General features: G+C 48.7%; 2 protein-coding genes across 2 annotated transcripts; one reads left to right on the top strand and one right to left on the bottom strand.

Moving 5' to 3' along the window:
• Positions 1-3,582: 3,582 nt before the first annotated feature.
• Positions 3,583-22,386, top strand: LOC311114025 (centromere protein Q-like; the record flags this gene model as incomplete). The annotated part of the gene is made up of 8 exons (XM_084189301.1): positions 3,583-3,617; positions 3,954-4,075; positions 4,181-4,347; positions 5,411-5,479; positions 10,594-10,723; positions 11,665-11,784; positions 19,955-20,026; positions 22,216-22,386. The coding sequence occupies exons 2-8, from the start codon at positions 3,962-3,964 to the stop codon at positions 22,384-22,386; spliced, it is 843 nt and encodes a 280-aa protein (XP_084045427.1). The 5' UTR covers positions 3,583-3,617; positions 3,954-3,961.
• LOC311114024 (prostaglandin D2 receptor 2-like) lies at positions 21,949-28,678 on the bottom strand. The gene is made up of 3 exons (XM_084189300.1): positions 28,519-28,678; positions 25,374-25,568; positions 21,949-25,183 (listed from the first exon to the last, which is right to left on the bottom strand). Exons 2-3 carry the CDS (start codon positions 25,518-25,520, stop codon positions 24,227-24,229), a joined length of 1,104 nt encoding a protein of 367 aa, XP_084045426.1. The 5' UTR covers positions 25,521-25,568; positions 28,519-28,678; the 3' UTR covers positions 21,949-24,226.
• Between the last annotated feature and the right edge of the window lie 26,322 nt (positions 28,679-55,000).

The following is a 55,000-nucleotide window of genomic DNA, read 5'->3' as shown; positions in this document are numbered from 1 at the left end:
CATACTGCACCTAGCCGGTGGATACATACTGCACCTAGCCGGTGGATGGGACAACATACTGCACCTAGCCGGTGGATGGGACAACATACTGCACCTAGCCGGTGGATACATACTGCACCTAGCCGGTGGATGGGACAACACACTGCACCTAGCCGGTGGATGGGACAACACACTGCACCTAGCCGGTGGATACATACTGCACCTAGCCGGTGGATACATACTGCACCTAGCCGGTGGATGGGACAACATACTGCACCTAGCCGGTGGATACATACTGCACCTAGCCGGTGGATACATACTGCACCTAGCCGGTGGATACATACTGCACCTAGCCGGTGGATGGGACAACATACTGCACCTAGCCGGTGGATACATACTGCACCTAGCCGGTGGATACATACTGCACCTAGCCGGTGGATGGGACAACATACTGCACCTAGCCGGTGGATGGGACAACACACTGCACCTAGCCGGTGGATACATACTGCACCTAGCCGGTGGATGGGACAACATACTGCACCTAGCCGGTGGATGGGACAACATACTGCACCTAGCCGGTGGATACATACTGCACCTAGCCGGTGGATACATACTGCACCTAGCCGGTGGATACATACTGCACCTAGCCGGTGGATACATACTGCACCTAGCCGGTGGATGGGACAACATACTGCACCTAGCCGGTGGATACATACTGCACCTAGCCGGTGGATACATACTGCACCTAGCCGGTGGATACATACTGCACCTAGCCGGTGGATACATACTGCACCTAGCCGGTGGATGGGACAACATACTGCACCTAGCCGGTGGATACATACTGCACCTAGCCGGTGGATACATACTGCACCTAGCCGGTGGATACATACTGCACCTAGCCGGTGGATACATACTGCACCTAGCCGGTGGATACATACTGCACCTAGCCGGTGGATACATACTGCACCTAGCCGGTGGATGTGACAATATAACATTTGTTTTTTTGGTGACAGCATGGGCAGCACCCTTGAGGCAATCTTCGTTTTGAAGTAGTCAAATTTCTTCTTCATGATTGTCTGACCCCTCCTGATGACCCAGTTGGACATGACTCCAACAGGGTCACCAGGAGGGATCAGCCAATGAAGTTGAAAGTCCCACCCAGTTGAATAAATTAAAAATGGTGAAAGCCTTCAATGGCACTGCCTTCTGAGGAGTGGAATGGAATGCAACCCGGAACTCACTTCCTCTTGAAGACGTGTATCGAATTAAGAAGATAGCCAGACTTGTAAATTGGGCTAAAGAACAGAAGTTGGGTTTTTGGAGAAAAGCCATCAGTGTGTGCTCTGCAAGCAGTACAGCGGAGGAAGGCCGGGCATGAGCCTGGTGAACGGGTAGAGATGGTTATGGACAGAGAGGAAGACAGAGAAGAGCCCAGTGCGGTGGGAAGATGTGTGTTGAGGAAGAATGCCGCCAAGTACAAACCATATTTTCTGGCTCTGATGGCTCCGAAATTGAACCGAGACCGACCCTCACCCCGATGGTCATGCAAAGGATGATTCTGACCCTGTGAGGGGGAAATTTTTTGGAGAAAGTGGATCCCTGCCTTTTGGTTGACCCATATGTAGTATCAGACTGGGGGAAAAATAAGTTTGGTACTGTTAAATCAGTGAAGGTAGCTGGAAGTGGACTCCTGATGATTTTCTGTTTTTCTTCTGTCCAGAGGGAGCAGGCGCTTCGCGTCAAGCGACTAGGGACAAGACCTGTGACTTGCTTTGCTCTGCGGAGCAGGGCGCATTCGAAAGGAATGATTACTGGGGGTGGCGTTAAGTGTTGAGGTGGATCAACTGAAATTGAAAATTATCTGTGTCTGTGATGCCCGCTGTTTGGTGCGACGCAGACCCGGTGGTGAGCGTTGTGAAACTGAGAAGACATTATCTGTCCTTTTTGAGTTTTGAAGCAGTCTTTACCTGATAAAGTCATGTTAGGATATGTCAGTTATCCAGTGAGAGCTTTTGTGCCGAACCCATTACATTGTTACAGGTGTCAAGCTTATGGGCATGTTGCAGCAGCGGGTAGGAGGGAGGGAGAAGACATTATCTGTCCTTTTAAAGTTTTGAAGCAGTCTTTACCTGATAAAGGACATGTCAGTTATCCAGTGAGAGCTTTTGTGCCGAACCCAATAAGGTGTTTCAGATGCCAAGCTCATGGCCATGTTGCAGCAGTGTTTAGGAGGGGAGATTCCGAGATGTGAGAAGTGTGCAGGACGGCATGGGACAAAGGAATGTGTAGGATTGGTGGGAAAAAATGTCAATTGTGGGGGGGGGGGGGGTGTCAAGTGTCCGGTGCGAGAGAGAAAGGTTGAGATTGCCAAGGTCAGAGTAGAACAGAAGGCGTCATGCTGAGGCAGTGAAGAGAGCAGAGGATGATGGGTCAAGGCTGAGTAATAGAACAGAAGGCGTCACGCTGAGAGCAGAGGATGATGGGACAAGGCTGAGTGGTAGAACAGAAGGTGTCATGCTGAGAGCAGTGAAGAGAGCAGAGGATGATGGGTCAAGGCTGAGTGGTAGAACAGAAGGCGTCATGCTGAGGCTGTGAAGAGAGCAGAGGATGATGGGACAAGGCTGAGTAGTAGAACAGAAGGCGTCATGCTGAGAGCAGAGGATGATGGGTCAAGGCTGAGTAGTAGAACAGAAGGCGTCATGCTGAGAGCAGAGGATGATGGGTCAAGGCTGAGTAGTAGAACAGAAGGCGTCATGCTGAGAGCAGAGGATGATGGGTCAAGGCTGAGTAGTAGGCCAAGGCCAGTGTGATATGAACGTGTTCTTCAGGAAGGTTGGCTTCTTAGCGTTCATTGCCATGGTTACCAACTGTACCGCAGAAATGGAACCTAAATCACAGAGAATAGATGTTGTGGTGGCAGCTGCAGAGAAGTACTTCGGTGTACGAGGTTTTACATTTAAATTTTAGTCATTTAGCAGACGCTCTTATCCAGAGCGACTTACAGTTAGTGAATGCATACTTGGGAAACAAACCTGCATCCCTGCCGGCCAAACCCTCCCCTACCTTGGACAACGCTGGACCAATTGTGCGCCGCCCATGGGTCTCCCGGTCACGGCCGGCTGCGACAGAGCCTGGACTCGAACCAGGATCTCTAGTGGCACAGCTAGCACTGCGATGCAGTGCCTTAGACCACTGCGCCAACAGTTACAAGGTGTGTTGAAGGAGAGAGTCCCGTCCTCCCAGGCTGTCGGCCTGGTGTAGGATCAGTTTGGGTCAAAGTAGTGGAATGGGGTGGGGGGGGGGGGGGTGTTTTTTTGTACGGAATAGTGGTATATAGGTGTAGGGTTAGTTGGTGGTGCAATTTTATTTATGTATCACAAAATGTAACGTGATTAAAACACACACTACCACACAGTAGGTGGCGGCATGCACAAACAAAATGTGCGAACGCCATGATACAGAAGAAGAACCAGAAGCAGGCTAATACGGCCTTTTGGCCACTAGAGGCCTCTATCATCCTCTATGAGGAGTGCGCACTGCCCTTCCCATCATGGCCGCCGGGAGTTGCCTGCTTGCCGCTCACAACGCATGCGCAATGAGTACAAACAAACGTTTGAAAGAAGTTTACCGCGAAACTGGTAAGTCAAGTTACAAACGTTTGTTTTAAGTGTTTTAGCAATTGTTATTCTCCGACGTTGGCCCTAACTGACACGAGAAATTGCACCTCTAAACTGTTCTACTAAAAATGATCGCCTTGTGAATGAAATGTAAAAAGTTCCTTAGCTAGCTAACGTTAGCTGCTGTTGTTGACAACAACAAAAAATACATCCGTGTTTCGTGAAGGCAATGCTCATGTTTGCTAGCTTTCAGATTGTATGTCATATTTTATCTATTTAGCTGCTATGTTTTTTTTCCCCCTTCACTTTTCCTGTGTATGCCTTGATTAGTTGTCTGACGCTGTCTCTTTTTCCTAGCTAAAACTATGAAGCCTGTCCGGGGATCTGAACGCGCCCCATCCAAGGCGCCTAAAGGCAAAAAGACAGGCGAGAAGCCAAAGAAGCCGGGTGAAAAGACACGTCAACGGAGAGTTTCTCGGGTGAGAAAGTTCTTCAGAATTAAACCTCTGAGAGGAAACGGTTCTCCTTTGCTTTCATCACTTCCTTCTCTCACACGTCCTGTCTGCATGTACTCTCCTCTTCAGGAGGAGCCCCAGCCAGGAACCAGCAGCCAGGTCCCTCAACCAAAACCACAGAAGAAGAAAGGTGCCGCAGTTGCAGGTCCCAGGAAGGTGAAAGGTCAGGAGAAGTGGAAACCGCTGACCAAGTCCTCCATTACGGCTCTAGACAACATACTGGGCCTGTCTATACTGTGAGTAACATCCTCCATTATGGTTCTGATTGGGCCTGTCTATACTGTGAGTAACATCCTCCATTATGGTTCTGACTGGGCCTGTCTATACTGTGAGTAACATCCTCCATTATGGTTCTGACTTGGCCTGTCTATACTGTGAGTAACAACCTCCATTATGGTTCTGACTGGGCCTGTCTATACTGTGAGTAACATCCTCCATTATGGTTCTGACTGGGCCTGTCTATACTGTGAGTAACATCCTCCATTATGGTTCTGACTGGGCCTGTCTATACTGTGAGTAACATCCTCCATTATGGTTCTGACTGGGCCTGTCTATACTGTGAGTAACATCCTCCATTATGGTTCTGACTTGGCCTGTCTATACTGTGAGTAACATCCTCCATTATGGTTCTGACTGGGCCTGTCTATACTGTGAGTAACATCCTCCATTATGGTTCTGACTGGGCCTGTCTATACTGTGAGTAACATCCTCCATTATGGTTCTGACTTGGCCTGTCTATACTGTGAGTAACATCCTCCATTATGGTTCTGACTGGGCCTGTCTATACTGTGAGTAACATCCTCCATTATGGTTCTGACTGGGCCTGTCTATACTGTAACATCCTCCATTATGGTTCTGACTGGGCCTGTCTATACGGTGAGTAACATCCTCCATTATGGTTCAGACTGGGCCTGTCTATACTGTGAGTAACATCCTCCATTATGGTTCTGACTGGGCCTGTTGATACTGTGAGTAACATCCTCCATTATGGTTCTGACTGGGCCTGTTGATACTGTGAGTAACATCCTCCATTATGGTTCTGACTGGGCCTGTCTATACTGTGAGTAACATCCTCCATTATGGTTCTGACTGGGCCTGTCGATACTGTGAGTAACATCCTCCATTATGGTTCTGACTGGGCCTGTCTATACTGTGAGTAACATCCTCCATTATGGTTCTGACTGGGCCTGTCGATACTGTGAGTAACATCCTCCATTATGGTTCTGACTGGGCCTCTCTCTCTCTCTCTCTCTCTCTCTCTCTCTCTCATTTTCTCCCTCTTTCTCTCCGCTCCCTCAGATCTGTTCTGGCCACGAGACGGACTGAGAAAGAGGAATCCCAGAAACATCTGAACATTCTGAAAAACAGGTGAGAGAATTTAACTAAGTGTAGGCCTGGGGACAGTGGACCCACTACGATCAGCATTGCCTCGCCCTGTACTAAGGGATAAGCCCATCCATAGATGACCTTATTCCACCCAAAATACTAGATTACTCATTGTTTTCAAATACGGTACCAGTCAAAAGTTTGGACACACCTACTCATTCCAGGGTTTTTCTTTATTTGTAATATTTTCTACATTGTAGAATAATAGTGTAGACATCAAAACTATGAAATAACACATATGGAATCATGTAGTAACCAAAAAAGTGTTAAACAAATCAAAATATATTTGAGATTCTTCAAATAGCCACCCTTTGCCTTGATGACAGCTTTGCACACTCTAGGCATTCTCTCAACCAGCTTCATGAGGTAGTCACCTGGAATCCATTTCAATTAACAGTTGTGCCTTCTTAAAAGTTAATTTGTGGAATTTCTTTCCTTAATGCGTTTGAGCCAATCAGTTGTGTTGTGACAAGGTAGGGGTGGTATACAGAAGATAGCCCTATTTGGTAAAAGACCAAGTCCAAATTATGGCAAGAACAGCTCAAATAAGCAAAGAGAAATAACAGTCCATCATTACTTTAAGACATGAAGGTCAGTCAATATGGAAAATGTCAAGAACTTTGAACGTTTCTTCAAGTGCAGTTGCACAAACCATCAAGTGCTATGATGAAACTGGCTCTCATGAGGACCGCCACAGGAATGGAAGACCCAGAGTTTCCTCTGCTGCAGAGGATAAGTTCATTCGAGTTACCAGCCTCAGAAATTGCAGCCCGAAAAAATGCTTCACAGAGTTCAAGTCACAGACACATCTCAACATCAACTGTTCAGAGGAGACTGTGTGAATCAGGCCTTCATGGTCGAATTGCTGCAAAGAAACCACTACTAAAGGACACCAATAAGAAGAGGAGACCTGCTTGGGCCAAGAAACACGAGCAATGGACATTAGACCGGTGGAAATCTGTCCTTTGGTCTGGAGTCCAAATGGGAGATTTTTGGTTTCAACCGCCGTGTCTTTGTGAGACGCAGTGTGGGTGAACGGATGATCTCCGCATGTGTATTTCCCACCGTAAAGCATGTAGGAGGAGGTGTGATGGTGTGGGGGTGCTTTGCTGGTGACACTGTCTGTGATTTATTTAGAATTCAAGGCACACTTAACCAGCATGGCTACCACAGCATTCTGCAGCGATATGCCATCCCTTCTGGTTTGGGCTTAGTGGGACTATCATTTGTTTTTCAACAGGACAATGACCCAACACACCTCCAGGCTGTGTAAGGGCTATTTTACCAAGAAGGAGAGTGATGGAGTGCTGCATCAGATGACCTGGCCTCCACAATCCCCCGACCTCAACCCAATTTAGATGGTTTGGGATGAGTTGGACCGCAGAGTGAAGGAAAAGCAGCCAAAAAGTTCTCAACATATGTGGGAACTCCTTCAAGACTGTTGGAAAAGCATTCCAGGTGAAGCTGGTTGAGAGAATGCCAAGAGTGTGCAAAGCTGTCATCAAGGCAAAGGGTGGCTACTTTGAAGAATCTCAAATATAAAATATATTTTGATTTGTTTATCACTTTTTTGGTTACTACATGATTCCATATGTGTTATTTCATAGTTTTGACGTCTTCACTATTATTCTACAATTTAGAAAATAGTAAAAATAAAGAAAAACCCTTGAATGAGTAGGTGTTACCAAACTTTTGACTGGTACTGTATATATTAGTACATTCAAAGTATTCAGACCCCTTGATTTTTTCCACATTTTCTTACATTACAGCCTTATTCCCCTCATCAATCTACACACACTACCCCATAATGACAAAGCAAAAACAGGTTAATTGTTTTTGCATTATTTTATTTTTTTAAACAAACAAATATCACATTTACATAAGTATTCAGACCCTTTCCTCAGTCCTTTTTGTTGAAGCACCTTTGGCAGCGATTACAGCCTCGAGTCTTCTTGTGTATGACGCTACAAGCTTGGCACACCTGTATTTGGGGAGTTTCTCCCGTTCTTCTCTGCAGATCCTCTCAAGCTCTGTCAGGTTGGATGGGGAGCAATGCTTCACAGCTATTTTCAGGTCTCTCCAGAGATGTTAGATTGGGTTCAAGTCCGGGCTCTGGCTGGGCCACTCAAGGACATTCAGAGACTTGTCCCGAAGCCACTCCTGCGTTGTCTTGGCTGTGTGCTTAGGGTCGTCCTGTTGGATGGTGAACCATCGCCCCAGTCTGAGGTCCTGAGCGCTCTGGAGCAGGTTTTCATCAAGGATCTCTCTGTACTTTGCTCAGTTCATCTTTCCCTCGATCCTGACTAGTCTCCCAGTCCCTGCCTGCTGAAAAACATCGCCACAGCATGATGCTGCCACCACCATGCTTCACCGTAGGGATGGTGCCAGGTTTCATCCAGACGTGACGCTTGGCATTCAGGCCAAAGAGTTCAATCTTGGTTTCATCAGACCAGAGAATCTTGTTTTTCATGGTCAGAGTCCTTTAGCTGCCTTTTGGCAAACTCCAAGCGGGCTGTCATATGCCATTTACTGAGGAGTGGCTTCCGTCTGGCCACTCTACCATAAAGGCCTGATTAGTGGAGTGCTGCAGAGATGGTTGTCCTTCTGGAAGGTTCTCCCATCTCCACAGAGGAACTCTGGAGCTCTGTCAGAGTGACCATCGGGTTCTTGGTCACCTCCCTGACCAAGGCCTTTCTCCCCGGATTGCTTAGTTTGGCCTGGCGGCCAGCTCTAGGAAGAGTCTTGGTTGTTCCAAACTTCTTCCATTTAAGAATGATGGAGGCCACTGTGTTCTTGGGGACCTTCAATGCTGCAGAATTATTTTGGTACCCTTCCCCAGATCTGTGCCTCAACACAATCCTGTCTCGGAGCTCTATGGAGAATTCCTTCGACATCATGGCTTGGTTTTTGCTCTGACATGCACTGTCAACTGTGGGATCTTATATAGACAGGTGTGTGCCTTTCCGATCATGTCCAATCAATTGAATTTACTTAGGGTTGACTCCAATCAAGTTGCAGAAACCTCTCAAGGATGATCAATGGAACATTTCGAGTCTCATAGCAAAGGGTCTGAATACTTATGTAAATAAGGTATTTCTGTTTTCTTTCTTCTAAAAACCTGTTTTCACTTTGTCATTATGGGGTATTGGGTCATTATGGGGTATTGGGTCATTATGGGGTATTGGGTCATTATGGGGTATTGGGTCATTATGGGGTATTGGGTCATTATGGGGTATTGGGTCATTATGGGGTATTGGGTCATTATGGGGTATTGGGTCATTATGGGGTATTGGGTCGTTATGGGGTGTTGGGGCGTTATGGGGTGTTGGGGCGTTAGGGGGTATTGGGGCATTATGGGGTATTGGGTCATTATGGGGTGTTGTGTGTAGATTGAGCGGAATTTTTTTATTTAATCCATTTTAGAATAAGGCTGTAACGTAACAAAATGTGGAAAAAGTCAAGGGGTCTGAATACTTTCCGAATGCACTGTATATTTAGTTATGTTAAGCGACTTGATCCTACTATAAGACGTCTTTCTTGGCTAACACACTTGATCCTACTATAAGAAGTCTTTCTTGGCTAACACACTTGATCCTACTATAAGAAGTCTTTCTTGGCTAACACACTTGATCCTACTATAAGAAGTCTTTCTTGGCTAACACACTTGATCCTACTATAAGAAGTCTTTCTTGGCTAACACACTTGATCCTACTATAAGAAGTCTTTCTTGGCTAACACACTTGATCCTACTATAAGAAGTCTTTCTTGGCTAACACACTTGATCCTACTATAAGACGTCTTTCTTGGCTAACACACTTGATCCTACTATAAGAAGTCTTTCTTGGCTAACACACTTGATCCTACTATAAGACGTCTTTCTTGGCTAACACACTTGATCCTACTATAAGACGTCTTTCTTGGCTAACACACTTGATCCTACTATAAGACGTCTTTCATGGCTAACACACTTGATCCTACTATAAGACGTCTTTCATGGCTAACACACTTGATCCTACTATAAGACGTCTTTCATGGCTAACACACTTGATCCTACTATAAGACGTCTTTCTTGGCTAACACACTTGATCCTACTATAAGACGTCTTTCTTGGCTAACACACTTGATCCTACTATAAGACGTCTTTCTTGGCTAACACACTTGATCCTACTATAAGACGTCTTTCTTGGCTAACACACTTGATCCTACTATAAGAAGTCTTTCTTGGCTAACACACTTGATCCTACTATAAGAAGTCTTTCTTGGCTAACACACTTGATCCTACTATAAGACGTCTTTCATTGCTAACACACTTGATCCTACTATAAGACGTCTTTCATGGCTAACACACTTGATCCTACTATAAGACGTCTTTCATGGCTAACACACTTGATCCTACTATAAGACGTCTTTCTTGGCTAACACAATTGATCCTACTATAAGACGTCTTTCATGGCTAACACACTTGATCCTACTATAAGATGTCTTTCTTGGCTAACACACTTGATCCTACTATAAGACGTCTTTCATGGCTAACACACTTGATCCTACTATAAGACGTCTTTCATGGCTAACACACTTGATCCTACTATAAGACGTCTTTCTTGGCTAACACACTTGATCCTACTATAAGACGTCTTTCTTGGCTAACACACTTGATCCTACTATAAGACGTCTTTCTTGGCTAACACACTTGATCCTACTATAAGACGTCTTTCTTGGCTAACACACTTGATCCTACTATAAGAAGTCTTTCTTGGCTAACACACTTGATCCTACTATAAGAAGTCTTTCTTGGCTAACACACTTGATCCTACTATAAGAAGTCTTTCATGGCTAACACACTTGATCCTACTATAAGACGTCTTTCATTGCTAACACACTTGATCCTACTATAAGACGTCTTTCATGGCTAACACACTTGATCCTACTATAAGACGTCTTTCATGGCTAACACACTTGATCCTACTATAAGACGTCTTTCATGGCTAACACACTTGATCCTACTATAAGAAGTTTTTCATGGCTAATACATTTGATCCTACTATAAGAAGTCTTTCTTGGCTAACACATTGACTGTATCGTGCCGATGGTTCCAGGTTCCTGTCTAAACTGGCTCAGCTGTCAGTCCCAATCCAGAACCAGGAAATGACGAGTCATGCTTCCCGTCAACACCAGGAAGAGACTAGAAAGTCAGCCGTGGGCAAGAAGAGCCTCAACAAGCTGGCGGTGCGACACTGGGAAGGGGGTGGGGGAACAAGCTGGCGGTGTGACACTGGGAAGGGGGTGGGGGAACAAGCTGGCGGTGCGACACTGGGAAGGGGGTGGGGGAACAAGCTGGCGGTGCGACACAGGGAAGGGGGTGGGGGGGAACAAGCTGGCGGTGCGACACTGGGAAGGGGGTGGGGGAACAAGCTGGCGGTGCGACACTGGGAAGGGGGTGGGGGAACAAGCTGGCGGTGCGACACTGGGAAGGGGGTGGGGGAACAAGCTGGCGGTGCGACACTGGGAAGGGGGTGGGGGAACAAGCTGGCGGTGCGACACTGGGAAGGGGGTGGGGGGGAACAAGCTGGCGGTGCGACACTGGGAAGGGGGTGGGGGAACAAGCTGGCGGTGCGACACTGGGAAGGGGGTGGGGGAACAAGCTGGCGGTGCGACACTGGGAAGGGGGTGGGGGGGAACAAGCTGGCGGTGCGACACTGGGAAGGGGGTGGGGGAACAAGCTGGCGGTGCGACACTGGGAAGGGGGTGGGGGGGAACAAGCTGGCGGTGCGACACTGGGAAGGGGGTGGGGGAACAAGCTGGCGGTGCGACACTGGGAAGGGGGTGGGGGAACAAGCTGGCGGTGGGACACTGGGAAGGGGGTGGGGGAACAAGCTGGCGGTGCGACACTGGGAAGGGGGTGGGGGGGAACAAGCTGGCGGTGCGACACTGGGAAGGGGGTGGGGTGGAACAAGCTGGCGGTGCGACACTGGGAAGGGGGTGGGGGGGAACAAGCTGGCGGTGCGACACTGGGAAGGGGGTGGGGGGGAACAAGCTGGCGGTGCGACACTGGGAAGGGGGTGGGGGAACAAGCTGGCGGTGCGACACTGGGAAGGGGGTGGGGGTGTGAATATTTGCATGGTATGTGTGTGGTTATCTAGTCTTGATTCTGCTACTGTGGGTCCCAGGCGGAGCTGAGGTCTGTGGTGGCCTCTCTAGAACAGATGGAGGAGGACAGAGACTCTCTGGAGCGCCAGTGTTTTAACCTCAGACAACTACTGGACCAGGAGGAGGAGAGGAACCAGCAGGTGAGACAGACCAGACCTGGGTTCAGATATCTCTAATACTTCCGGTAAGACAGACCAGACCTGGGTTCAGATATCTCTAAAACTTTCGGTAAGACAGACCAGACCTGGGTTCAGATATCTCTAAAACTTTCGGTAAGACAGACCAGACCTGGGTTCAGATATCTCTAATACTTTCGGTAAGACAGACCAGACCTGGGTTCAGATATCTCTAAAACTTTCGGTAAGACAGACCAGACCTGGGTTCAGATATCTCTAAAACTTTCGGTAAGACAGACCAGACCTGGGTTCAGATATCTCTATAACTTTCACATAGCTGGGTGATTTTCCATATCGCCATCAATGTTTGTACAATGCTTGTAACGCCAGGGTAGTGGGTTCGATCCCCGGGACCACCCATGCGTAAAAATGTATGTGCACATGACTGTAAGTCGCTTTGGATAAAAGCGTCTGCTAAATGGCTTATTATTTATTATTATTATTATTATTAATGTAAAAATAAATGAATAATAGCGATAATTACAGCGATTACGTTACAATAAATACTTTTTTTGGGGGGGAGGTGGTAGAGCTGGGTGATAAATGTAGCTATTTTGCTCGATGATAAATGCTGAAATGAAAAGCGTTTTTAATGGACCGGTACTTTACATTAGCAGCAGAGCTCTGGACTGTTGTTTCCAGTACCAAGTAAGACAACTACGATTCAAAAAGGAAGCTATTTCATCTAACATATCCAGGAAACACATTATTGATATTTTTATGTGCAACCTGTCAAAATATGATCCAGAATGATCAGATAATTTTTTTTTAGGCTCTTCAGAGAATTTGCTGCCGTCTTTGGCCTATAGACTAAACGATTCACAGCCTGAGGAAGTGGGAACTTAAAAACACCCTGTTGCTAACTCTAAACATGATATCATTGCTAGATGGGTGAATCAGTTAGCCTACGTGTCTAATGGTCTACCAGGAAATGTAGGCTAATGTCCTACAGGAAGGCTCCAGAGCTAGACGTATTCACTGCGACTGGAGCGCTCGGTTCGGCTCCGCGGGGCGCGTCAAAACCAGACTAACTACAGCCTTCTCCGGTTGTAAAGTGGCGCCATGAACTCAATGTTAACAGGTGAGAAATACATGATATACTCACAGAAAGCTGACTGTCCTCTCTGTAACTAGAACAACAGTAGTAGTTTTGAAAACTATTTTTCCAACAATGGCATTTTGAGCAAAGGTCATGTGCTTGTGCTTCTCAGAATGTATCTCTCCCTCCTCCATGTCACAGTGGGGAGAGGGAGGGATTCAGCAGCCTTTAGCCTTCTCCACAGTGGGGAGAGGGAGGGAGTCAGCAGCCTTCTCCACAGTGGGGAGAGGGAGGGAGTCAGCAGCCTTTAGCCTTCTCCACAGTGGGGAGAGGGAGGGATTCAGCAGCCTTCTCCACAGTGGGGAGAGGGAGGGAGTCAGCAGCCGTTAGCCTTCTCCACAGTGGGGAGAGGGAGGGAGTCAGCAGCCGTTAGCCTTCTCCACAGTGGGGAGAGGGAGGGAGTCAGCAGCCTTCTCCACAGTGGGGAGAGGGAGGGAGTCAGCAGCCGTTAGCCTTCTCCACAGTGGGGAGAGGGAGGGAGTCAGCAGCCTTTAGCCTTCTCCACAGTGGGGAGAGGGAGGGAGTCAGCAGCCTTTAGCCTTCTCCACAGTGGGGAGAGGGAGGGAGTCAGCAGCCTTTAGCCTTCTCCACAGTGGGGAGAGGGAGGGAGTCAGCAGCCTTTAGCCTTCTCCACAGTGGGGAGAGGGAGGGAGTCAGCAGCCGTTAGCCTTCTCCACAGTGGGGAGAGGGAGGGAGTCAGCAGCCTTTAGCCTTCTACACAGTGGGGAGAGGGAGGGAGTCAGCAGCCTTCTCCACAGTGGGGAGAGGGAGGGAGTCAGCAGCCTTTAGCCTTCTCCACAGTGGGGAGAGGGAGGGAGTCAGCAGCCTTTAGCCTTCTCCACAGTGGGGAGAGGGAGGGAGTCAGCAGCCTTTAGCCTTCTCCACAGTGGGGAGAGGGAGGGAGTCAGCAGCCGTTAGCCTTCTCCACAGTGGGGAGAGGGAGGGAGTCAGCAGCCGTTAGCCTTCTCCACAGTGGGGAGAGGGAGGGAGTCAGCAGCCTTTAGCCTTCTCCACAGTGGGGAGAGGGAGGGAGTCAGCAGCCTTTAGCCTTCTCCACAGTGGGGAGAGGGAGGGAGTCAGCAGCCTTCTCCACAGTGGGGAGAGGGAGGGAGTCAGCACCCTTTAGCCTTCTCCACAGTGGGGAGAGGGAGGGATTCAGCAGCCTTCTCCACAGTGGGGAGAGGGAGGGAGTCAGCAGCCTTTAGCCTTCTCCACAGTGGGGAGAGGGAGGGAGTCAGCAGCCTTCTCCACAGTGGGGAGAGGAAGGGAGTCAGCAGCCGTTAGCCTTCTCCACAGTGGGGAGAGGGAGGGAGTCAGCAGCCTTTAGCCTTCTCCACAGTGGGGAGAGGGAGGGAGTCAGCAGCCTTTTAGCCTTCTCCACAGTGGGGAGAGGGAGGGAGTCAGCAGCCTTTAGCCTTCTCCACAGTGGGGAGAGGGAGGGATTCAACAGCCTTTAGCCTTCTCCACAGTGGGGAGAGGGAGGGAGTCAGCAGCCTTCTCCACAGTGGGGAGAGGGAGGGAGTCAGCAGCCTTCTCCACAGTGGGGAGAGGGAGGGAGTCAGCAGCCTTCTCCACAGTGGGGAGAGGGAGGGAGTCAGCAGCCTTTAGCCTTCTCCACAGTGGGGAGAGGGAGGGAGTCAGCAGCCTTTAGCCTTCTCCACAGTGGGGAGAGGGAGGGATTCAGCAGCCTTTAGCCTTCTCCACAGTGGGGAGAGGGAGGGAGTCAGCAGCCTTCTCCACAGTGGGGAGAGGGAGGGAGTCAGTAGCCTTTAGCCTTCTCCACAGTGGGGAGAGGGAGGGAGTCAGCAGCCTTCTCCACAGTGGGGAGAGGGAGGGAGTCAGCAGCCTTTAGCCTTCTCCACAGTGGGGAGAGGGAGGGAGTCAGCAGCCTTTAGCCTTCTCCATAGTGGGGAGAGGGAGGGAGTCAGCAGCCTTCTCCACAGTGGGGAGAGGGAGGGAGTCAGCAGCCTTTAGCCTTCTCCACAGTGGGGAGAGGGAGGGATTCAGCAGCCTTTAGCCTTCTCCACAGTGGGGAGAGGGAGGGAGTCAGCAGCCTTTAGCCTTCTCCACAGTGGGGAGAGGGAGGGATTCAGCAGCCTTTAGCCTTCTCCACAGTGGGGAGAGGGAGGGAGTCAGCAGCCTTTAGCCTTCTCCACAGTGGGGAGAGGGAGGGAGTCAGCAGCCTTTAGCCTTCTCCACAGTGGGGAGAGGGAGGGAGTCAGCAGCCTTTAGCCTTCTCCACAGTGGGGAGAGGGAGGGATTCAGCAGCCGTTAGCCTTCTCCACAGTGGGGAGAGGGAGGGAGTCAGCAGCCTTCTCCACAGTGGGGAGAGGGAGGGAGTCAGCAGCCTTTAGCCTTCTCCACAGTGGGGAGAGGGAGGGATTCAGCAGCCTTTAGCCTTCTCCACAGTGGGGAGAGGGAGGGAGTCAGCAGCATTTAGCCTTCTCCACAGTGGGGAGAGGGAGGGATTCAGCAGCCTTTAGCCTTCTCCACAGTGGGGAGAGGGAGGGATTCAGCAGCCGTTAGCCTTCTCCACAGTGGGGAGAGGGAGGGAGTCAGCAGCCTTTAGCCTTCTCCACAGTGGGGAGAGGGAGGGAGTCAGCAGCCTTCTCCACAGTGGGGAGAGGGAGGGAGTCAGCAGCCTTCTCCACAGTGGGGAGAGGGAGGGAGTCAGCAGCCTTCTCCACAGTGGGGAGAGGGAGGGAGTCAGCAGCCTTCTCCACAGTGGGGAGAGGGAGGGAGTCAGCAGCCTTTAGCCTTCTCCACAGTGGGGAGAGGGAGGGATTCAGCAGCCTTTAGCCTTCTCCACAGTGGGGAGAGGGAGGGAGTCAGCAGCCTTTAGCCTTCTCCACAGTGGGGAGAGGGAGGGATTCAGCAGCCTTTAGCCTTCTCCACAGTGGGGAGAGGGAGGGAGTCAGCAGCCTTTAGCCTTCTCCACAGTGGGGAGAGGGAGGGAGTCAGCAGCCTTTAGCCTTCTCCACAGTGGGGAGAGGGAGGGAGTCAGCAGCCTTTAGCCTTCTCCACAGTGGGGAGAGGGAGGGATTCAGCAGCCGTTAGCCTTCTCCACAGTGGGGAGAGGGAGGGAGTCAGCAGCCTTCTCCACAGTGGGGAGAGGGAGGGAGTCAGCAGCCTTTAGCCTTCTCCACAGTGGGGAGAGGGAGGGATTCAGCAGCCTTTAGCCTTCTCCACAGTGGGGAGAGGGAGGGAGTCAGCAGCATTTAGCCTTCTCCACAGTGGGGAGAGGGAGGGATTCAGCAGCCTTTAGCCTTCTCCACAGTGGGGAGAGGGAGGGATTCAGCAGCCGTTAGCCTTCTCCACAGTGGGGAGAGGGAGGGAGTCAGCAGCCTTTAGCCTTCTCCACAGTGGGGAGAGGGAGGGAGTCAGCAGCCTTCTCCACAGTGGGGAGAGGGAGGGAGTCAGCAGCCTTCTCCACAGTGGGGAGAGGGAGGGAGTCAGCAGCCTTCTCCACAGTGGGGAGAGGGAGGGAGTCAGCAGCCTTCTCCACAGTGGGGAGAGGGAGGGAGTCAGCAGCCTTCTCCACAGTGGGGAGAGGGAGGGAGTCAGCAGCCTTTAGCCTTCTCCACAGTGGGGAGAGGGAGGGATTCAGCAGCCTTTAGCCTTCTCCACAGTGGGGAGAGGGAGGGATTCAGCAGCCTTTAGCCTTCTCCACAGTGGGGAGAGGGAGGGAGTCAGCAGCCTTTAGCCTTCTCCACAGTGGGGAGAGGGAGGGAGTCAGCAGCCTTCTCCACAGTGGGGAGAGGGAGGGAGTCAGCAGCCTTTAGCCTTCTCCACAGTGGGGAGAGGGAGGGAGTCAGCAGCCTTTAGCCTTCTCCACAGTGGGGAGAGGGAGGGAGTCAGCAGCCTTCTCCACAGTGGGGAGAGGGAGGGAGTCAGCAGCCTTCTCCACAGTGGGGAGAGGGAGGGAGTCAGCAGCCTTCTCCACAGTGGGGAGAGGGAGGGAGTCAGCAGCCTTCTCCACAGTGGGGAGAGGGAGGGAGTCAGCAGCCTTCTCCACAGTGGGGAGAGGGAGGGAGTCAGCAGCCTTTAGCCTTCTCCACAGTGGGGAGAGGGAGGGATTCAGCAGCCTTTAGCCTTCTCCACAGTGGGGAGAGGGAGGGATTCAGCAGCCTTTAGCCTTCTCCACAGTGGGGAGAGGGAGGGAGTCAGCAGCCTTTAGCCTTCTCCACAGTGGGGAGAGGGAGGGAGTCAGCAGCCTTCTCCACAGTGGGGAGAGGGAGGGAGTCAGCAGCCTTTAGCCTTCTCCACAGTGGGGAGAGGGAGGGAGTCAGCAGCCTTTAGCCTTCTCCACAGTGGGGAGAGGGAGGGAGTCAGCAGCCTTTAGCCTTCTCCACAGTGGGGAGAGGGAGGGAGTCAGCAGGGCCTGGCAGATACTTTCATAGTAGGAATCAACATAATGTATAGTCTATTACTGAGTTAATAATGTCTTTAGAACAATCTACATTTTTACATTTTTTAAAATTTTAGTCATTTAGCAGACGCTCTTATCCAGAGCGACTTACAGTTAGTGAGTGCATACATATTAATTTTTGTTCATACTGGCCCCCCGTGGGAAACCGAGTGGCGCAGCGGTCTAAGGCACTGCATCTCAGTGCTTGAGGCGTCACTACAGACCCCCTGGTTCGATTCCAGGCTGTATCACAACCGGCCCGTGATTGGGAGTCCCATAGGGCGGCGCACAATTGGCCCAGCGTCGTCCGGGTTTGGCCGGTGTAGGCCGTCATTGTAAATAAGAATTAGTTCTTAACTGACTTGCCTAGTTAAATAAAATAAACCCTGCCGTTGCAAACGCCATGCTCTACCAACTGAGCTACACGGGAATCTACAGGAACTCTGTGTAGCAACATAACTGAACATTACAGATGGAAGCAAAATACTTCGGTAAGAAGAAGACGTTGTCTGGAATTGGTTTTGTAATAGAATGATGACAAAATAGGAACTAAGCCCATATTTGGGTATCTGGTTCTTTCATTGACAGGAAGCTTCCTCCTTGATGGGGATCAAGTCCTCAGTGGCATTCTAAATAGGACCCTATTAACTAAATAGTGTAATATTGTGACCGGGAGCTAAAGGTAATGCACTATATAGGGAAAAGTCTAGGGAGCTAAAGGTAATGCACTATATAGGGAATAGGGAGCTAAAGGTAATGCACTATATAGGGAATAGTCTAGGGAGCTAAAGGTAATGCACTATATAGGGAATAGGGAGCTAAAGGTAATGCACTATATAGGGAATAGTCTAGGGAGCTAAAGGTAATGCACTATATAGGGAATAGGGAGCTAAAGGTAATGCACTATATAGGGAATAGGGAGCTAAAGGTAATGCACTATATAGGGAATAGTCTAGGGAGCTAAAGGTAATGCACTAAATAGGGAATAGGGAGCTAAAGGTAATGCACTATATAGGGAATAGGGAGCTAAAGGTAATGCACTATATAGGGAATATGGAGCTAAAGGTAATGCACTATATAGGGAATAGGGAGCTAAAGGTAATGCACTATATAGGGAATAGGGAGCTAAAGGTAATGCACTATATAGGGAATAGTCTAGGGAGCTAAAGGTAATGCACTATATAGGGAATAGTCTAGGGAGCTAAAGGTAATGCACTATATAGGGAATAGTCTAGGGAGCTAAAGGTAATGCACTATATAGGGAATAGTCTAGGGAGCTAAAGGTAATGCACTATATAGGGAATAGTCTAGGGAGCTAAAGGTAATGCACTAAATAGGGAATAGTCTAGGGAGCTAAAGGTAATGCACTAAATAGGGAATAGGGAGCAAAAGGTAATGCACTATATAGGGAATAGTCTAGGGAGCTAAAGGTAATGCACTATATAGGGAATAGGGAGCTAAAGGTAATGCACTATATAGGGTATAGTCTAGGGAGCTAAAGGTAATGCACTATATAGGGAATAGTCTAGGGAGCTAAAGGTAATGCACTATATAGGGAATAGGGAGCTAAAGGTAATGCACTATATAGGGAATAGGGAGCTAAAGGTAATGCACTATATAGGGAATAGTCTAGGGAGCTAAAGGTAATGCACTATTTAGGGAATAGGGAGCTAAAGGTAATGCACTATATAGGGAATAGGGAGCTAAAGGTAATGCACTATATAGGGAATAGGGAGCTAAAGGTAATGCACTATATAGGGAATAGTCTAGGGAGCTAAAGGTAATGCACTATATAGGGAATAGGGAGCTAAAGGTAATGCACTATATAGGGAATAGTCTAGGGAGCTAAAGGTAATGCACTATATAGGGAATAGGGAGCTAAAGGTAATGCACTATATAGGGAATAGTCTAGGGAGCTAAAGGTAATGCACTATATAGGGAATAGTCTAGGGAGCTAAAGGTAATGCACTATATAGGGAATAGGGAGCTAAAGGTAATGCACTATATAGGGAATAGGGAGCTAAAGGTAATGCACTATATAGGGAATAGTCTAGGGAGCTAAAGGTAATGCACTATATAGGGAGCTAAAGGTAATGCACTATATAGGGAGCTAAAGGTAATGCACTATATAGGGAGCTAAAGGTAATGCACCATATAGGGAATAGGGAGCTAAAGGTAATGCACTATATAGGGAATAGTCTAGGGAGCTAAAGGTAATGCACTATATAGGGAATAGGGAGCTAAAGGTAATGCACTATATAGGGAATAGTCTAGGGAGCTAAAGGTAATGCACTATATAGGGAATAGGGAGCTAAAGGTAATGCACTATATAGGGAATATGGAGCTAAAGGTAATGCACTATATAGGGAATAGTCTAGGGAGCTAAAGGTAATGCACTATATAGGGAATAGTCTAGGGAGCTAAAGGTAATGCACTATATAGGGAATAGTGAGCTAAAGGTAATGCACTATATAGGGAATAGTCTAGTCAAAGGTCATTTGAGATGCAGCCTGTGTGTTCTTCTGTTTATGGCTCCTCCTCTCTCCTCCTCCTCTCCTCCTCCCCTCCTCTCCTCCTCTGTCCTCCTCCTCTCCTCCTCCCCTCCTCTCCTCTCTATGTTGTCTTAGATCCTCCAGTTGTCAGAACAAGGAGTCCTTCGTCTCCCCACTGTGCCTCAGCGTAAAGACAGACCCTTACAGGTTAACTCTCCTCCTCTCCTCTCCTCTCCTCTCCTCTCCTCAGCGTAAAGACAGACCCTTACAGGTTAACAAGCTGTAACACACACACAGGTTCCCAATGCATTCTGGGAACCATAAACAATAGTCTCTTCAGTCACAGACACAGGTTTTCATAGCAGTGGTTTATTCTGGAAGTGGTTGTGATCTCAGTTTTCTGTAGAAGAGGATGTGGTCAGACACATTTTATATTTAGTTCTTAAGATCTAATCCATTCTATACTAGGAGACCAGGAAGGTCACAGCATAGCTAATCCATTCTATACTAGGAGACCAGGAAGGTCACAGCAGAGTTAATACATTCTATACTAGGAGACCAGGAAGGTCACAGCAGAGCTAATACATTCTATACTAGGAGACCAGGAAGGTCACAGCAGAGCTAATCCATTCTATACTAGGAGACCAGGAAGGTCACAGCAGAGTTAATACATTCTATACTAGGAGACCAGGAAGGTCACAGCATAGTTAATACATTCTATACTAGGAGACCAGGAAGGTCACAGCAGAGTTAATACATTCTATACTAGGAGACCAGGAAGGTCACAGCAGAGTTAATACATTCTATACTAGGAGACCAGGAAGGTCACAGCAGAGTTAATACATTCTATACTAGGAGACCAGGAAGGTCACAGCAGAGTTAATACATTCTATACTAGGAGACCAGGAAGGTCACAGCAGAGCTAATCCATTCTATACTAGGAGACCAGGAAGGTCACAGCAGAGTTAATACATTCTATACTAGGAGACCAGGAAGGTCACAGCATAGTTAATACATTCTATACTAGGAGACCAGGAAGGTCACAGCAGAGTTAATACATTCTATACTAGGAGACCAGGAAGGTCACAGCATAGTTAATACATTCTATACTAGGAGACCAGGAAGGTCACAGCAGAGTTAATACATTCTATACTAGGAGACCAGGAAGGTCACAGCAGAGCTAATCCATTCTATACTAGGAGACCAGGAAGGTCACAGCAGAGCTAATACATTCTATACTAGGAGACCAGGAAGGTCACAGCAGAGTTAATACATTCTATACTAGGAGACCAGGAAGGTCACAGCATAGTTAATACATTCTATACTAGGAGACCAGGAAGGTCACAGCAGAGTTAATACATTCTATACTAGGAGACCAGGAAGGTCACAGCAGAGCTAATCCATTCTATACTAGGAGACCAGGAAGGTCACAGCAGAGCTAATACATTCTATACTAGGAGACCAGGAAGGTCACAGCAGAGCTAATACATTCTATACTAGGAGACCAGGAAGGTCACAGCAGAGCTAATACATTCTATACTAGGAGACCAGGAAGGTCACAGCAGAGTTAATACATTCTATACTAGGAGACCAGGAAGGTCACAGCATAGTTAATACATTCTATACTAGGAGACCAGGAAGGTCACAGCAGAGCTAATACATTCTATACTAGGAGACCAGGAAGGTCACAGCAGAGTTAATACATTCTATACTAGGAGACCAGGAAGGTCACAGCAGAGCTAATACATTCTATACTAGGAGACCAGGAAGGTCACAGCAGAGTTAATACATTCTATACTAGGAGACCAGGAAGGTCACAGCAGAGCTAATCCATTCTATACTAGGAGACCAGGAAGTTCACAGCAGAGTTAATCCATTCTATACTAGGAGACCAGGAAGGTCACAGCAGAGCTAATACATTCTATACTAGGAGACCAGGAAGGTCACAGCAGAGTTAATACATTCTATACTAGGAGACCAGGAAGGTCACAGCATAGTTAATACATTCTATACTAGGAGACCAGGAAGGTCACAGCAGAGTTCATCCATTCTATACATTCCATTTCTGTCTGATCTGTAATACATTCAATATTTTACATTTTATATAAATCTGCAACACACTTTACAATACATTTACAATACATTTATTTTTGGTAATAGGAGATTCTATACAGTGTAGTTCTGTCTGGTCTCCTCCACCCTGTTAACCAAGCTCTTTCAGGGAAGGTAGTTTTTATAGTCAAGAGGTCTCAGAATAACCTGGAGTTCTATGACATGTACATGTCATTTAAAAAAAGGGAAATCTTGAAGGAGAAACAGTTTGGCCACTACTGAACAAATTCATCTTAAACATTTTTAATTAGTGGTTTTTTTCCGACCGTCCTCTCCCCCTTTAGGAGCAGATGCTGCGTCTGGTTCCTAGCGGAGACTCCATCACCACGAGACTCCATCACCTAGCCAAGACCCTCCAGACATCCGGGCCGGTCCAGGAGGCCAAGAATCTACTGGAACTTGCCTACAGACACGCTGACCGCCTGATCACTCCGCCTACAGCTGTCAGCCAATAGCAAGGCTCCATCCACCCTGGTTCACCAATAGCAGGACTCCATTAGCCATATATTTAAATGACCATATATTAGGCATTTTTTTTATATGGCTCTGCATGGACCACCTGACTTTAATAGCGACATAGTTAACATTGTATACTGCTTTGGGAGTTGCCCTATTTGTACATATGTAAGTGTTGTCCATGGTTTCCTCTTTTAGCAGTAGATGATAATGTTTTGCGGATTAAAAACCTGAAGAAGTATTTTTTGTGTTGGAATGTTTTTGATCAGTTCCTAAGATAATGCCAATAGTTCTAATAATGCATGAAGTCCAAAGTAAGCCTGTCACCCAGCTGAAGATAATGCCTATAGTTCTAATAATGCATGAAGTCCAAAGTAAGCCCGTCACCCAGCTGAAGATAATGCCTATAGTTCTAATAATGCATGAAGTCCAAACAGGGCTGAAGTAAGCCCGTCACCCAGCAGAAGATAATGCCTATAGTTCTAATAATGCATGAAGTCCAAAGTAAGCCCGTCACCCAGCTGAAGATAATGCCTATAGTTCTAATAATGCATGAAGTCCAAACAGGGCTGAAGTAAACCCGTCACCCAGCTGAAGATAATGCCTATAGTTCTAATAATGCATGAAGTCCAAACAGGGCTGAAGTAAACCCGTCACCCAGCTGAAGATAATGCCTATAGTTCTAATAATGCATGAAGTCCAAACAGGGCTGAAGTAAGCCCGTCACCCAGCAGAAGATAATGCCTATAGTTCTAATAATGCATGAAGTCCAAACAGGGCTGAAGTAAACCCGTCACCCAGCTGAAGATAATGCCTATAGTAAGCCTGTACGTGTCATCCAGAATGGGTCTGTAACGTCTGAACGCATGTAGGCCAGCCAATCACAGTCAGCTAGTAGCGCTTCAGTAATCCCCAGTGGAGCTATACAGTCAGCGGTAATCCCCAGTGGAGCTATACAGTCAGCAGTAATCCCCAGTGGAGCTATACAGTCAGCAGTAACCCCCAGTGGAGCTATACAGTCAGCAGTAATCCACAGTGGAGCTATACAGTCAGCTAGTAATCCACAGTGGAGCTATACAGTCAGCAGTAATCCCCAGTGGAGCTATACAGTCAGCAGTAATCCCCAGTGGAGCTATACAGTCAGCAGTAATCCACAGTGGAGCTAAACAGTCAGCAGTAATCCCCAGTGGAGCTATACATTCAGCAGTAATCCACAGTGGAGCTATACAGTCAGCAGTAATCCACAGTGGAGCTATACAGTCAGCAGTAATCCACAGTGGAGCTATACAGTCAGCAGTAATCCCCAGTGGAGCTATACAGTCAGTAGTAATCCACAGTGGATCTATACAGTCAGCTAGTAATCCCCAGTGGAGCTATACAGTCAGCAGTAATCCACAGTGGAGCTATACAGTCAGCAGTAATCCACAGTGGAGCTATACAGTCAGCAGTAATCCACAGTGGATCTATACAGTCAGCTAGTAATCCACAGTGGAGCTATACAGTCAGCAGTAATCCCCAGTGGAGCTATACAGTCAGCAGTAATCCCCAGTGGAGCTATACAGTCAGCAGTAATCCCCAGTGGAGCTATACAGTCAGCAGTAATCCACAGTGGAGCTATACAGTCAGCAGTAATCCACAGTGGAGCTATACAGTCAGCTAGTAATCCACAGTGGAGCTATACAGTCAGCAGTAATCCACAGTGGAGCTATACAGTCAGCAGTAATCCACAGTGGAGCTATACAGTCAGCTAGTAACGCTGCAGGGTCCCTAACAGGACTGTGGAGCACTAGTTCTGGTAGTCTCCCCTATGTAGGGTCCCTAACAGGGCTTTTTAGGGAACTAGATCTGCGAATCCCCCCTCCGTAGGGTCCGTCTACTCCTGGAGTCAGACAAGTCGTCGTTGAAGACTCTCTCGATGATGGAGGGCAGCGAGGCGCGGACGGTGCGCACCAGGCCTCGGGCGGCGAACACGTAGAGGACAGGGTTCAGGGAGCTCTTCAGATACACCAGGAACAGAGAGACGTACGCCCCCGTGAACGACGCCCGGTACAGCCCCGCCCGGTCACGCCGCCCTGCCGCCAGCGCCCGCAGGAAGCGGCAGGTGAAGTAGGGCACCCAGCAGGAGAGGAAGAGGAGCATGGTGAGGAAGAGGAGCCGGTACAGCCTGGCCATCTGTCTCGCAGTCGCTGAGGATGAAGAGGTTGGTCTGGCGTCCCCTGCCTGCCTGGCGGTCCACAGCACGGCTATGTTACTCACCAGGAACACCGTTAAAGGCAGGAGGAACCCAGCGACCGTCTCCGTCAGAAACAGCCCAGCGCTGTACCCAATGCTCTCCAGACACTGGGTGGTACCGTTGAGCTCCAGCAGGGCTGCGCTGTGGAGGTAGGGGGCGGCGAGGGCAGCAGCCAGCCCCCAGAGGACACCACACACCAGGGGAACAGCCCAGCGAGGACGCTTCAGACTGGACCAGACTGGCCTGAGGAGACACAGACATCTCTCCACAGCCACGGCACACAGTAGGAAGGCTGCAGCGTACAGCCCCAGGCCCCTCAGGAATATCACCAGGCGGCAGGCCAGTTCCCCCAGGGGCCAGCTACAGCCGTGGGCCAGGTACGCCAGCATCAGAGGGGTACGGAGGAGGAGAACCAGGTCAGCCAACGCCAGGTTAACCACGTAGACGCGGAAGCTGCTGGCGCCGCGCGTCTCTCCCTCGCCCACGCTGCCACGCCTCATCAGGCGGCCACGCCCACGCCAGGCCAACGCCCACACCACTAGGCCGTTCAAGGTCACGCCCACCTGGGGACAGACAAGAAGAGGAAGTGATGTCATAAACCAGCAGACACTACAGGAACCTCGAGGACTGAAGCTATGCCAGGTGTGAATGGTATAACTCACCTGATTCAACATGGCATGGTCTTGTTCCAGCCCAGCACTAACTGGACTGAAGTAGACTGAACTAGAATTAGTCTCTAGACTAGAGACTCACCAGGAAGATGACTATGGTGAGCAGCATCTGAGCGATGCGGCCCGTCTCTGCCTGCCAGGTGCCGGTGCAGCCCAGTCCTTCACCGGGTCCTGCTGGGCTGGGAGAGGGCCGGGTCAGGAACCACTGGCTGGTGTTCACAAGGTTCATATTGGCTCAGATAGGAAGATATAGACCTGGAGGCTGCTGTGACGAGACCTATGGAGACAGACAGTGTGGAGATATATGTTAACTAGACCACAGTGAGGAGACCTATGGAGACATGTGTGGAGATATACACTGCTCAAAAAAATAAAGGGAACACTTAAACGACACAATGTAACTCCAAGTCAATCACACTTCTGTGAAATCAAACTGTCCACTTAGGAAGCAACACTGATTGACAATAAATTTCACATGCTGTTATGCAAATGGTATAGACAACAGTTGGAAATTATAGGCAATTAGCAAGACACCCCCCAATAAAGAAGTGGTTCGGCAGGTGGTGACCACAGACCACTTCTCAGTTCCTATGCTTCCTGGCTGATGTTTTGGTCACTTTTGAATGCTGGCGGTGCTTTCACTCTAGTGGTAGCATGAGACGGAGTCTACAACCCACACAAGTGGCTCAGGTAGTGCAGCTCATCCAGGATGGCACATCAATGCGAGCTGTGGCAAGAAGGTTTGCTGTGTCTGTCAGCGTAGTGTCCAGAGCATGGAGGCGCTACCAGGAGACATGCCAGTACATCAGGAGACGTGGAGGAGGCCATAGGAGGGCAACAACCCAGCAGCAGGACCGCTACCTCCGCCTTTGTGCAAGGAGGAGCAGGAGGAGCACTGCCAGAGCCCTGCAAAATGACCTCCAGCAGGCCACAAATGTGCATGTGTCTGCTCAAACGGTCAGAAACAGACTCCATGAGGGTGGTATGAGGGCCTGACGTCCACAGGTGGGGGTTGTGCTTACAGCCCAACACCGTGCAGGACGTTTGGCATTTGCCAGAGAACACCAAGATTGGCAAATTCGCCACTGGCGCCCTGTGCTCTTCACAGATGAAAGCAGGTTCACACTGAGCACGTGACAGACGTGACAGAGTCTGGAGACGCCATGGAGAACGTTCTGCTGCCTGCAACATCCTCCAGCATGACCGGTTTGGCGGTGGGTCAGTCATGGTGTGGGGTGGCATTTCTTTGGGGGGCCGCACAGCCCTCCATGTCCTCGCCAGAGGTACTGCCATTAGGTACCGAGATGAGATCCTCAGACCCCTTGTGAGACCATATGCTGGTGCGGTTGGCCCTGGGTTCCTCCTAATGCAAGACAATGCTAGACCTCATGTGGCTGGAGTGTGTCAGCAGTTCCTGCAAGAGGAAGGCATTGATGCTATGGACTGGCCCGCCCGTTCCCCAGACCTGAATCCAATTGAGCACATCTGGGACATCATGTCTCGCTCCATCCACCAACGCCACGTTGCACCACAGACTGTCCAGGAGTTGGCGGATGCTTTAGTCCAAGTCTGGGAGGAGATCCCTCAGGAGACCATCCGCCACCTCATCAGGAGCATGCCCAGGCATTGAGCCTCATTTTGACTTGTTTTAAGGACATTACATCAAAGTTGGATCAGCCTGTAGTGTGGTTTTCCACTTTAATTTTGAGTGGTGACTCCAAATCCAGACCTCCATGGGTTGATACATTTGATTTCCATTGATCATTTTTGTGTGATGTTGTTGTCAGCACATTCAACTATGTAAAGAAAAAAGTATTTAATAAGATTATTTTATTCATTCAGATCTAGGATGTGTTGTTTAAGTGTTCCCTTTATTTTTTTGAGCAGTGGATATCTCCATACTGTGAGGAGACCTATGGAGACAGACAGTATTGAGATACATGTTAACCACAGGAAGGAGACCCACAGGGTGGAGCTACATGTTAGCTAGACCACACTATGGTGTAACATTGTATACATTTTACATTTTAGTCATTTTAGCAGACGCTCTTATCCAGAGCGACTTACAGGAGCAATTAGGGTTAAGTGCCTTGCTCGAGGGCACATCAACAGATTTTTGACCTAGTCGGCTCGGGGGATTAGAACCAGCGACCTTTCGGTTACTGGCACAACGCTCTTACCCACTAAAGCTACCTGCCTCCCCTATACGTGTCACCCTGTCACTGTTGTGTGACTGACAGCCTGTGGGACTGGTTTTACCGTCTAATCCAACTTGTCCAGAGTCTGGCTAACACATCTTTCTGTTAGTGCGGTGAAACGGACGGGCGCTGACGCATTTTATATACGTTTCATAAATATTACTCAGCGGGACGGTTTCCCCAAACACAGGTTAAGCCTCTTCATGGACAAACAATTATTCTAAATGGAGAATTGCCATTGAAAAGGGGGGTTTCGTTCAGGAATAGGCTTTAATCTGGGTCTGAGAAACCTGTGTTGTATCAGTAAAAATCACAAGCTTTCTGCTACATTTATGCTCTGGCTAGAGTATTGTGGAGGAGTGAGTGAGTCAGGGATGTGTTGGGTGAAAGGAATGAGGACCATCCCACCCTGAAGCCATCACCAAAAAGTGCAACCTCACCAAAACCTGAGTTCAATACTGTTCTCCATCACACCTAGTTTCACCCCTACACTCTCTCTCTCTGGACATGGCCACACACATCAGACAATATTGTCCTACACACACACACAAGGTGACATTTGTTGTTGAATTCACAGTTAGTTGACAACTCAACCAAATGTAAATCATAACTAGACGTTGAACTTGATCTCTCTCTCTCTCTCTCTCTCTCTCTCTCTCTCTCTCTCTCTCTGGGCCTGTCCATGCTTATCTGACGTGCCTCGCTGCCTTCCTAAGGAATGACTCAATTACAACACACCCTGAACCCCCCTCCAACACACCCTCACCCCCCCCCCCCCCCCCCCTTGACTTGCAACACACCTTCACTTGCATGCCTCCGGGTCTACCTCCAGCGCAACGGGAACAATGACTTCTGCCAACTTACTGTGACTGTGTGTCCTGATAACTTATCAGTTTGACTGACCGCCGCCGAGAGCCATGGCCTTTTACAAAGACTATATAGAAAGATTTCCATTTCAGAAATAGATGTGCTATTTACATTTTTGTGATAACATGAAAGTTTATGAAAGTTAGTGAAGGTTTGACTCACCTGCCTCTGCATCTGTCGGTCGCCCTGTGCTTCTGAGATCCGGAGAGAGTGAGATCGGAGAGAGGAAGGCGTGGCTAGCCTTTATTGATGCAATCTCTTGAGAAGGTTAGCTAGAGGCTGTGGTGTGTGGTTCCTCTTTACTCTCTGAACGCAACACTATGTGGAGGATCATTACACAGCCCTGCTGATGCTATCCTTTCTGACGTCTACCAACAGGAAGGATCAGGGTGGAGGATTTACCACCTGATGTGCAAGTTGACGTTTATTGGGATGAATCTTGTCCTGGAGGCGGAGCTGAGCGATTTCCACTAGATGGGCCAGCTGCAAAGTCAAAATTGGCTATATGCACTGAGTGTACAAAACATTAAGAACACCTTCCTAATATTGAGTTGCACCCCCTTTTGCCCTCAGAAAAGCTTAAATTCATCGGGGCACGGACTCTACATTGTGTTAAGCGTTCCACAGGGATGCTGGCCCATTTTGACTCCAATGCTTCCCACAGTTGTGTCAAGTTCGCTGGAATGAGACATTAAATGATACACACGGGAAACTGTTGAGCATACCCCGTTCAAAGGCCCGTTCAAAGTACCCCCCTGTATATATAGCCTCCCTACTGTTATTTTATTTTACTTCTGCTCTTTTTTTTCTCAACACTTTTTTTTGTTGTTGTTTTATTTTTACTTTTTTACTGTAAGTAAGCGTTTCACTGTAATGTCTGCACCTGTTGTATTCGGCGCATGTGGCAAATAACATTTGATTTGATTTGATTTGAAATATTTTGTCTTGCCCATTCACCCTCTGAATGACACACATACACAATCCATGTCTCAATTGTCTCAAGGCTTAAAATTCCTTCTTTAACCTGTCTCCTCCGCTTCATATACACTGATTGAAGTGGATTTAACAAGTGACATCAATAAGGGATCATAGCTCTCACCTGGATTCACCTGGTCAGTCTATGTCATGGAAAGAGCAGGTGTTCCTAATGTTTTGTGTACTCAGTGTAAATAAAAAATGCATGACAAAAAAAAGATCTTAATTGAGGTTAGGGTTAGGTATACGGTTAGCAGTGTGGTTAAGGTTAGGGTTAAGGTTAGGGTTAGGGTTAGGTATAAGGTTAGCAGTGTGGTTAAGGTTAGGGTTAAGGTTAGGGTTAGGTATACGGTTAGCAGTGTGGTTAAGGTTAGGGTTAAGGTTAGGTATACGGTTAGCAGTGTGGTTAAGGTTAGGGTTAGGGTTAGGGTTAGGGTTAGGTATACGGTTAGCAGTGTGGTTAAGGTTAGGGTTAAGGTTAGCAGTGTGGTTAAGGTTAGGGTTAAGGTTAGGAGTAGGTTTAAAACCTGATTTCCTGACTTTGTGGATGTGCCAGCTAGTGAAGACCCTGCAGAGCTGAGCTGCCTCCAGTCCATGCATGAGTCATCCCAAAAAAACGCCAACCTGCACCAGATATGTCAGTGATATGTGGTTAGACATGATTTACGAGACTTTACCATCTTTTTAGATAACTTTAAGTACAGGAAGCAGCCTGTACTAACCTCTTCACATTGGTGCGGTGTTATAGTGATATCAGGATTGATCCGTATATATGTTTCCATTTATGAATGTGTCTGTGTGTGTGTGTGTGCATAAAGGGTGTTTTGTTTTACTGTGGTTTGAGTTGACCATGGAAGGTACCCAAGCCTGGAACCTGCCTCTTCTCCATAATACAGCCAAGCCATCTACTGATATTAGAACTGCTGGGAATAAGTGTGTGTGTGTGTGTGTGTGTGTGTGTGTGTGTGTGTGTCTTTAGGTCCCCAGTGACTAAAGCGGTTCCTTCCTCCTCAGTTCTGAATGTTGAAATCGTCTTTTAAAACATTGTGAAACAAAACATAACGACTGTCTTGTTCTGTTGCAGTGTTCAGAACATTCAACGCTCTAGGAAACACTCTAAATCTATTGACGCTCTCCTTTTCTTTACAATCAAATGAACCTATTTATTTATACTGAACTAAGATAGAAACGCAACATGTTAATGTGTTGGTCCCATGTTTCATCAGCTGAAATAAACCATCCCAGAAATGTTCCATACTCACACATGTCTTTCCTTTGCCAAGATAATCCATCCACCTGACAGGTGTGGCATATCAAGAAGCTGATTAAACAGCATGATCATTACACAGGTGCACCTTGTGCTGGGGACAATAAAAGGCCACTCTAGGTCCTCTGTAGCTCAGCTGGTTGAGCACGGCGCTTGTGACGCCAAGGTAGTGGGTTCGATCCCCGGGACCACCCATACACCAAAAAAAAAAAACGTATGCACGCATGACTGTAAGTCGCTTTGGATAAAAGCATCTGCTAAATGGCATATTATTATTATTATACAATGTTTCGTTTTGTCACACAACACAATGCCACAGATGTCTCAAGTTTTAAGGGAGCGTGCAATTGGCATGCTGACTGCAGGAATGTCCACCAGAGCTGTTGCCAGATAATTGAACGTTCATTTCTCTACCATAAGCCGCCTCCAACGTCATTTTAGAGAATTTGGCAACCGGCCTAACAACCGATCTGGGGCTCCACGCAAGATCTCACCCCGTGGGGTCAAAATGATCACAAGAACGGTGAGCAAAAATCCCAGAACCACACGGGGGGACCTAGTGAATGACCTGCAGAGAGCTGGGACCAAAGTAACAAAGCCTACCATCAGTAAAACACTACCCCGCCAGGGACTCAAATCCTGCAGTGCCAGACGTGTCCCCCTGCTTAAGCCAGTACATGTCCAGGCCCGTCTGAAGTTTGCTAGAGTGCATTTTGATGATCCAGAAGAGAATTGGGAGAATGTCATATGGTCAGATGAAACCAAAATAGAACTTTTTGGTAAAAACTAAACTCGTCGTGTTTGGAGGACAAAGAATGCTGAGTTGCATCCAAAGAACACCATACCTACTGTGAAGCATGGGGGTGGAAACATCATGCTTTGGGGCTGTTTTTCTGCAAAGGGACCAGGACGACTGATCCGTGTAAAGGAAAGAATGAATGGGGCCATGTATCATGAGATTTTGAGTGAAAACCTCCTTCCATCAGCAAGGGCATTGAAGATGAAACGTGGCTGGGTCTTTCAGCATGACAATGATCCCAAAGACACCGCCCGGGCAACGAAGGAGTGGCTTCGTAAGAAGCATTTCAAGGTCCTGGAGTGGCCTAGCCAGTCTCCAGATCTCAACCCCATAGAAAATCTTTGGAGGGAGTTGAAAGTCTTTGTTGCCCAGTGACAGCCCCAAAACATCACTGCTCTAGAGGAGATCTGCATGGAGGAATGGGCCAAAATACCAGCAACAGTGTGTGAAAACCTTGTAAAAACTTACAGAAAACGATTGACCTGTGTCATTGCCAACAAAGGGTATATAACAAAGTATTGAGAAACTTTTGTTATTGACCAAATACTTATTTTCCACCATAATTTGCAAATAAATTCATTACAAATCCTACATTGTGATTTTCTGAAGAAAAAAAATCTAATTTTGTCTGTCATAGTTGACTTGTACCTATGATGAAAATTACAGGCCTCTCTCATCTTTTTAAGTGGGAGAACTTGCACAATTGGTGGCTGACTAAATACTTTTTTCCCCCACTGTAAGTGTCTCCAGCTTCAGAGATTTTTGCAGTTCGTTCCAGTCATTTGCAGCAGAGAACTGGAAGGAATGGCGGCCAAAGGAGTCGTTGGCTTTGGGGATGACCAGTGAGATCTACCTGCTGGAACGCATACTACGGGTGGGTGTTGCTATGGTGACCAATGAGCTAAGATAAGGCGGGGATTTGCCTAGCAGTGATTTATAGATGGCCTGGAGCCAGTGGGTTTGGCGACGAATATGTAGTGAGGGCCAGCCAACGAGAGCGTACAGGTCACAATGGTGGGTAGTATATGGGGCTTTGGAGACAAAACGGATGGCACTGTGATAGACTACATCCAATTTGCTGAGTAGAGTGTTGGAGACTATTTTGTAAATGACATCGCCGAAGTCAAGGATCGGTAGGATAGTCAGTTTTACGAGGGCATGTTTAGCAGCATGAGTGAAGGAGGCTTTGTTGCGAAATAGGAAGCCGATTCTAGATTTAACTTTGGATTGGAGATGCTTAATGTGAGTCTGGAAGGAGAGTTTACGGTCTAACCAGACACCTAGGTATTTGTAGTTGTCCACATATTCTAAGTCAGACCCGCCGAGAGTAGTGATTCTAGGCGGGTGCAAGCAGCGTTCGATTGAAGAGCATGCATTTAGTTTTACTAGCGTTTAAGAGCAGTTGGAGGCCACGGAAGGAGTGTTGCATGGCATTGAAGCTCGTTTGGAGGTTTGTTAACACAGTGTCCAATGAAGGGCCAGATGTATACAAAATGGTGTCATCTGCGTAGAGGTGGATCTGAGAGTCACCAGCAGCAAGAGCGACATCATTGATATACACAGAGAATAGAGTCGGCCCGAGAATTGAACCCTGTGGCACCCCCATAGAGACTGCCATAGGTCCAGACAACAGGCCCTCCGATTTGACACACTGAACTCTATCTGAGAAGTAGTTGGTGAACCAGGCGAGGTAGTCATTTGAGAAACCAAGGCTATTTAGTCTGCCAATAAGAATGCGGTGATTGACAAAGTCAAAAGCCTTGGCCAGGTCGATGAAGACGGCTGCACAGTACTGTCTTTTATCGATCGCGGTTATTATATCGTTTAGGACCTTGAGCGTGGCTGAGGTGCACCCATGACCAGCTCGGAAACCAGATTGCATAGCGGAGAAGGTACGGTGGGATTCGAAATGGTCGGTTATCTGTTTGCTAACTTGGCTTTCAAATACTTTCGAAAGGCAGGGCAGGATGGATATAGGTCTGTAACAGTTTGGATCTAGAGTGTCACCCCCTTTGAAGAGGGGGATGACCGCGGCAGCTTTCCAATCTCTTGGGATCTCAGACGATACGAAAGAGAGGTTGAACAGGCTAGTAATAGGGGTTGCGACAATTTCGGTGGCTAAGCTCAGCTGATTTGTAGGGGTCCAGATTTTGCAGCTCTTTCAGGACATCAGCTATCTGAATTTGGGTGAAGGAGAAGCGGGGGGGGGGGGGGGGGGGGGACATGGGCAAGTTGCAGCGGAGGGTGCAGAGCTGGTGGCCGGGGTAGTGGTAGCCAGGGTGAAAGCATGGCCAGCCGTAGCAAAATGCTTGTTGAAATTCTCGATCATCGTAGATTTATCGGTGGTGATAGTGTTTCCTAGCCTCAGTGCAGTGGGTAGCTGGGAGGAGGTGCTCTTATTCTCCATGGACTTTACAGTGTCCCAAAACTTTTTGGAGTTAGTGCTACAGGATGCAAATTTCTGTTTCAAAAAGCTAGCCTTTGCTTTCCTAACTGATTGTGTATATTGGTTCCTGACTTCCCTGAAAAGTTGCATATCGCGGGGGCTGTTCGATGCTGATGCAGTACGCCACAGGATGTTTTGTGCTGGTCAAGGGCAGTCAAGTCTGGGGTGAACCAGGGGCTATATCTGTTCTTAGTTCTGAATTTTTTCAATGGGGCATGCTTATTTAAGATGTAGAGGAAAGCACTTTTGAAGAACATCCAGGCATCCTCTACTGATGGAATGAGGTCAATATCCATCCAGGATACCCGGGCCAGGTCAATTAGAAAGGCCTGCTCGCTGAAGTGTTTTAAGGAGCGTTTGACAGTGATGAGGGGTGGTCGTTTGACCGCGGACCCATTACGGACGCAGGCAATAAGGCAGTGATCGCTGAGATCCTGGTTGAAGACAGCGGAGGTGTATTTAGAGGGTAAGTTAGTCAGGATAATATCTATAAGGGTGCCCATGTTTACGGATTTAGGGTTGTACCTGGTAGGTTCCTTGATAATTTGTGTGAGATTGAGGGCATCTAGTTTGGATTGTAGGACGGCCGGGGTGTTAAGCATATCCCAGTTTAGGTCACCAAGCAGTACGAACTCTGAGGATAGATGGGTGGCAAGCAATTCACATATGGTGTCCAGGGCACAGCTGGGGTCTGAGGGGGGTCTGTAGCAAGCGGCAACAGTGAGAGACTTATTTCTGGAAAGGTGGATTGTTAGAAGTAGAAGCTCAAACTGTTTGGGCACAGACCTGGATAGTATGATAGAGCTCTGCAGGCTCTCTCTACAGTAGATTGCAACTCCGCCCCCTTTGGCAGTTCTATCTAGACGGAAAATGTTGTAATTCGGGATGGAAATGTCTGAATTGTTGGTGGCCTTCCTAAGCCAGGATTCAGACACTGCTAGAACATCAGGGTTGAGGAGGAGGCTTCTGATGTTGACATGTAAGAAACCAAGGCTTTTACGGTTACAGAAGTCAACAAATGATAGCGCCTGGGGAGTAGGAGTGATACTGGGGGCTACAGGGCCTGGGTTAACCTCTACATCACCAGAGGAACAGAGGAGGAGTAGAATAAGGATACGGCTAAAGGCTTTAAGAACTGGTCTTCTAGTGCGTTGGGTAAAGAGAATAAAGGGGGCAGGTTTCCGGGCGTTGTAGAATAGATTCAGGGCATTATGTACAGACAAGGATATGGAAGGATATGAGTACAGTTGAGGTAAACCTAAGCGTTGGGTAACGATGAAAGAGATAGCGTCACTGGAGGCACCGATTGAGCCGGTCTCCGCATGTATGGGTGGTGAGACAAAGGAGCTATCTGAGGCTGGTTGAGCGGGACTGGAGGTTCTACAGTGAAATAGTACAATAAGAACTAACCCAAACAGCAATAGGCTAGGCATATTGACATGGGAGAGAGGCATAACGCTATCACTGGTGTTATTCGAGAGGGCTAAGACAACAACTGTATGAGGTCTTCACTACTTCACTGTATGAGGTCACCACTACTACACTGTATGAGGTCATCACTACTACACTGTATGAGGTCACCACTACTACACTGTATGAGGTCACCACTACTACACTGTATGAGGTCATCACTACTACACTGTATGAGGTCACCATTACTACACTGTATGAGGTCACCACTACCACACTGTGTGAGGTCATCACTACCACACTACTTGAGGTCACCACTACTACACTGTATGAGGTCATCACTACAACACTGTATGAGGTCACCACTACTACACTGTATGAGGTCATCACTACTACACTGTATGAAGTCATCACTACTACACTGTGTGAGGTCACCACTACCACACTGTATGAGGTCACCACTACTACACTGTATGAGGTCATCACTACCACACTGTATGAGGTCACCACTACTACACTGTATGAGGTCACCACTACTACACAGTATGAGGTCACCACTACTACACAGTATGAGGTCATCACTACCACACTGTATGAGGTCATCACTACCACACTGTATGAGGTCATCACTACTACACTGTGTGAGGTCACCACTACTACACTGTATGAGGTCATCACTACAACACTGTATGAGGTCACCACTACTACACTGTATGAGGTCATCACTACTACACTGTATGAAGTCATCACTACTACACTGTGTGAGGTCACCACTACCACACTGTATGAGGTCACCACTACTACACTGTATGAGGTCATCACTACTACACTGTATGAAGTCATCACTACTACACTGTGTGAGGTCACCACTACCACACTGTGTGAGGTCACCACTACTACACTGTATGAGGTCATCACTACAACACTGTATGAGGTCACCACTACTACACTGTATGAGGTCATCACTACTACACTGTATGAAGTCATCACTACTACACTGTGTGAGGTCACCACTACCACACTGTATGAGGTCACCACTACTACACTGTATGAGGTCATCACTACTACACTGTGTGAGGTCACCACTACCACACTGTATGAGGTCACCACTACTACACTGTATGAGGTCACCACTACCACACTGTATGAGGTCACCACTACTACACTGTGTGAGGTCACCACTACTACACTGTGTGAGGTCACCACTACCACACTGTATGAGGTCACCACTACCACACTGTATGAGGTCACCACTACTACACTGTATGAGGTCACCACTACTACACTGTATGAGGTCACCACTACTACACAGTATGAGGTCACCACTACTACACAGTATGAGGTCATCACTACCACACTGTATGAGGTCACCACTACTACACTGTGTGAGGTCACCACTACTACACTGTATGAGGTCACCACTACTACACTGTATGAGGTCACCACTACTACACTGTATGAGGTCACCACTACCACACTGTATGAGGTCATCACTACTACACTGTATGAGGTCACCACTACCACACTGTATTAGGTCACAACTACTACACTGTATGAGGTCACCACTACTACACTGTATGAGGTCACCACTACTACACTGTATGAGGTCATCACTACTACACTGTGTGAGGTCACCACTACTACACTGTATGAGGTCACCACTACCACACTGTATGAGGTCACCACTACTACACTGTGTGAGGTCACCACTACTACACTGTATGAGGTCACCACTACCACACTGTATGAGGTCACCACTACTACACTGTGTGAGGTCACCACTACTACACTGTGTGAGGTCACCACTACCACACTGTATGAGGTCACCACTACCACACTGTATGAGGTCACCACTACTCCACTGTATGAGGTCACCACTACTACACTGTATGAGGTCACCACTACTACACTGTATGTGGTCATCACTACCACACTGTATGAGGTCACCACTACTACACTGTATGAGGTCACCACTACTACACTGTGTGAGGTCACCACTACTACACTGTATGAGGTCACCACTACCACACTGTATGAGGTCACCACTAGTACACTGTATGAGGTCACCACTACTACACTGTGTGAGGTCACCACTACTACACTGTATGAGGTCACCACTACCACACTGTATGAGGTCATCACTACCACACTGTATGAGGTCATCACTACCACACTGTATGAGGTCACCACTACTACACTGTATGAGGTCACCACTACCACACTGTGTGAGGTCATCACTACTACACTGTATGAGGTCACCACTACTACACTGTATGAGGTCACCACTACTACACTGTATGAGGTCATCACTACTACACTGTATGAGGTCATCACTACCACACTGTATGAGGTCACCACTACTACACTGTATGAGGTCATCACTACCACACTGTATGAGGTCACCACTACTACACTGTATGAGGTCATCACTACCACACTGTATGAGGTCATCACTACCACACTGTATGAGGTCACCACTACTACACTGTGTGAGGTCACCACTACTACACTGTATGAGGTCATCACTACCACACTGTATGAGGTCACCACTACTACACTGTATGAGGTCATCACTACCACACTGTATGAGGTCACCACTACTACACTGTATGAGGTCACCACTACTACACTGTATGAGGTCACCACTACTAAACTGTATGAGGTCACCACTACTACACTGTGTGAGGTCACCACTACTACACTGTATGAGGTCACCACTACTACACTGTATGAGGTCACCACTACTACACTGTATGAGGTCATCACTACCACACTGTGTGAGGTCATCACTACTACACTGTATGAGGTCACCACTACTACACTGTATGAGGTCACCACTACTACACTGTATGAGGTCACCACTACCACACTGTGTGAGGTCATATATACAGAGTGTGGTCACTAAGTGACACTGTTTCCTCACATATGGAGTCACCTCATATCAGCCCCCTCTCCAACGCTGAGGCAGGTTAACTCCTCATATCAGCCCCCTCTCCAATGCTGAGGCAGGTTACAGGTTAACTCCTCATATCAGCCCCCTCTCCAATGCTGAGGCAGGTTACAGGTTAACTCCTCATATCAGCCCCCTCTCCAATGCTGAGGCAGGTTAACTCCTCATATCAGCCCCCTCTCCAACGCTGAGGCAGGTTAACTCCTCATATCAGCCCCCTCTCCAATGCTGAGGCAGGTTACAGGTTAACTCCTCATATCAGCCCCCTCTCCAACGCTGAGGCAGGTTACAGGCTAACTCCTCATATCAGCCCCCTCTCCAATGCTGAGGCAGGTTACAGGTTAACTCCTCATATCAGCCCCCTCTCCAACGCTGAGGCAGGTTACAGTTTAACTCCTCATATCAGCCCCCTCTCCAATGCTGAGGCAGGTTACAGGTTAACTCCTCATATCAGCCCCCTCTCCAACGCTGAGGCAGGTTACAGGTTAACTCCTCATATCAGCCCCCTCTCCAATGCTGAGGCAGGTTAACTCCTCATATCAGCCCCCTCTCCAATGCTGAGGCAGGTTACAGGTTAACTCCTCATATCAGCCCCCTCTCCAATGCTGAGGCAGGTTAACTCCTCATATCAGCCCCCTCTCCAATGCTGAGGCAGGTTACAGGTTAACTCCTCATATCAGCCCCCTCTCCAATGCTGAGGCAGGTTACAGGTTAACTCCTCATATCAGCCCCCTCTCCAATGCTGAGGCAGGTTACAGGTTAACTCCTCATATCAGCCCCCTCTCCAATGCTGAGGCAGGTTAACTCCTCATATCAGCCCCCTCTCCAATGCTGAGGCAGGTTACAGGTTAACTCCTCATATCAGCCCCCTCTCCAATGCTGAGGCAGGTTAACTCCTCATATCAACCCCCTCTCCAATGCTGAGGCAGGTTACAGGTTAACTCCTCATATCAGCCCCCTCTCCAACGCTGAGGCAGGTTACAGGTTAACTCCTCATATCAGCCCCCTCTCCAATGCTGAGGCAGGTTAACTCCTCATATCAGCCCCCTCTCCAACGCTGAGGCAGGTTACAGGTTAACTCCTCATATCAGCCCCCTCTCCAATGCTGAGGCAGGTTAACTCCTCATATCAGCCCCCTCTCCAATGCTGAGGCAGGTTACAGGTTAACTCCTCATATCAGCCCCCTCTCCAATGCTGAGGCAGGTTACAGGTTAACTCCTCATATCAGCCCCCTCTCCAATGCTGAGGCAGGTTACAGGTTAACTCCTCATATCAGCCCCCTCTCCAATGCTGAGGCAGGTTACAGGTTAACTCCTCATATCAGCCCCCTCTCCAACGCTGAGGCAGGTTACAGGTTAACTCCTCATATCAGCCCCCTCTCCAATGCTGAGGCAGGTTACAGGTTAACTCCTCATATCAGCCCCCTATCCAATGCTGAGGCAGGTTAACTCCTCATATCAGCCCCCTCTCCAACGCTGAGGCAGGTTACAGGTTAACTCCTCATATCAGCCCCTCTCCAATGCTGAGGCAGGTTACAGGCTAACTCCTCATATCAGCCCCCTCTCCAATGCTGAGGCAGGTTAACTCCTCATATCAGCCCCCTCTCCAACGCTGAGGCAGGTTACAGGTTAACAACTCATATCAGCCCCCTCTCCAATGCTGAGGCAGGTTAACTCCTCATATCAGCCCCCTCTCCAATGCTGAGGCAGGTTACAGGTTAACTCCTCATATCAGCCCCCTCTCCAATGCTGAGGCAGGTTACAGGTTAACTCCTCATATCAGCCCCCTCTCCAATGCTGAGGCAGGTTACAGGTTAACTCCTCATATCAGCCCCTCTCCAATGCTGAGGCAGGTTACAGGCTAACTCCTCATATCAGCCCCCTCTCCAATGCTGAGGCAGGTTAACTCCTCATATCAGCCCCCTCTCCAATGCTGAGGCAGGTTAACTCCTCATATCAGCCCCCTCTCCAACGCTGAGGCAGGTTACAGGTTAACTCCTCATATCAGCCCCCTCTCCAATGCTGAGGCAGGTTAACTCCTCATATCAGCCCCCTCTCCAATGCTGAGGCAGGTTAACTCCTCATATCAGCCCCCTCTCCAACGCTGAGGCAGGTTACAGGTTAACTCCTCATATCAGCCCCCTCTCCAATGCTGAGGCAGGTTACAGGTTAACTCCTCATATCAGCCCCGTCTCCAATGCTGAGGCAGGTTAACTCCTCATATCAGCCCCCTCTCCAATGCTGAGGCAGGTTAACTCCTCATATCAGCCCCCTCTCCAACGCTGAGGCAGGTTACAGGTTAACTCCTCATATCAGCCCCCTCTCCAATGCTGAGGCAGGTTACAGGTTAACTCCTCATATCAGCCCCCTCTCCAATGCTGAGGCAGGTTACAGGTTAACTCCTCATATCAGCCCCCTCTCCAATGCTGAGGCAGGTTACAGGTTAACTCCTCATATCAGCCCCCTCTCCAATGCTGAGGCAGGTTACAGGTTAACTCCTCATATCAGCCCCCTCTCCAATGCTGAGGCAGGTTAACTCCTCATATCAGCCCCCTCTCCAACGCTGAGGCAGGTTACAGGTTAACTCCTCATATCAGCCCCCTCTCCAATGCTGAGGCAGGTTAACTCCTCATATCAGCCCCCTCTCCAATGCTGAGGCAGGTTACAGGTTAACTCCTCATATCAGCCCCCTCTCCAATGCTGAGGCAGGTTACAGGTTAACTCCTCATATCAGCCCCCTCTCCAATGCTGAGGCAGGTTACAGGTTAACTCCTCATATCAGCCCCCTCTCCAATGCTGAGGCAGGTTACAGGTTAACTCCTCATATCAGCCCCCTCTCCAATGCTGAGGCAGGTTAACTCCTCATATCAGCCCCCTCTCCAATGCTGAGGCAGGTTAACTCCTCATATCAGCCCCCTCTCCAATGCTGAGGCAGGTTACAGGTTAACTCCTCATATCAGCCCCCTCTCCAATGCTGAGGCAGGCTAACTCCTCATATCAGCCCCCTCTCCAATGCTGAGGCAGGTTACAGGTTAACTCCTCATATCAGCCCCCTCTCCAATGCTGAGGCAGGTTACAGGTTAACTCCTCATATCAGCCCCCTCTCCAATGCTGAGGCAGGTTAACTCCTCATATCAGCCCCCTCTCCAACGCTGAGGCAGGTTACAGGTTAACTCCTCATATCAGCCCCCTCTCCAATGCTGAGGCAGGTTACAGGTTAACTCCTCATATCAGCCCCCTCTCCAATGCTGAGGCAGGTTACAGGCTAACTCCTCATATCAGCCCCCTCTCCAACGCTGAGGCAGGTTAACTCCTCATATCAGCCCCCTCTCCAATGCTGAGGCAGGTTACAGGTTAACTCCTCATATCAGCCCCCTCTCCAATGCTGAGGCAGGTTACAGGTTAACTCCTCATATCAGCCCCCTCTCCAATGCTGAGGCAGGTTACAGGTTAACTCCTCATATCAGCCCCCTCTCCAACGCTGAGGCAGGTTAACTCCTCATATCAGCCCCCTCTCCAACGCTGAGTCAGGTTACAGGTTAACTCCTCATATCAGCCCCCTCTCCAATGCTGAGGCAGGTTACAGGTTAACTCCTCATATCAGCCCCCTCTCCAACGCTGAGGCAGGTTACAGGCTAACTCCTCATATCAGCCCCCTCTCCAACACTGAGGCAGGCTACAGGTTAACTCCTCATATCAGCCCCCTCTCCAACGCTGAGGCAGGATATAGTTTAACTCCTCATATCAGCCCCCTCTCCAATGCTGAGGAAGGTTGACTCCTCATATCAGCCCCCTCTCCAATGCTGATGCAGGTTACAGGTTAACTCCTCATATCAGCCCCCTCTCCAACGCTGAGGCAGGATACAGGTTAACTCCTCATATCAGCCCCCTCTCCAATGCTGAGGAAGGTTGACTCCTCATATCAGCCCCCTCTCCAATGCTGAGGCAGGTTACAGGTTAACTCCTCATATCAGCCCCCTCTCCAATGCTGAGGCAGGTTAACTCCTCATATCAGCCCCCTCTCCAACGCTGAGGCAGGTTACAGGTTAACTCCTCATATCAGCCCCCTCTCCAATGCTGAGGCAGGTTACAGGTTAACTCCTCATATCAGCCTCCTCTCCAATGCTGAGGCAGGTTACAGGTTAACTCCTCATATCAGCCCCCTCTCCAATGCTGAGGCAGGTTAACTCCTCATATCAGCCCCCTCTCCAATGCTGAGGCAGGTTACAGGTTAACTCCTCATATCAGCCCCCTCTCCAATGCTGAGGCAGGTTACAGGTTAACTCCTCATATCAGCCCCCTCTCCAATGCTGAGGCAGGTTACAGGTTAACTCCTCATATCAGCCCCTCTCCAATGCTGAGGCAGGTTACAGGTTAACTCCTCATATCAGCCCCCTCTCCAATGCTGAGGCAAGTTACAGGTTAACTCCTCATATCAGCCCCCTCTCCAATGCTGAGGCAGGTTAACTCCTCATATCAGCCCCCTCTCCAATGCTGAGGCAGGTTACAGGTTAACTCCTCATATCAGCCCCCTCTCCAATGCTGAGGCAGGTTACAGGTTAACTCCTCATATCAGCCCCCTCTCCAATGCTGAGGCAGGTTACAGGTTAACTCCTCATATCAGCCCCCTCTCCAATGCTGAGTTAGGTTACAGATTAACTCCTCATATCAGCCCCCTCTCCAATGCTGAGGCAGGTTAACTCCTCATATCAGCCCCCTCTCCAACACTGAGGCAGGTTACAGGTTAACTCCTCATATCAGCCCCCTCTCCAATGCTGAGGCAGGTTAACTCCTCATATCAGCCCCCTCTCCAACGCTGAGGCAGGTTAACTCCTCATATCAGCCCCCTCTCCAATGCTGAGGCAGGTTAACTCCTCATATCAGCCCCCTCTCCAATGCTGAGGCAGGTTACAGGCTAACTCCTCATATCAGCCCCCTCTCCAACACTGAGGCAGGTTACAGGTTAACTCCTCATATCAGCCCCCTCTCCAACGCTGAGGCAGGATACAGGTTAACTCCTCATATCAGCCCCCTCTCCAACGCTGAGGCAGGTTAACTCCTCATATCAGCCCCCTCTCCAACGCTGAGGCAGGTTACAGGTTAACTCCTCATATCAGCCCCCTCTCCAATGCTGAGGCAGGTTAACTCCTCATATCAGCCCCCTCTCCAACACTGAGGCAGGTTACAGGTTAACTCCTCATATCAGCCCCCTCTCCAATGCTGAGGCAGGTTAACTCCTCATATCAGCCCCCTCTCCAACACTGAGGCAGGTTACAGGTTAACTCCTCATATCAGCCCCCTCTCCAATGCTGAGGCAGGTTAACTCCTCATATCAGCCCCCTCTCCAATGCTGAGGCAGGTTAACTCCTCATATCAGCCCCCTCTCCAACGCTGAGGCAGGTTACAGGTTAACTCCTCATATCAGCCCCCTCTCCAATGCTGAGGCAGGTTACAGGTTAACTCCTCATATCAGCCCCCTCTCCAATGCTGAGGCAGGTTAACTCCTCATATCAGCCCCCTCTCCAATGCTGAGGCAGGTTAACTCCTCATATCATCCCCCTCTCCAATGCTGAGGCAGGTTACAGGTTAACTCCTCATATCAGCCCCCTCTCCAATGCTGAGGCAGGTTACAGGTTAACTCCTCATATCAGCCCCCTCTCCAATGCTGAGGCAGGTTACAGGTTAACTCCTCATATCAGCCCCCTCTCCAATGCTGAGGCAGGTTACAGGTTAACTCCTCATATCAGCCCCCTCTCCAACGCTGAGGCAGGTTACAGTTTAACTCCTCATATCAGCCCCCTCTCCAATGCTGAGGCAGGTTACAGGTTAACTCCTCATATCAGCCCCCTCTCCAACGCTGAGGCAGGTTACAGGTTAACTCCTCATATCAGCCCCCTCTCCAATGCTGAGGCAGGTTAACTCCTCATATCAGCCCCCTCTCCAATGCTGAGGCAGGTTACAGGTTAACTCCTCATATCAGCCCCCTCTCCAATGCTGAGGCAGGTTAACTCCTCATATCAGCCCCCTCTCCAATGCTGAGGCAGGTTACAGGTTAACTCCTCATATCAGCCCCCTCTCCAATGCTGAGGCAGGTTACAGGTTAACTCCTCATATCAGCCCCCTCTCCAATGCTGAGGCAGGTTACAGGTTAACTCCTCATATCAGCCCCCTCTCCAATGCTGAGGCAGGTTAACTCCTCATATCAGCCCCCTCTCCAATGCTGAGGCAGGTTACAGGTTAACTCCTCATATCAGCCCCCTCTCCAATGCTGAGGCAGGTTAACTCCTCATATCAACCCCCTCTCCAATGCTGAGGCAGGTTACAGGTTAACTCCTCATATCAGCCCCCTCTCCAACGCTGAGGCAGGTTACAGGTTAACTCCTCATATCAGCCCCCTCTCCAATGCTGAGGCAGGTTAACTCCTCATATCAGCCCCCTCTCCAACGCTGAGGCAGGTTACAGGTTAACTCCTCATATCAGCCCCCTCTCCAATGCTGAGGCAGGTTAACTCCTCATATCAGCCCCCTCTCCAATGCTGAGGCAGGTTACAGGTTAACTCCTCATATCAGCCCCCTCTCCAATGCTGAGGCAGGTTACAGGTTAACTCCTCATATCAGCCCCCTCTCCAATGCTGAGGCAGGTTACAGGTTAACTCCTCATATCAGCCCCCTCTCCAATGCTGAGGCAGGTTACAGGTTAACTCCTCATATCAGCCCCCTCTCCAACGCTGAGGCAGGTTACAGGTTAACTCCTCATATCAGCCCCCTCTCCAATGCTGAGGCAGGTTACAGGTTAACTCCTCATATCAGCCCCCTATCCAATGCTGAGGCAGGTTAACTCCTCATATCAGCCCCCTCTCCAACGCTGAGGCAGGTTACAGGTTAACTCCTTATATCAGCCCCTCTCCAATGCTGAGGCAGGTTACAGGCTAACTCCTCATATCAGCCCCCTCTCCAATGCTGAGGCAGGTTAACTCCTCATATCAGCCCCCTCTCCAACGCTGAGGCAGGTTACAGGTTAACAACTCATATCAGCCCCCTCTCCAATGCTGAGGCAGGTTAACTCCTCATATCAGCCCCCTCTCCAATGCTGAGGCAGGTTACAGGTTAACTCCTCATATCAGCCCCCTCTCCAATGCTGAGGCAGGTTACAGGTTAACTCCTCATATCAGCCCCCTCTCCAATGCTGAGGCAGGTTACAGGTTAACTCCTCATATCAGCCCCTCTCCAATGCTGAGGCAGGTTACAGGCTAACTCCTCATATCAGCCCCCTCTCCAATGCTGAGGCAGGTTAACTCCTCATATCAGCCCCCTCTCCAATGCTGAGGCAGGTTAACTCCTCATATCAGCCCCCTCTCCAACGCTGAGGCAGGTTACAGGTTAACTCCTCATATCAGCCCCCTCTCCAATGCTGAGGCAGGTTAACTCCTCATATCAGCCCCCTCTCCAATGCTGAGGCAGGTTAACTCCTCATATCAGCCCCCTCTCCAACGCTGAGGCAGGTTACAGGTTAACTCCTCATATCAGCCCCCTCTCCAATGCTGAGGCAGGTTACAGGTTAACTCCTCATATCAGCCCCGTCTCCAATGCTGAGGCAGGTTAACTCCTCATATCAGCCCCCTCTCCAATGCTGAGGCAGGTTAACTCCTCATATCAGCCCCCTCTCCAACGCTGAGGCAGGTTACAGGTTAACTCCTCATATCAGCCCCCTCTCCAATGCTGAGGCAGGTTACAGGTTAACTCCTCATATCAGCCCCCTCTCCAATGCTGAGGCAGGTTACAGGTTAACTCCTCATATCAGCCCCCTCTCCAATGCTGAGGCAGGTTACAGGTTAACTCCTCATATCAGCCCCCTCTCCAATGCTGAGGCAGGTTACAGGTTAACTCCTCATATCAGCCCCCTCTCCAATGCTGAGGCAGGTTAACTCCTCATATCAGCCCCCTCTCCAACGCTGAGGCAGGTTACAGGTTAACTCCTCATATCAGCCCCCTCTCCAATGCTGAGGCAGGTTAACTCCTCATATCAGCCCCCTCTCCAATGCTGAGGCAGGTTACAGGTTAACTCCTCATATCAGCCCCCTCTCCAATGCTGAGGCAGGTTACAGGTTAACTCCTCATATCAGCCCCCTCTCCAATGCTGAGGCAGGTTACAGGTTAACTCCTCATATCAGCCCCCTCTCCAATGCTGAGGCAGGTTACAGGTTAACTCCTCATATCAGCCCCCTCTCCAATGCTGAGGCAGGTTAACTCCTCATATCAGCCCCCTCTCCAATGCTGAGGCAGGTTAACTCCTCATATCAGCCCCCTCTCCAATGCTGAGGCAGGTTACAGGTTAACTCCTCATATCAGCCCCCTCTCCAATGCTGAGGCAGGCTAACTCCTCATATCAGCCCCCTCTCCAATGCTGAGGCAGGTTACAGGTTAACTCCTCATATCAGCCCCCTCTCCAATGCTGAGGCAGGTTACAGGTTAACTCCTCATATCAGCCCCCTCTCCAATGCTGAGGCAGGTTAACTCCTCATATCAGCCCCCTCTCCAACGCTGAGGCAGGTTACAGGTTAACTCCTCATATCAGCCCCCTCTCCAATGCTGAGGCAGGTTACAGGTTAACTCCTCATATCAGCCCCCTCTCCAATGCTGAGGCAGGTTACAGGCTAACTCCTCATATCAGCCCCCTCTCCAACGCTGAGGCAGGTTAACTCCTCATATCAGCCCCCTCTCCAATGCTGAGGCAGGTTACAGGTTAACTCCTCATATCAGCCCCCTCTCCAATGCTGAGGCAGGTTACAGGTTAACTCCTCATATCAGCCCCCTCTCCAATGCTGAGGCAGGTTACAGGTTAACTCCTCATATCAGCCCCCTCTCCAACGCTGAGGCAGGTTAACTCCTCATATCAGCCCCCTCTCCAACGCTGAGTCAGGTTACAGGTTAACTCCTCATATCAGCCCCCTCTCCAATGCTGAGGCAGGTTACAGGTTAACTCCTCATATCAGCCCCCTCTCCAACGCTGAGGCAGGTTACAGGCTAACTCCTCATATCAGCCCCCTCTCCAACACTGAGGCAGGCTACAGGTTAACTCCTCATATCAGCCCCCTCTCCAACGCTGAGGCAGGATATAGTTTAACTCCTCATATCAGCCCCCTCTCCAATGCTGAGGAAGGTTGACTCCTCATATCAGCCCCCTCTCCAATGCTGATGCAGGTTACAGGTTAACTCCTCATATCAGCCCCCTCTCCAACGCTGAGGCAGGATACAGGTTAACTCCTCATATCAGCCCCCTCTCCAATGCTGAGGAAGGTTGACTCCTCATATCAGCCCCCTCTCCAATGCTGAGGCAGGTTACAGGTTAACTCCTCATATCAGCCCCCTCTCCAATGCTGAGGCAGGTTAACTCCTCATATCAGCCCCCTCTCCAACGCTGAGGCAGGTTACAGGTTAACTCCTCATATCAGCCCCCTCTCCAATGCTGAGGCAGGTTACAGGTTAACTCCTCATATCAGCCTCCTCTCCAATGCTGAGGCAGGTTACAGGTTAACTCCTCATATCAGCCCCCTCTCCAATGCTGAGGCAGGTTAACTCCTCATATCAGCCCCCTCTCCAATGCTGAGGCAGGTTACAGGTTAACTCCTCATATCAGCCCCCTCTCCAATGCTGAGGCAGGTTACAGGTTAACTCCTCATATCAGCCCCCTCTCCAATGCTGAGGCAGGTTACAGGTTAACTCCTCATATCAGCCCCTCTCCAATGCTGAGGCAGGTTACAGGTTAACTCCTCATATCAGCCCCCTCTCCAATGCTGAGGCAAGTTACAGGTTAACTCCTCATATCAGCCCCCTCTCCAATGCTGAGGCAGGTTAACTCCTCATATCAGCCCCCTCTCCAATGCTGAGGCAGGTTACAGGTTAACTCCTCATATCAGCCCCCTCTCCAATGCTGAGGCAGGTTACAGGTTAACTCCTCATATCAGCCCCCTCTCCAATGCTGAGGCAGGTTACAGGTTAACTCCTCATATCAGCCCCCTCTCCAATGCTGAGTTAGGTTACAGATTAACACCTCATATCAGCCCCCTCTCCAATGCTGAGGCAGGTTAACTCCTCATATCAGCCCCCTCTCCAACACTGAGGCAGGTTACAGGTTAACTCCTCATATCAGCCCCCTCTCCAATGCTGAGGCAGGTTAACTCCTCATATCAGCCCCCTCTCCAACGCTGAGGCAGGTTAACTCCTCATATCAGCCCCCTCTCCAATGCTGAGGCAGGTTAACTCCTCATATCAGCCCCCTCTCCAATGCTGAGGCAGGTTACAGGCTAACTCCTCATATCAGCCCCCTCTCCAACACTGAGGCAGGTTACAGGTTAACTCCTCATATCAGCCCCCTCTCCAACGCTGAGGCAGGATACAGGTTAACTCCTCATATCAGCCCCCTCTCCAACGCTGAGGCAGGTTAACTCCTCATATCAGCCCCCTCTCCAACGCTGAGGCAGGTTACAGGTTAACTCCTCATATCAGCCCCCTCTCCAATGCTGAGGCAGGTTAACTCCTCATATCAGCCCCCTCTCCAACACTGAGGCAGGTTACAGGTTAACTCCTCATATCAGCCCCCTCTCCAATGCTGAGGCAGGTTAACTCCTCATATCAGCCCCCTCTCCAACACTGAGGCAGGTTACAGGTTAACTCCTCATATCAGCCCCCTCTCCAATGCTGAGGCAGGTTAACTCCTCATATCAGCCCCCTCTCCAATGCTGAGGCAGGTTAACTCCTCATATCAGCCCCCTCTCCAACGCTGAGGCAGGTTACAGGTTAACTCCTCATATCAGCCCCCTCTCCAATGCTGAGGCAGGTTACAGGTTAACTCCTCATATCAGCCCCCTCTCCAATGCTGAGGCAGGTTACAGGCTAACTCCTCATATCAGCCCCCTCTCCAACACTGAGGCAGGTTACAGGTTAACTCCTCATATCAGCCCCCTCTCCAACGCTGAGGCAGGATACAGGTTAACTCCTCATATCAGCCCCCTCTCCAACGCTGAGGCAGGTTAACTCCTCATATCAGCCCCCTCTCCAACGCTGAGGCAGGTTACAGGTTAACTCCTCATATCAGCCCCCTCTCCAATGCTGAGGCAGGTTAACTCCTCATATCAGCCCCCTCTCCAACACTGAGGCAGGTTACAGGTTAACTCCTCATATCAGCCCCCTCTCCAATGCTGAGGCAGGTTAACTCCTCATATCAGCCCCCTCTCCAACACTGAGGCAGGTTACAGGTTAACTCCTCATATCAGCCCCCTCTCCAATGCTGAGGCAGGTTAACTCCTCATATCAGCCCCCTCTCCAATGCTGAGGCAGGTTAACTCCTCATATCAGCCCCCTCTCCAACGCTGAGGCAGGTTACAGGTTAACTCCTCATATCAGCCCCCTCTCCAATGCTGAGGCAGGTTACAGGTTAACTCCTCATATCAGCCCCCTCTCCAATGCTGAGGCAGGTTAACTCCTCATATCAGCCCCCTCTCCAATGCTGAGGCAGGTTAACTCCTCATATCAGCCCCCTCTCCAATGCTGAGGCAGGTTACAGGTTAACTCCTCATATCAGCCCCCTCTCCAATGCTGAGGCAGGTTACAGGTTAACTCCTCATATCAGCCCCCTCTCCAATGCTGAGGCAGGTTACAGGTTAACTCCTCATATCAGCCCCCTCTCCAACGCTGAGGCAGGTTACAGGTTAACTCCTCATATCAGCCCCCTCTCCAATGCTGAGGCAGGTTACAGGTTAACTCCTCATATCAGCCCCCTCTCCAATGCTGAGGCAGGTTAACTCCTCATATCAGCCCCCTCTCCAACGCTGAGGCAGGTTACAGGTTAACTCCTCATATCAGCCCCCTCTCCAATGCTGAGGCAGGTTACAGGTTAACTCCTCATATCAGCCACCTCTCCAACGCTGAGGCAGGTTAACTCCTCATATCAGCCCCCTCTCCAATGCTGAGGCAGGTTACAGGTTAACTCCTCATATCAGCCCCCTCTCCAATGCTGAGGCAGGTTACAGGTTAACTCCTCATATCAGCCCCCTCTCCAATGCTGAGGCAGGTTACAGGTTAACTCCTCATATCAGCCCCCTCTCCAACGCTGAGGCAGGTTACAGGCTAACTCCTCAATTTGTCTTTCCACAAGTCTTATCTCCTTATCCGTATTGGAGGATAAGGCCTAAGGCCCCTCCCTTCAAGCCTTCTTCTCCAATGGGTTTTGTGAAGGAGGCGAGGAGAGAGAATGTGAGGAATCGAGAGGAAAGTTAAGTAAAGTAATTAAAATCGGGGTTCTGCCTAGGGTGTCATAGGGCTCTGGTCTAAAGTAGTGCACTATATAGGGAATAGGGTCCGTAGAGCTCTGGTCTAAAGTAGTGTACTATATAGGGAATAGGGTGTCATAGGGCTCTGGTCTAAAGTAGTGCACTATATAGGGAATAGGGTGTCATAGGGCTCTGGTCTAAAGTAGTGCACTATAAAGGGAATAGGGTGTCATAGGGCTCTGGTCTAAAGTAGTGCACTATATAGGGAATAGCGTGTCATAGGGCTCTGGTCTAAAGTAGTGCACTATATAGGGAATAGGGTGTCATAGGGCTCTGGTCTAAAGTAGTGCACTATATAGGGAATAGGGTGTCATAGGGCTCTGGTCTAAAGTAGTGCACTATATAGGGAATAGGGTGTCATAGGGCTCTGGTCTAAAGTAGTGCACTATATAGGGAATAGGGTGTCATAGGGCTCTGGTCTAAAGTAGTGCACTATATAGGGAATAGGGTGTCATAGGGCTCTGGTCTAAAGTAGTGCACTATATAGGGAATAGGGTGTCATAGGGCTCTGGTCTAAAGTAGTGCACTATATAGGGAATAGGGTGTCATAGGGCTCTGGTCTAAAGTAGTGCACTATATAGGGAATAGGGTGTCATAGGGCTCTGGTCTAAAGTAGTGCACTATATAGGGAATAGGGTGTCATAGGGCTCTGGTCTAAAGTAGTGTACTATATAGGGAATAGGGTGTCATAGGGCTCTGGTCTAAAGTAGTGCACTATATAGGGAATAGGGTGTCATAGAGCTCTGGTCTAAAGTAGTGCACTATATAGGGAATAGGGTGTCATAGGGCTCTGGTCTAAAGTAGTGCACTATATAGGGAATAGGGTGTCATAGGGCTCTGGTCTAAAGTAGTGTACTATATAGGGAATAGGGTGTCATAGGGCTCTGGTCTAAAGTAGTGCACTATATAGGGAATAGGGTGCCATAGGGCTCTGGTCTAAAGTAGTGTACTATATAGGGAATAGGGTGTCATAGGGCTCTGGTCTAAAGTAGTGTACTATATAGGGAATAGGGTGTCATAGGGCTCTGGTCTAAAGTAGTGTACTATATAGGGAATAGGGTGTCATAGGGCTCTGGTCTAAAGTAGTGCACTATATAGGGAATAGGGTGTCATAGGGCTCTGGTCTAAAGTAGTGTACTATATAGGGAATAGGGTGTCATAGGGCTCTGGTCTAAAGTAGTGCACTATATAGGGAATAGGGTGTCATAGGGCTCTGGTCTAAAGTAGTGCACTATATAGGGAATAGGGTGTCATAGGGCTCTGGTCTAAAGTAGTGCACTATATAGGGAATAGGGTGTCATAGGGCTCTGGTCTAAAGTAGTGCACTATATAGGGAATAGGGTGTCATAGTGCTCTGGTCTAAAGTAGTGCACTATATAGGGAATAGGGTGTCATAGGGCTCTGGTCTAAAGTAGTGCACTATATAGGGAATAGGGTGTCATAGGGCTCCGGTCTAAAGTAGTGCACTATATAGGGAATAGGGTGTCATAGGGCTCCGGTCTAAAGTAGTGCACTATATAGGGAATAGGGTGTCATAGGGCTCTGGTCTAAAGTAGTGCACTATATAGGGAATAGGGTGTCATAGGGCTCTGGTCTAAAGTAGTGCACTATATAGGGAATAGGGTGTCATAGGGCTCTGTTCTAAAGTAGTGTACTATATAGGGAATAGGGTGTCATAGGGCTCTGGTCTAAAGTAGTGTACTATATAGGGAATAGGGTGTCATAGGGCTCTGGTCTAAAGTAGTGTACTATATAGGGAATAGGGTGTCATAGGGCTCTGGTCTAAAGTAGTGCACTATATAGGGAATAGGGTGTCATAGAGCTCTGGTCTAAAGTAGTGTACTATATAGGGAATAGGGTGTCATAGGGCTCTGGTCTAAAGTAGTGTACTATATAGGGAATAGGGTGTCATAGGGCTCTGGTCTAAAGTAGTGTAGTATATAGGGAATAGGGTGTCATAGGGCTCTGGTCTAAAGTAGTGCACTATATAGGGAATAGGGTGTCATAGGGCTCTGGTCTAAAGTAGTGTACTATATAGGGAATAGGGTGTCATAGGGCTCTGGTCTAAAGTAGTGCACTATATAGGGAATAGGGTGTCATAGGGCTCTGGTCTAAAGTAGTGCACTATATAGGGAATAGGGTGTCATAGGGCTCTGGTCTAAAGTAGTGCACTATATAGGGAATAGGGTGTCATAGGGCTCTGGTCTAAAGTAGTGCACTATATAGGGAATAGGGTGTCATAGGGCTCTGGTCTAAAGTAGTGCACTATATAGGGAATAGTGTGTCATAGGGCTCTGGTCTAAAGTAGTGCACTATATAGGGAATAGGGTGTCATAGGGTTCTGGTCTAAAGTAGTGCACTATATAGGGAATAGGGTGTCATAGGGCTCTGGTCTAAAGTAGTGCACTATATAGGGAATAGGGTGTTTTAGGGCTCTGGTCTAAAGTAGTGCACTATATAGGGAATAGGGTGTCATAGGGCTCTGGTCTAAAGTAGTGCACTATATAGGGAATAGGGTGTCATAGGGCTCTGGTCTAAAGTAGTGTACTATATAGGGAATAGGGTGTCATAGGGCTCTGGTCAAAAGTAGTGTACTATATAGGGAATAGGGTGTCATAGGGCTCTGGTCAAAAGTAGTGCACTATATAGGGAATAGGGTGTCATAGGGCTCTGGTCTAAAGTAGTGTACTATATAGGGAATAGGGTGTCATAGGGCTCTGGTCTAAAGTAGTGCACTATATAGGGGATAGGGTGTCATAGGGCTCTGGTCTAAAGTAGTGCACTATATAGGGAATAGGGTGTCATAGGGCTCTGGTCTAAAGTAGTGCACTATATAGGGAATAGGGTGTCATAGGGCTCTGGTCTAAAGTAGTGTACTATATAGGGAATAGGGTGTCATAGGGCTCTGGTCTAAAGTAGTGTACTATATAGGGAATAGGGTGTCATAGGGCTCTGGTCAAAAGTAGTGTACTATATAGGGAATAGGGTGTCATAGGGCTCTGGTCAAAAGTAGTGCACTATATAGGGAATAGGGTGTCATAGGGCTCTGGTCTAAAGTAGTGTACTATATAGGGAATAGTGTGTCATAGGGCTCTGGTCTAAAGTAGTGCACTATATAGGGAATAGGGTGTCATAGGGCTCTGGTCTAAAGTAGTGCACTATATAGGGAATAGGGTGTCATAGGGCTCTGGTCTAAAGTAGTGTACTATATAGGGAATAGGGTGTCATAGGGCTCTGGTCTAAAGTAGTGCACTATATAGGGAATAGGGTGTCATAGGGCTCTGGTCTAAAGTAGTGTACTATATAGGGAATAGGGTGTCATAGGGCTCTGGTCTAAAGTAGTGCACTATATAGGGAATAGGGTGTCATAGGGCTCTGGTCTAAAGTAGTGCACTATATAGGGAATAGGGTGTCATAGGGCTCTGGTCAAAAGTAGTGTACTATATAGGGAATAGGGTGTCATAGGGCTCTGGTCTAAAGTAGTGCACTATATAGGGAATAGGGTGTCATAGGGCTCTGGTCTAAAGTAGTGTACTATATAGGGAATAGGGTGTCATAGGGCTCTGGTCAAAAGTAGTGTACTATATAGGGAATAGGGTGTCATAGGGCTCTGGTCTAAAGTAGTGCACTATATAGGGAATAGGGTGTCATAGGGCTCTGGTCTAAAGTAGTGTACTATATAGGGAATAGGGTGTCATAGGGCTCTGGTCTAAAGTAGTGCACTATATAGGGAATAGGGTGTCATAGGGCTCTGGTCAAAAGTAGTGCACTATATAGGGAATAGGGTGTCATAGGGCTCTGGTCTAAAGTAGTGTACTATATAGGGAATAGGGTGTCATAGGGCTCTGGTCTAAAGTAGTGCACTATATAGGGAATAGGGTGTCATAGGGCTCTGGTCTAAAGTAGTGAACTATATAGGGAATAGGGTGCCATAGGGCTCTGGTCTAAAGTAGTGTACTATATATAGTATATATATTTTTATGCATAGTCACTTTAACTCTACCCACATGTACATATTACCTCAACTACCTCAACTAGCCGGTGCCCCCGCACATTGACTCTGCACCGGTACCCCCCTGTATATATAGCCTCCCTACTGTCACTTTATTTTACTTCTGCTCTTTTTTTTCTCAACACTTTTTTTTGTTGTTGTTCTATTTTTACTTTTTTTGTTAAAAATAAATGCACTGTTGGTTAAGGGCTTGTAAGTAAGCATTTCACCGTAATGTCTGCACCTGTTGTATTCTGCGCATGTGACCAATAACATTTGATTTGATTTGATTTGATATAGGGAATAGGGTGTCATTTGGGACGTGGCCGCGGTGTGTTCTAAGGTCACAGAGCTCTCGGTGCCCTCCTGGTCTGACTGTGAGGGGAATTCCCCGTCTATCTCAGATTCCTATCAAATCCTTCAACTCATTGTTGGATTCCTGTCAGTGACTGTAAAGTGCAGGACCCCCTCCCCAAACC

Source organism: Coregonus lavaretus, assembly GCF_964263955.1.
Source record: "Coregonus lavaretus genome assembly, contig: HAP1_SCAFFOLD_1186, whole genome shotgun sequence".
NCBI lineage: Eukaryota > Metazoa > Chordata > Actinopteri > Salmoniformes > Salmonidae > Coregonus > Coregonus lavaretus.
The sequence above is the reverse complement of the archived record's forward strand: the minus strand, read 5'-3'. Positions and strand labels throughout refer to the sequence as shown.

Bases quoted from the DNA above. Each gene is read 5' to 3' on its own strand.
- LOC311114024 (XM_084189300.1), bottom strand. From the start codon at position 25,520: ATGAACCTTGTGAACACCAGCCAGTGGTTCCTGACCCGGCCCTCTCCC. The intron at 25,184-25,373 runs GTGAGTCTCTAG...GTCTGTCCCCAG, and splicing joins TCACCATAGTCATCTTCCTG to GTGGGCGTGACCTTGAACGG.